This window comes from Lycium barbarum, chromosome 11 (assembly GCF_019175385.1).
Source record: "Lycium barbarum isolate Lr01 chromosome 11, ASM1917538v2, whole genome shotgun sequence".
Lineage (NCBI taxonomy): Eukaryota > Viridiplantae > Streptophyta > Magnoliopsida > Solanales > Solanaceae > Lycium > Lycium barbarum.
The window spans coordinates 3,989,281-4,054,798 of NC_083347.1; the positions used below are offsets into that span (position 1 = coordinate 3,989,281).

The following is a 65,518-nucleotide window of genomic DNA, read 5'->3' on the forward strand; positions in this document are numbered from 1 at the left end:
AGAACTGAAACTGAAAACCTGGACATGAACATGAGTGCATACATATATATATAAAACATGGTAAAAATATCATAAGTAGGGAGAGCAATAACTTATAACCGATCCATGGTCTGGTGCTTGCGTCCCGCCAGCAGAACACTCAGTCCTTGCCAGGGAACATGAGATTTAATAAAATATGAAAGGATCCAGTCATTATGAGAGATCGTCCGGGACATGGGTGGAGCGATCCTCATCCTACGGTGGCTACGTAGTTTCAGGCTATCTGAAGCCCTCCTCGGTAATTAATGCAACTCCCAAAACATGAACATGAAAATAGTGGCACTTGCTGCCCATGGTATATCATGAATCGTAACTTGCTTGTACATGGTATTCATGATCATAACTTGCTTGTACATGGTTTTCATGAATCATATCTTGCTTGTACATGGTTTTCATGAATCATAACTTACTTGTACATGATTTTCATAAATCATAACTTGCTTGTACATGGTTTTCATAAATCATAACTTGTAAATATAGTTTCATAAGATAACTTGTCATAGTCTTGCAAAACATGTTTTTGATGCATGAGTAATAACAATAGTTCATAATCATATATATATATACTTGACTTGAAAACATGCTTGTAACTTGCTGGATGAAATCATAAAGTTTCATATAAACATAATGAGAACATATGAGGAAGAATTCATGATTCATGGATTTAGCTAGGATTCCTAATATCCGTAATGGAAGATTAGGAATACAATAACGAACATAGATACAAAATTCATGTACATACATACATAATTACGGGCTACCAATATGTTGGGTTTAATGCCCTAGGATTTGAACTTCATATATTTTACGAAACGAATCATGGGGAAGAACGTAGAGATTCCCACATGTGGATGGAAGTTCTACATACCTTAACTTTCCGCTTTTCAGCGTATCACAATGTCCTTCAACCCCTTCAACTTCAATCTATAGCAATACAAGTCATAGGGATCCTATATTAGCAACAATATCCATGTTTTGTTCATCTAAGCATTTTATCAAACACTTAGTGGGCATGAAGCTCTATAACCCTCATTAATGGTGTTTTCTTCACCCAATCTCCATTCTTTTACTTCTAGCTAATGCTAAAATCTCAATTAGATGTAATTAACATCATTCTTCAGCACCCATATGAATACAACAATCCCAAATCAACAATCCAACCATTCTAGCATAGTTCATATAATTCTCTTCATCCAACCCAAATATTATTCTCCCAAGAATTCATCAATTCACAACTATAAATGATTAGGGATAAAAACATTACCTTTTTGAAGTCCAATCCTCTTGAATTCGGGTTCTAGGGTTTCCACATCCAACAAAAATGTTCCAATCCTAACTCTATGGATTAGAAGAGTTTTTACTCAAGTTAGAAAGGGATTAGGGACTTAAATTCAACTTAGAATCATGATAAAAACTTACCTTGGAAGATCTTGAGGTTTGGGATTTGTTGTCTCTGAGTTTAGAGAGAATTTTCGTGAATGGGGTGTTGGGGAAATAAACCCCAACCCCAAATATAACAAGAAAACGCGTAAACCCGACTTTTGACCCGAAAACGTACTTAACGGACCAAACGACGGTTCAAACGACGAACCGTCGATCTGCTCCGTCGAATTGGTCAAATTTCCAGTGAACAACGCACAATCGACGGTTCAAAGGACGAACCGTCGATCAGATCGACGAACCGTCGATCAGATCGACGAAACGTCGATCTTCCCGTCGAAGTCACCCATTTTCCAGCGAAGACAGGCTTCAGTAAAATGGGCATAACTCTTTGCAAAGATGTCCGTTTGACCTCCATAATATACCGTTGGAAAGATATTTCAAAGGGCTACAACTGTAATCAAGGATGTTTTCCCAAATTCAAAATTAATAATGGGGTTATAATCGTTGGAAGTATGACCTTCTATAAACTCTCTTGCAAACATGTTCCGTAGAGTGGTTTTCAACTTTGCTTTGCCCAAAGACATTTCTTATGACTTAATTGGTTTTCAAAACACTTCCTATAATCCTCATATTGGTTCCATTATATTATCATCTTATGAGTCAAACTTTCGTCCGAAGTTACGAGGTGTTACAATATCTCCCCCTTGGGATCATTCGTCCTCGAATGATAACCATTCGGGATTCTACAAAAATTTCGCTAGAGTTTCCCCTGTAATAAGGCACTACCAACCTGTCACAAAAACCCATAATATCATTGCCTCACAGGGCTACATCACAATAGCATTATAAATTGGCCACACACGACCAAAAACATGAAAAGAAAGCTTCCATACCTCAAAATCTTGGTGCTTCATCATAAATCTCTTCTGCAGCCTGAAACAAGTGCGGGTACATGGATTTCATATCCTTCTCAGCTTCCTATGTAGCTTTCTCAACCCTCTGAGTCTTCCACAGGACTTTCACTGAGGCTACTTCCTTAGTCCTCAACTTGCGAATCTGACGGTCAAGAATGGCTATGGGGATCTCTTCATACGTCAAACTATCCTTAACTGTTTTAGTATCAGTAGGAACAACCAACGACGGGTCTCCTACACACTTCCTCATCATAAATACATGAAACACTGGGTGTACAGCAGCTAAATCTCGTGGCAACTCAAGTTCATAAGCTACTAGAACGATCCTTCGCAGAATTCTATAAGGTCCAATATATCTGGGGTTGAGTTTGCCTTTCTTGCCAAATCTCATGACACCCTTCATGGGTGAGACTTTAAGGAACACCCAATCATCTACTGAAAATTTTAAGTCCCTTTTGTCTCACATCTGTGTAAGACTTCTGGTGACTTTGAGCCGTTTTCAAACGCTCCTGTATTAACTTAACTTTCTCCATAGCCTGGTAAACCAAATCTGATCTTAACAACTCTGCTTCACCAACTTCGAACCAACCAATTGGTGATCTACACCTTTGCTCAAAAAGGGTTTCAAACAGTGTCATCCCAATACTAGCATGGTAGTTATTTTTGTAAGTAAACTCAATAAGAGGCAGGTGGTCATCCCAATTACCATTGAAATCAAGGACACGTGGTTACTGAACTGAATGAATACATGACTACTAAACTACTGAGATACTAAATTGAATGTCTATTAAACTAACTGAAGACTGGCTGACTGAATACTGAGCTAACTTAATGTTGGATTAGCTGAATACTGAGCTGGCATGAATACGTGAGTACTGGACTGATACCTGAGTACTAAGCTGACATAAATATCTGAGCATTGAACTAACATGAATATCATAACATGAGATCTGAATAGCGTATCTGTCTGACCATTTGTCTGAGGATGAAAAGTTGTGCTAAGGTTCACCTCCGTACCCAAATCCTTTCTGAAAGGATTTTCAGAAGTTCGCTGTGAACTGAGCACCAAAATCTGAAATAATGGACACTAGGGTCCCATACAATCCGGAAATTTCATTAACATATGACTTGGTATAATCTTTTTGTTCAATCTGTGGTCTTAACTGGCAAGAAGTGCGCTGACTTCGTAAGTCTGTCCACAATCACCGAAATTAAATCATGTCTCCTAGCTGAACGGGGTAGACCTAGAATGGTGAGCTTTTGACATAATTAGCTCTCTGATTCCATCTACATCTGGAACGCATAATCTGCCTCGGTATCTCAAAGTACCATTATCTCCCCCTTGTTCAAAAGCTAAGGCTTTCTATTCGTGAATCCCCTCTTTCATCTGCAGCAAGCAGGAATCACCAAACTGCTTCTCTCTAACTTCGATGACTAAGGAGGAATAAGTCATGTTCTGAGCAATAACTCCACCCACTTCGGAGTCTGAAAGTCGAATTCCTAGCTTGGAGAAATAGTGAAATTCTTTCACCTTAGTTCTCTTGTCTGCCTAAATCATGAGTTGTACTTCCCATACTTGATTTTTTTTTTTTTTTTTTTTTTTTGAGATTCTTCCTAAAATACTCATAGTACGGTTGTACGCTAAGTCTTTTGCGAGCACCTTAAAGATTAGAGTCTTGTGCAATGGCACTACCCTTATGACACATAACTGGGTATGATCTTATAGCTTTTCTGTGATCGCCTAATCGATAGTAATTGAACTTGACACAATTCGTTCGACGATCATTCTACTCACTTCAGGTTTCCTCTAAGATGAGGCATATTCCTTATGGAGACTGTCTCATTATACCAACTTAACTTAATTGAGGTTCTTCATATCTCATACTAACCATTCAGGTCTTCCATTATCTCGCTGGACTTACTAGCGATTTATGCATCTCCCCCTTAGATCAAGGCTAACATCTTATACTTATAAATTCTTCTCTTCTGATGGGATTGCAATTAACATTCCTTATCTTCTGTAATTTCTTTGTATTCTACAACACTGACGATTTTTTTTTTTTTGGACTCACATCTGAGCAATTTCTCATGGGGAAAAACTAAATTTACTTACATGAACGGGTTGCTACTGTATTCATAACTGGCATACTTCATCTTAACGACTTAACTCTGCTCACACTGTAAATATTAGGGCAACCCCTTTTTGACAACTCTTAAAGGCTATTCTTCTCTTCTGTAGTTTGCTCTTTTACGGCTTAGCTGATTTCTTCTTCCACTAATCACTCAACTCTGAAATTAACTTAAGCCCTTGGTTTCTAACACACATTCGGATGTATCCGGACTGTCACCCACTCAAGGTGTTCATCTGAATAGGAAATCAAATTATATTTATCAAGGTCAGCCGTACTCGTAACTTAGTCAAATCTTATCACTACTGTTGACATGGCTTTTCCAGACATATTACGAACTTATATCTTATTCTCCTTCTATTTCTAGGAAAAATTTGGCAGAGTTTCCTCTGTATTTCTTACTATCCCAAAACCTGCACACAGGAAATACCAACAATGCCTCACAAGGCCAGCATATATACATAGATACCATATCATATCATATCATATCATAGCCACACATGGTTTCCAATTTCAACAACAGTATAAAAATGATGAACTTACCTCATATGTCCAACTCAAACTATACCTAATACACTTTCCTGTTTGTTTTCCCTTTCAACCTTTAACTGTAGATGGAGTGGGTCCTGATGACCTTCGGTAGAAACCTGTCTACCACCACTTCCTTGAGATCCTCCATGATTTACCTTTTTCCTGTTGACTTAGCTCCTTTTCTAATTTCTCTGATATCCTCTCCCTGTTGTATTCCATTCTCCTTTCTCAAGAACATCATTATCATTCAACATACCATTCATTCCACTACACCCCTTCTCGGGCAACTTACATTGTACTCCACTTTCAATAGCACTTGAAGTCTCATTCGTTACCAGTAAGTACTGCACAATTGTACCCCCTATGGGTAAACATCCTTACTTGGACCTTGAGTTTTCTGTTCATCTCCTGCGCATTCGAAACGTATGTAATTCGAGAGGAAGAGAAGTTTCTTATTGCTCTAAGCTTCATGGCACGATCTAGAGTAGAAAGAAATGAGACAATCCTGAATGTCTTGGTGGTCAACTGTTTATATGTGTGGCGCGCACACACATATAAAAGTGACCCCACTGGACACGGTTTCATAGACTCCCTAAGACACTTGAACCTAGGCTCTGATACCAAGCTTTGTCACGCCCCGAACCATGGCCTGGACGTAACACGGCACTCGGTGCCTGACTGCGTGTGACCGAGCGAACCACATGGCTTGCTGAATCATCATGATACATACATGAGCGGAAATATAACGTGAATGCATTATGAGCCTTTATAAAACGTAGTAAGTCATAATACTTAATAAAAACACTTGTTTAAACATGAGTGCGGAAATAACATGAATGAGCCAAAAATGGCTATACGACTCCGAATGTCTGACATAACATAACTGACTTGTCTAGTCTATGAAACCTCTATCATGAGTCTGACTGAAAAACATACTTACTGGGACAAGGCCCCCAGCGTACCTTCAGATGCATAACTAAGCATAAAACAAAAGTTGACTAAACCCCGAATGAGATGGGGCTCACCAATAAGCTGATACGAATGCTGTCTTACTGAGCAGATGTGTCGTCCTGTATATTAGTACCTGCATCGTGAAATGCAGGCCCCCGGGCAATAAAAAGGGGACGTCAGCACATTGAATGTACTAGTATGTAAAACAACTGAAAGAAATAACATGGGACATGGAATAACATGATAAGAACTGAAACTGAAAACCTGGACATGAACATGAGTGCATACATATATATATAAAACATGGTAAAAATATCATAAGTAGGGAGAGCAATAACTTATAACCGATCCATGGTCTGGTGCTTGCGTCCCGCCAGCAGAACACTCAGTCCTTGCCAGGGAACATGAGATTTAATAAAATATGAAAGGATCCAGTCATTATGAGAGATCGTCCGGGACATGGGTGGAGCGATCCTCATCCTACGGTGGCTACGTAGTTTCAGGCTATCTGAAGCCCTCCTCGGTAATTAATGCAACTCCCAAAACATGAACATGAAAATAGTGGCACTTGCTGCCCATGGTATATCATGAATCGTAACTTGCTTGTACATGGTATTCATGATCATAACTTGCTTGTACATGGTTTTCATGAATCATATCTTGCTTGTACATGGTTTTCATGAATCATAACTTACTTGTACATGATTTTCATAAATCATAACTTGCTTGTACATGGTTTTCATAAATCATAACTTGTAAATATAGTTTCATAAGATAACTTGTCATAGTCTTGCAAAACATGTTTTTGATGCATGAGTAATAACAATAGTTCATAATCATATATATATACTTGACTTGAAAACATGCTTGTAACTTGCTGGATGAAATCATAAAGTTTCATATAAACATAATGAGAATACATGAGGAAGAATTCATGATTCATGGATTTAGCTAGGATTCCTAATATCCGTAATGGAAGATTAGGAATACAATAACGAACATAGATACAAAATTCATGTACATACATACATAATTACGGGCTACCAATATGTTGGGTTTAATGCCCTAGGATTTGAACTTCATATATTTTACGAAACGAATCATGGGGAAGAACGTAGAGATTTCCACATGTGAATGGAAGTTCTACATACCTTAACTTTCCGCTTTTGAGCGTATCACAATGTCCTTCAACCCCTTCAACTTCAATCTATAGCAATACAAGTCATAGGGATCCTATATTAGCAACAATATCCATGTTTTGTTCATCTAAGCATTTTATCAAACACTTAGTGGGCATGAAGCTCTATAACCCTCATTAATGGTGTTTTCTTCACCCAATCTCCATTCTTTTACTTCTAGCTAATGCTAAAATCTCAATTAGATGTAATTAACATCATTCTTCAGCACCCATATGAATACAACAATCCCAAATCAACAATCCAACAATTCTAGCATAGTTCATATAATTCTCTTCATCCAACCCAAATATTATTCTCCCAAGAATTCATCAATTCACAACTATAAATGATTAGGGATAAAAACATTACCTTTTTGAAGTCCAATCCTCTTGAATTCGGGTTCTAGGGTTTCCACATCCAACAAAAATGTTCCAATCCTAACTCTATGGATTAGAAGAGTTTTTACTCAAGTTAGAAAGGGATTAGGGACTTAAATTCAACTTAGAATCATGATAAAAACTTACCTTGGAAGATCTTGAGGTTTGGGATTTGTTGTCTCTGAGTTTAGAGAGAATTTTCGTGAATGGGGTGTTGGGGAAATAAACCCCAACCCCAAATATAACAAGAAAACGCGTAAACCCGACTTTTGACCCGAAAACGTACTTAACGGACCAAACGACGGTTCAAACGACGAACCGTCGATCTGCTCCGTCGAATTGGTCAAATTTCCAGTGAACAACGCACAATCGACGGTTCAAAGGACGAACCGTCGATCAGATCGACGAACCGTCGATCAGATCGACGAAACGTCGATCTTCCCGTCGAAGTCACCCATTTTCCAGCGAAGACAGGCTTCAGTAAAATGGGCATAACTCTTTGCAAAGATGTCCGTTTGACCTCCATAATATACCGTTGGAAAGATATTTCAAAGGGCTACAACTTTAATCAAGGATGTTTTCCCAAATTCCAAATTAATAATGGGGTTATAATCGTTGGAAGTATGACCTTCTATAAACTCTCTTGCAAACATGTTCCGTAGAGTGGTTTTCAACTTTGCTTTGCCCAAAGACATTTCTTATGACTTAATTGGTTTTCAAAACACTTCCTATAATCCTCATATTGGTTCCATTATATTATCATCTTATGAGTCAAACTTTCGTCCGAAGTTACGAGGTGTTACAATGGGTTACCACATTCAATCTTTTATTTTGGTTACCACTACTGGACAGTCTGGACTAGTACTCTTCTGGATATGCCAATGTAAATATTCCTACTGGACTACTGAATATGCCAATCTGCGAGCTCTGTATGAACTTGGATCTTGTGAAATGCTTCTGCATTTTTTCATGCAACAAGGAACATTTTGTCCCTTTTTGCTGACAAAAGGACTTGTATTTGATCCGTTAGTTTTCCTTCTTATTTCAGTGAAAAAGTCTTGCTTAGGCACCGATTTACTTGGTAATGACTAATACTTGGTAAATATTCCTTAAGTGCAGTTCTCCTTCACCTAAGCAGTTCTCCTTGTCCTAAACAGTTCTCCTTGTCCTTTTACCATACACCAAAGATTAACATCCAAAATGCTCTTATAAGTCTAGCAAAAATTATGTCCAATCTGCAGTTCTAATACTAATGAAAAGGCAAAAGTATTACTCGCTAATACTAGGAAATATGTGTCTTTATGGAGTATTGACTAGGGAGAATTCTAAAAGTTTTAAAATAGAGGAAACCCCATGGATCAGAAGGGGAAAACCCATTACGATCATAAGTGAAAAAAAAAAAAAAAAAAACTCGAAATTTACCTTGCGTGTAGTAGCAGACTAGCAGTTGCTGAGTTGTTGTGGACTTGTGGTTTAATAACAAATGCAGCCCACTTTTGCGATCTTCTCTTGAGTCTTGACGCCGTGTAAAAAGAAAAAAAAAAACCCTAGGAATCCATTAGTTGAGTGGAAAATGAATTGAGTGGAAAATGACAGCACTACAGCAGTTCCTACCCTTTAGTAAAATGAGGGTTATTTTCTAAATGGGCTGTTGCAACTATTGCAGTCTTATTTACTAAATGGGCTGTCTTATTAATTAAATGGGCTTGGCCTGCTGAGGCTTATCTTTAAGTTTACAAATTATAATTACCATACATATTTTATATGTTTAGAAATTATAATTACCATACATATTTTATATGTTTAGGGATAAAAATATAATAGATTCTTAACGGGTTAACGGTTTACCCAATAAGAAAATTGAGTAATCCGTCTCCCGCACCGATAAGCCGTTAGTTATAAAATTTTAAATCCATTCCCCACCCGCTAATCCGATAACCCAATACTAATAAGCCAATAAGCCAATTTTGCGGTTGGATTATCGGTAGCGGTCGATTTTGAACAGCCCTAGCTCACATATGCGGAGTTTATATTTTATTTAGTTAACATATGCGGAGTTTATATTTTATTTAGTTATCGATTTTTTGAATTACAATTTTCTCGAAAAAAGCTTCATTATGCAGATAAACGATTTCTCAAACACGCAGGGGAAGATCAACAGCTTTGTTTACGGATTCATGTGAACTCAATATTTTTTGTCTGATTTTGTATATATATTTATAAATTTTTCTAAATATCTATAAATATTAGACTGTGAACAGGGGCGGAGCCACCGCTTTAGCTATGGGTTCGGCAGAACCTAGTAGTTTTGGCACAAATCATGTATTTGCGCTAAAATAATCATTTAATATGTACAGTAATAAATAATTTAGCCAGAACCCAACAAGCAAACAAGATTGTGGTCCAAAACTCATAAAATAAAAATTATGGCTCCGTCGCTGACTGTGAATACAATTATTATTGTATACTATATTAATGTGAAAAAGTCGCGGTAGAAACTCATAAATTATAAATTCTGGATCTACCATTACTATTCTTGCTCCTAGCTTGCATCTATAATAAGTAAACTCGGGTGAAAGCTCGGTTATTACCCAAATGCATTTTTGAAAAGTCTGAATAACATAGATAATAAATAGTACTAAAATCAGTGTCTTCAGCCACATTTCTGGCAACCATAAGTGGTACACTTCTTTAATTGGTCAGTAACTCAATTGTATTTCTAAAATCAAACAAGCAAATTCAAGCTATAATTTTATACTGGTAACTACTTAAGTGACTTTTATACCGCTCAATTATAATACTGCCTCCTTTCAAAATAAGTGGTATTTCACATTATCAAGAAGATATCAATGATGTTCTTCTAATTTCACCCTTAATTAAATAAATGAAATTTTACATAACTAAGAAATTACTAAAAAGCTACATCTTTTTCAAGTTTTACATAACTAAGAAATTACTAAAAAGATACATCTTTTTCAAGGTATTTATTAAGAGTGAGTTAGTAAAATATCTTACATTCTAGAAATGAACAATTTTGCTATACTCAAGCCAAAAACAACACTTATTTTGAAATGCAGGGAGTATTTGGAAAAAGTGAAAAAGTTTCAGTGACCATTAACAGCAGGTACTAGTTGACAGTAGCAGCTAAAGCATTTCCTTTTTAGGCAACTTCTCGTCCAAAAAATTGGAAAGTCTTTTTTCAATTTTTTTTTTCTTCTTTTCCATTACAAAGGGTTTTTCTTGATCAAGCCGTGTTAGAAAAACCAATGAAAGATTCAATCTTTGAAGAAAGAAAAGAGTTAATGGTTTCACCATTAGGTGGAATACCACAACTAAGAAAAGCCCATTTCTTGAAACCTATTGTTTCTTCCATTGAAGGTCCAAGTTTGAAGCTTGCTTCGCTTCCATTTTCATCTGAATCTGAATGGCCTTTAAAAGTTTCCTTTAATGGTTGTAGAAATCAGCAAAACAAATGGAAAAAATGGGTTGAAAACATGGAGTCTGTTCATCATATTGTGTGGAAAAAAACTGGTATTTATGAAGCTATTATGGGGTCAGTTTACAAAGTACACACTGATCAAGATTTGATTTTTGGGTTGGTAGAAAGGTGGTGCTGTGAAACTAACACTTTTATTTTTCCATGGGGTGAAAGTACTATTACTCTTGAAGATATGATGAATTTGGGAGGGTTCTCTGTTTTGGGTGGACATGTTTCATTGCCTGTTGAATCCCCTGAGTTGGTTGAAATTGAAAGAAACCTTGAAAAAGCGCGTAATGACCTTATCAGATTGAAGGCTGATAATCATAATAAGTGGTTGAGTTTTTTCATGAACAGTGGTAAAAAATTTGAACATGAAGCTTTTCTTTCTCTTTGGTTATCAAGATTTGTGTTTCCTGGAAATGAGTGTGATAAAATAGGTAGACATGTTTTCTCTATTGCTGTTAATCTTGCTAGAGGTTCGCGATTAGCGCTTGCTCCTGCTGTTCTTGCTAGTATATATAGAGACTTGAGCTTGTTGAAACAAAGTATGATGATTGCTTCATCAAATGAGCCAAGTAGTAATGGAGATGATGGAGATGGTTTTAACATTCTAGAATTTACTCTTTGGGCACCGTTGTTCTTTGTTCAAGTTTGGGCTTGGGAGAGGTTAGTGCCTTTGAAGCCTGAGCAGGCTCGGAATTGCAAGATGGCTAAGAGGCTGAGAATTGGACGATGGCATGATGCGAAAAAATCGGGTGTTATTAACGTGAGGATGACTATTGACTCGTCTGGAGATATATTTCTGTGGAGGCCATATGCTTTGGCTGTGGAAGGCTGGTTAATTCCCAAGTTTTATAAGGAAAAAGAGGAGTTGGCAATAGTTGAAGGTGCAAATTTGGAACAAGAATTTGAGTCTTTCATTCGATGTTTGAGGGTATCTGAGCTTGTTGGTTTAGATTGTCAAGAACCTTATCGACCAAATCGTGTAGCAAGACAGTTTGGATATGATCAAGACTTTCCTAAATGGATTCCTCGCTCGTCTTCAAGTCCAGAACTTGCTTGGTACAACTATAGCAGACCCATTGAGAATGATTTGAGGTTATATTATCCATATAGGTTGTTTGAATCGGATGTCACAACACAATATTTGAAATGGTGGAAAAAAGAAATATTATTTCTAGCTGATGAAGTAAAAGGATTGTTGCGTGGACGAAGGAGTAAAAGAAGATTAAAACGGCTATCTAACCTTTGTGATTCTCCTGTTTTTGCTCCCAAGTTAAAGCAAGTGAAAATAGAAACTGATTATGATGTTTGTGATGTTCTTTCTGGTCCACCCAAAGTGAAGAATTACCCTGATGTTCCTCCTGGTTTTGCTCCCAAGTGTGTTGGGGAAAATGACAAGAAATTTTTGTCTATTGAAGTTTCACAAACAATGGCTTGCGACATTGTGACTCATGGTTCAGTGGAGAAGAATGCATCAGAAGAAAGAATTTACACATCCACTGACTATGACCACGACAGAAATGAGGGTAAAAGTGATTCTTTTGATGTTCTTCCTGTTCTGCATACTAAAGGTCAATTAAAACAAGTGAAGAATTACCCTGATGTTCCTCCTGGTTTTGCTCCCAAGTATTGTGGGGGAAATGACAAGAAGAATATGTCTATGGCAGTTTCACAAACAATGGTTCACAACATCATGCCTCCTGGTTTTGTGGACAATCATACTGCAGGAAAAAGAACTTACATATCCACTGACTATGAGCATGACAAAAATGAGAGTAACCTTTGTGGTTCTCCAGTTTTTGCTCCCAAGTTAAAGCAGGTGAAACTAGAAACTGATTGTCATGTTTGTGATGTTCTTCCTGGTCCACCTAAAGTGGAGAATTACCCTGGTGTTCCTCCTGGTTTTCCTCCAAAGTGTAATGGGGAAAATGACAAGAAGAATTTGTCTATTGGAGTTTCACAAATGGCTTGCGTCGTTGTGCCTCCTATTTCAGTGGAGAGTCAGACTGCAGGAGAAAGAGTAATTCACACATCCACTGACTATGCACATGACAGAAATGAGATTAACAGTGATATAGCTCCCAATCCTGTGACCAACGAGCAGAAAAGAGGGGAAAGAACCAGCTGTCATGATCTTGTAATGGTTATAGAAGCTGGTCTTAGCAGGCTTGAGAGACAAGCTGCTTCATGCAAGAGACGCTAGATTCAATGTAGTTTGATTTCAAATGCCTATTTATAATCCTTTTTTGTGGTTTACTTGTTCCAGAGGGGTCGCTTAGTTTTCCTCTTTCAATTTTCTGTTTACATTCTCTTTTGATTAGTTAATGTACAGAGTCTACATGAATAGTCTGTTTCTAGTTATCCCAGTAAGGAATGTCTGCAATGCTGCTGCATATTTATCAAAAGTTTTATGAATCCTTTGTAAAGATCATCGCTCCGAAGAAGGTCCGAAGAATTTTGTTAAGTCACTGGTGTAAAGAACGTTTTAATTAACATATCTTCTATTATGAAGTAGTAGAATATGGTATACTGTTGCATTGTTGATCAGATCTTTGTATTGTGAATTAACCTGCTGGTAGAATCTACATATCTGATGCAAAATTGCATTTGTCAATTTTGTGTTGCTGCTTCATGATTGTATTCTTTTAATATATTATGATTTGAGTAGGTACTATCATGTTTCTTTTTACTCTTTCTTGTTTTAGTTAATGTGCACATACCTCTAAATCAGAGTTGCCTTTCTGGTGCAATACACTGTTTACTGCTGCTATTGCCTTTAACATGAGGTCCTTATTTAAAATGTGAACGGCTAGTAAAATATTCACATAGTAGTTCATTGACTTCAAATCATTTCATCATCTAGAGTAGGTAAATCTTCACAAACTAGTTGATTCAAATTAGACCATTCATTGTCTAGAGATGTTTTATGTGATTAAAAAACTGAAGCAAAGAAGATTACTTAGTGATTAGCAATAAATCAGTGTTGTAATCAACATATCTATTTGTTTCAAAAGGAGCTAGCATTCTTAGCTACTTTGAAGTTTGAAGATGTATAAAAATTTTGGATAGAAAAAAATATTTGAGAACTGTAGTTTGCTTGTATTTTTGTGAGATTTTGATACTGCTGGTGGCTGCCATTAATGATATTAGAGGTAGACTGGAAGGGTCTAGATGTGTTGGTTCCACATCGATTGAGGAAATGAATTGATGTCATTTTATATGATTTTGAGCAATTTTACCTCATGAGCTAATTTTTCGGTTAAGTTAGGTTCAACGTTCATTTTCTTAATATGATATCAGAATTATACCTATTTCAGTTCTTGATGTACAAATGTCGGGTTTTGGTGTTATGTTGTCAAGTTCCAAAAATTGTGCAGTGGTGAGCGTGGCAATCGAGCTTTCGAATACTTTGGGTCTGTTTTTTTCTTTTTGCTTTCCTATCCGATGTCCATTATTTGCGTTGGAGCCAACTAAATTAGGATTCACGACTTCATATCCGGGCTCGAACCGTTTGGATCTCGCTAGGCAGACAAGTAGCTCATTCTTGTCAATTGATCCCTAACAAAGGCAATTACTATGTCATATAACTTATTAATCCATCATACCAACAGAAGTAACAAAAATGTATTTTCCTTTTATCCCCGAAATTCTTGGGTTCAAAATTAAAACAAATATTATGGCTTTCTTTTTTTCTTTTTCTTTTTTTGAAAAAGAAAAAAAAGATCAAATATTTGTGTCATTTCATCACAAATATTCAAAGGTATACCATGGCAAAAAAAAGAGGGTGCATTCTTGTTTTTGCACCTGAGAAACAGGACTCAAGAGATCATAGTTTTTCTCTTAGGTTTCTTTCTCCGGTGACCGTCTTTGCACGGTTCACCTTAGACGGGAAAATTAGGAACTAATTTTTGTGATTCAAAATGTTCCAATTTTCCTCTTGAAAATTGATCATAGAGTTTATCAGTGTGTTGGTATTATTGGAATCGTCTCATGCAAATTTCATCAATAAATTATCTCTGTAATTAAAGATTGCAGGCTAATATTTATTGATGATTTTGAGGAATTGTGCCTAAGATATGATATTAGGTAGATTAACAAAAAGAGGATGGATACATTGCTTTCCATGCTGCATGCCTGTGGATGACAACATTCATATTAGCTCTTTGGAAGATAGTATCATTCAACGATATAAAGATAACAAATCTCCAGCACAATTTGCCAACATTTCTCTTAAAACTGGTAATTCTTCTGCATTTTTTTTCTCATCTTTATAGTCTGCATTTTTTCATGTTAGCATTATTATATTATGGGGAATGTCCAAATACTCCTTATTCGAAAAGAAATGCCGTTAATTTACTCTCCCTTAAACGTCGTTCGTGCTCTTGTTGTTAACAAATTATTTGCCTTTGACTTTAACGAGCTCTTTTATGGAGTAGGTAGATTCTACGTGTCAAAATACTTCGAGAAAAATGTCCAAATTTACCTTCTTCTATGCGAAATATCGTAATTTTACTCTCCCTTATATGTGTCATTCAATGTTCCTGTTGTTACAAATTTATTTGCCTTTGATTTTAACGAGCTGCAATATGGAGTAGGTAGATTGTACATGTCAAAATACTTCGAGAAAATGTCCAAATGTACCTTCTTTCAATACGAAATACCATAAATTTACTCTCCCGCATACGTCGTTCATGCTCTTATTGTTAACAAAACTATTTGTCTTTGACTTTAACGAGCTCCAATGTGGAGTAGGTAGATTTCACATGTCAGAATACTTGAAAAATATGTCCAAAATTACCTTCTTCTATACGAAACACCGTAAGTTTACTCTCCCTTATACGTCATTCATGCTCTTGTTGTTAACAAATTGTTTGCCTTTGACTTTAACGAGCTCCAACGTGAAGTAGGTAGATTGTACATGTCAAAATACTTTGAGAAAATGTCCCAATTTACCTTCTTCTATTCTGATATCTCAATTTTACTCTTCGTTGTTGTTAACAAATTGTTTGGCCTTGACTTAATGAGTTCCACGGTGGAGTGGGCAGATTCTGTCAAAATACTTTGAGAAAAAGGTCCAGACTCACTCCTCTTCCTTTGACTATGATATAAGTTACCCTATGATGGAGGCAAATACGAGACACGGCTATTTGCTAACAACACGCGTATGAATGACCAGAAAGTATGACAAGGGTATATTTAGATATTTCATCAGTGGAGTATTTTTAACACTTTTCCTTGTATCATTGTTTTGATGGCCCCCCTTTTGCTTTTGTTTCCCCACAATGTGTTGTTCATTGTTTTTTTATGTTGAAACTTTGTGAATGACTAATGAACACCGGACACTAATATTGTGTTCGATCAAGTCATCGAGTGATTGTTTGTTTTCTGACTCTGCAAAATATTCAGATAGCAGCAGAAGGAGATACATAGCTGCAGAAATAGAAAAGTTTGGAAAAGGGAACATTTCAGCTCAAGCCTTCACGTTTCGCGAGTTGTGTCTTGCAACTCAAAACTTTGACTGCGAAAGTTTGCTTGGCTCGGGTGGTTTTGGAAAAGTATACAAAGGCCACATTAAAAGCAAGAATATGGTACTGTGCCCATATTTCTTTTGTTAAAAGATTGATTATCTTTCTTCAACTCTAAGAGAAAAACTAATTTAACCATTGTTCTCTTTTCATGTTGCTTAGGATGTTGCTGTGAAGCAACTTGACAGGAATGGTTTCCAAGGAACTAAAGAGTTCCTTGTGGAGGTCCTACTGTTGAGTCTTCTCCGTCACTCTAACCTTGTCAATTTGGTAGGATATTGTTCAGACGGTGATCAGAGAATATTAGTTTACGAGTTCATGCCAAATGGTTCTTTAGAAAATCACCTTCTTGGTAAGCATTCATATCCGACCATTTCCATCCAATGAATGTCATTGACAATAATATGACCTTGATGGCATGATCTTGAGTTTGATATTTGCCTTTATTGAAATTTTCTATTGTTTGACAGAGCTCGGTCCAGATCAAAAGCCTCTGGATTGGTATACGAGGATGAAAATAGCAGCAGGAGCAGCAAGAGGACTTGCATACTTGCATGAAACAGCTAATCCTCCGGTGATATATCGGGACTTTAAAGCATCCAACATACTTTTAGATGAGAATTTTGATCCCAAGCTTTCTGATTTTGGACTTGCCAAGCTAGGTCCAACAGGTGACAGGACTCATGTGTCCACCAGGGTCATGGGAACCTATGGTTATTGTGCACCTGACTATGCTTGCACAGGAAAATTGACCGTTAAGTCCGATGTTTATAGCTTTGGGGTAGTCTTTTTAGAAATAATCACAGGACGAAGAGTCATCGACAGCTCCAGACCTAGTGAAGAAAAGAACCTCGTCAAGTGGGTAAGTTTCAAGAATTCAATGTCACTAATCAGCAAATACTTCATCATCTCATTTATATGACACTTTTTCGTATTTCAAACCCCATCAAGTGCCAAAAGCTTTCTCTTTTTTTAAACTCCGTGTCCAGTCAAATAATGACATAAATTGAAATGAGGGAGTATTGTTTAAGCAATTAGAGCCTGTCTTTATTTGACAAATTGATGGGCAGGCACGACCACTGATCGCTGACAAGAAGAAGTTACACGTAATGGCAGATCCATTGCTAGGAGGGAACTACCCGAAGAAGGCATTGTATAAAGCTCTAACAGTTGCAGCAATGTGCCTGCAAGAGGACGCCAGTGCGCGACCTTTTATCAGTGAAGTAGTGACTGCTTTAGAGTATATATCTAATATCAAGAAACATGATGATCATAATGAGGAAAGTGCAGAAGACACTCTCAAATCCCCACCTGCATTGCAAACTATTACGAGTCATGTTGATCGTATTGCAAGTAGTAATAAACCTAATTGTGTTAGAGAAAGATACTAAATCCATTTTCCCGTCACCAAACACTTCTATTTCCGAGTGTTTCTCCAGTTTTATTTAGTTTTTGTCAATATGAATGTCCTTAGATTTTCTATACACAGGTCATCGAGTTACACTGATAATGTAAAAATTCTTTTTTATACTGTCAGTGTATAAGTTAAAATTTATTCTTATAGATGCACCATTCCGTTGAAAACAAAGTAAGAAGTCTTCTTTCAATATAATTGAGGTATTCCTCAGCAATCGGATCATCTCCCACTTATTAATATTGGCCATCAAAGTATATGATGATCTTTATTATCTCTAGGGGTGACAAGTTTAACTCATAAAACATGACTCCCAAAACCCCCTGGTTTGGCCAGTAGCTCGAATATTTATTAACTCAACGCATATAAAAGTTGGCTTAATTAGGCTAAATATGTAGCTCAAATTCACCGATTAGAAACCTTGAATATTTGTTTACTGGTCCATAACTATATATTTGTCCATCATTTGCATCAGTAGTCACCGAGAACAAAAGTACTGCATGCAGAATCAGAGGATACTGAAAAGCTAATTTGGTGCTTTTGTTATCGGTGAAATTTGTTAAGATGCATATTGGCGAAATAATGTACATTACTTGTTATTTAATCTTCATATTATGACCTCAATGTAACTGTTCAAAAATCAAAATAACCATAAGGCAACACATGGAAAAAGGGTGAATAATATTTTTAGTCCATCAATGGTTGGTAAAATTATTAGTAATATTTGACTAAATATATTTACCCTCCAATTAATAGAGATGTCATGTTTAATGCATTTGCTTGTGAATATTCACAAATCTATCATAATTACTAACGTCTACTTATTCGTATGTTATGTTAAGCTTGCATTTACACTGTATTTGAGATAATACTCAATTCATATCAATTTATGTGAAATTTTTCGCTATCGAAAGTCAATGTAACAAATTTTTTAAACTAAATTGAATTAAATCAACTCAATATTTTGAAATTAGAATTTAGATATTCATAACTTAGATGAAAAGTGTTAAAACTTGTAATTTTTCTCATATCAAAGTGAATGAAATAATATATTTTAACATATGATCAAAGTATGCATAGCTTGAATCTTGAAAAGTAAAAAGCATGACATCAATTAAGATAAGTTGAACACTAAGAAGTATAACATATTCTTACATAAAGGACCAAAACAGACATTTTAATGAAGGTTAATAGCCTATTTGGCTAAGCTTCTAAAAACAGCTTATTTTGAAAAGTAGTTTTTTCAAAGGCCTAATGCATATGCAGCCCCCTAAATTTGTCCCATTTTTCCATTTTGGCACCTTAACTAAGTGTTGTTCCTATTGAACCCCTGAATTGGCCTCAAGTGTGTCTATCAAACACAATCCAACTTACATAGTAATATATATTGTGAGTTTCATTTTCTTTAGCCTTGCGCGTGAATGTCAATCGTATCTTATGTGGAAAATTCAACCAATTAAAACACCGCACCCATTTTAATTATACAGTCAAATAGGAAGACGTGTGCTATTGTGTTATACAAGTGAAGAAGCACCTGGAAAATAAGAAATCAAATTTGGAAACTAAAACTGAAAACTGAAAATTGAAAAATAAGAAACCAAAATTGGAAAATAAGAAGCCAAAATTGGAAAATAAGAAGCCAAAAATATTAAGCAACACCAGATCCTATTATGTTATTCGAGAATCCCAAAAAAGCTTCAAAATCAATCTCAAAAGGTTGGTCTTCAATTACCGATTGGTCAAATTGCTTGACTTCTTGAAAAAAAGTCGTTATACACATATTTTAATGATGTGTATAATTTAAATGCGCGGGGGGTTTTAATTGATTAAATTTTCCACGTAGGATGCGATTGACGTTCACGCTAAAGAAAATGAAGCTCACCATATATGTTATGTAAGTTGGATTGTGTTTGATTGATACACGTGAGACTAAGTTCAAGGGTTCAATGGAAACAACACTTAGTTGAGGTACCAAAATGGAAAAAAAAAGTTTAGAGGGCTGCATATGCATTAAACCTTTTTCAAAAGTACTTATAAAAAAAGTAAAAGTACTTTTGACAAAAAATAATTTGCGTTTGGCCAATTAATTTAAAAAATACTTTTAAATAGCAAGTAATGTTTGGCCACCCTTTTAAAAAGTGTTTCTAAGCGTATTCTCAAAAGTGTTTTTCGGGTAAAACCTATTTTTTTTGCTTCTAAAAAACAACTTATATTAATCTCCAGCATATTTATTTTCTCTCAAAAACTTAACCAAATACTTTACTTTTTAAAAATAAATACTTTTAACGAAAAGTAAGATTGGCCAAACGGCCTATAAATGTTCTAAATCATATCATATGGATATTTAAAATACTCAATAATTGAGAGGAATAAAAAATAATACTAATCCACTTTATGTCCCGTGAAAACAACTTTAGATTAGCAAACGGCCTTTTTGTTTTTTCTTTTGTTTTTCAAGAAGAGAAAAGCAAAGGGTTTTAGCTGTTAATACTCCTCTGTCTCTTTCTCTCTCTCAGTATACACAACATGGTCTCCCTTCTTGTACTTCACCACCACCCCTTCCCAACAAATAACTAATTAAAACCCTTGTAAAACCCTAAAAAAATTACAACTTTTTTACAGTCAGTCAGTCTTTTTGTTATATTTTTGTGTGTGGTTAAAAATAAGAATAGAAATATAGTTATAAAACTTTATCAACACGGCCGCTCAGTCTTCCTTTTTGAGCTGCACTAGCAATAAGCTGCTAGTAGTAAGCAGAAGAGTAGCTATGGCTTTCTTGGGTTTATCTGTTCAATCTTCACCTTTTAAACCTACTTCTTCTTATGTTTGGTTTTCTCCTCATTCTCGTTCTTTTTGGGCTTCTTCTGGTAAAGCCCTTCACAGGTTTGGCTACTTTTCAACCTTGTTACTGTTGTTTTTCTTGTAAAGTTTGGTTCTTTATGCCTTATGGGATTACTATTGTTTGATAATGTTTCATTCCTTTTGTTTTACTTTACTGCTGTTTTTGGATTTTTTCATATGTGGGTATTGACTCATTTCCTCAACTTATTACTGTTAATTTTCTTGTGAAGTTTGGTTCTTTATACCTTATGTAATTACTATTGTTTGATAAAGTTTCATTTTTTGGGTTTTTTCATATGTGGGTATTGACTCATTTTCTCCCTTTTCAACTTTGTTACTGTTAATTTTCTTGTAAAGTTTAGTTCTTTATACCTTATGTGATTACTATTGTTTGATTATGTTTCATTCCTTCTGTTTTACTGCTGTTTTTGGGTTGTCTCATATGTGGGTATTGACTCCTTTCCTCCATTTCCAACTTTTTTACTGTTAATTTTCATGCTTTATGCATTATGTGATTACCATTGTTTGATAAAGTTTCTTTCTTTATACTTTAAACTTCTTGTTCTGCTGTTTTGGGGGTTTTTTCATGTGTGGGTATTGACTCATTTTCTCACTTTTCAACTTTATTATTGTTAATTTTTCTTGTGAAGTTTCATTCTTTATACCTTATGTGATTACTATTGTTTATTTAAGTTTCTCTGTTTAGACTTTAAAACTTCTTGTTCTTCTGTTTTACTGCTGTTTTTGGGTTTTTTCATATGTAGGTATTGACTCATTTTCTCCCTTTTCAGCTTTATTACTGTTAATTTTCTTGTGAAGTTTCAATCTATATACCTTATGAGATTACTATTGTTTGATAAAGTTTGTTGCTTTAGACTTTAAACTTCTTGTTCTTCTGTTATACTGCTGTTTTTGGGTTTTTCCTATGTGGGTGTTTTTGCTATGTGCTTATTTTGTGTTTTATTTGGTCACTCCATGCCCCCTTTTAGATTTCAGGGTGAATACTATTTGGCTTTCTGGTTTCGTATTTACTTATTGCCCTTGTCTTTTGTGAAGTTTAAATGCTTACAGAAATGAGTTTTTGGTGTAGTAGGCTTTTGTAAAAGATTTTGAGAATATACTAGACTTTTGTATGCTTAGGAACAAGTGCAGAGATGCTTTTATACATCCATAAGACCACATTGCTGAATTTAATAAAACTATATAGTTATGAGAAGTATTGTAGTAGATAGTATATGATAACTTAGGAGGAAGACGATGGCCAAGCCAATTATAAGTTTCCGAAGAGAAATGTAAGGTCACAATGAAAGATTCTAGTGTCGTTCTTAACTTCTGTTTTAGTTGGGTGGAGGTTGCGTACTTTGTATTTATTAAGGGAATTTTTTAATATATTGGTTATCGTCAAATATTATCTAATCATATTTTTTTTTTGTAAGAAGAATGACATTTGTTTTCTTCAAGGAAGAGTAATTTGTGCTTATTTATCCACCACTCTAATGCTGATATTTATTCGAGTTAAGATATCCGTGAAGATGTTTTTGACCATGTATGATCTGATGAATAGGGAGAGAATTGAAAGCATAATGCCAGCTATTTAATGTAGCTTGCCAAGTCCTCATTTATAATCGATCTCATTCTTTCCCGATTCCAAACTGAATATCATTTGCAGGCGGGAAGATTTGAAAACTCAGAGTATAGAAAATGCATCGTCCAGCTTAGCTGTGCTTGGTGATTCCATTAAACAAATATCAAGTCATGAAAGGAAGTTATTCTCTAGTGGATTACAACAGAAAATTGAGGAAGACAGTACTTATGGATGGAATGCTGAAATTGAGGCTCTTAAAGCTCTTAAAGCAAAAAGCTCCTATAATAATAGTTACAAAAAGATTTCGGCGGCAAATTGCAGTGTCAGTGCCTCCATAAATCGGAAGGTGAAAGATGAAAATTTTGATGTTCCAACTGAAGTCAATACAAGAATGATGCGTGAACGTATCACCTCTAGCTATTCTGCCACAACCTGTATTTCAGGAGGCAACTTATCTTCAAAAAGCAAACCACCTTATAGCCCTAGTAGAGGAGAAAAGAAGGAAGTTGGAAACTGGAGAGAGTATAAAAAACATTTGCCACAACTATCTGTAGGTATTAACCATTCAAGAAGCAATGAAGTTACGCCAGTAAATAAGGTTGATGGTACTAATGTAAAAGGTTCCCATCTTAATGGGCAATTGTCAAACAAAATTATGGAAGCAAAGTGGGAGAAAGCAAATAAACTTAGGGAGGGTAATGCATCTGATCAAGTAAGAGAGAGTGTGAATGGGACTGCGACCAAGGTAGTTACTGTCAAAGCAAAAGGTGTTATCCAAGACTGTGCAACTAATAAAATGGAAAAGAATGCAATTCAATCCGTGGCAACTGATGTTGTAAATGGAACTGAGACTAAGATTGTCAGTGATGAACTAATTACCCTTCGTGACAGGCTAGGTGCAATGTATGATAAAGTTCATATAGTTGACAATTTATCAGCAGCAAAGGAAGTTGTCAGTAAGCTTACAAATCAGTACAGGCATCTTGTCCATGCGTGTGATACGGAGGCACGTCTATCTTAATTTTGTTTGTTTTTTCTGATTTCTTGTGATTTTCATGCACATGTAGAATTCTGCATTTGCAATTAAATTTGTCGCTCAGCCACTTTAGAGCTTATTTATCCTGTTTGATTGATCATACATAGGTAGCGAATATTGATGTTAAGCAGCAAACACCTGTTGATCATGGAGAAGTTATATGCTTCAGTATTTATTCTGGACCAGAGGCTGATTTTGGTGATGGGAAATCTTGTATCTGGGTAGATGTTCTTGATGGAGGTGGCAAAAACCTATTAGTCGAATTTGCTCCATTTTTCCAAGACCCATCCATTAAAAAGGTAGCTCTTTTATGATGGTAACTTTATTTGGGCTTTGTTTCTAAAGCCTTTTTTTATGGCTGCCTAGTTAAGATCTTCGTTCATGGCTAGTCATACCATTAACGTACAAATTATAGTATGCAGTGGTTTTTCTGTAGGTCTGGCACAACTATAGCTTTGACAACCATGTCGTAGAGAACTATGGGTTTAAATTATCTGGCTTTCATGCTGACACGATGCACATGGCACGACTTTGGGATTCCTCTAGGCGAACTCTGGGCGGTTATTCATTAGAGGCACTAACAGGTGATTCATCTGTCATGCGTGATGCTAGACGGATCCATGCTGAAAGGCTGTTCCATGGTGAAGGTCTGTTTGGTAAAATATCTATGAAAACTATCTTTGGTCGGAAAAAGCTGAAGAAAGATGGAACTGAGGGTAAAGTAACCGTCATTCCTTCTGTTGAAGAGTTGCAAAGGACTGAACGAGAATTATGGATTTGTTATTCTGCATTAGACTCCATAAGCACATTGATGCTTTATGAGAGTCTGAAGAATAAACTATCTAAACGGATCTGGACATTCGATGGAGTTCGTAAAGGATCCATGTATGAGTTTTATGAGAAATACTGGCGTCCATTTGGTGAGCTTCTAGTTCAAATGGAAACAGAGGGTGTGCTGGTTGACCGTGCCTATCTTGCTGAGATTGAGAAAGTGGCTAAAGCTCAGCAGCTGGTTGCTGTGAATAGATTTCGTAACTGGGCAGCTAAGTATTGTGCTGATGCAAAGCACATGAATGTTGGAAGTGACACACAGTTGCGCCAGCTGTTTTTTGGTGGCATCCAGAATAGGTATAAAGCTTTCCAAAAAATACTTTCTTGCAGAGCAACTTAATCAAAGTGTTTTATGTGTTCATTTGGCAAATTTTAGTCTTGATTCTGACATAGGTTTATTCATTGTTTTAAAATAGAATTTGTAGTTTTATAAGCTACGCAGAAGATACTAAAGGTTGTAACTTTTTTTCTTTCATTCCAAAATGATAACATACTACATCTTAATAATTTAGTCAAACTGTTCAGTCTTTTGGCTCTGAAATTAAAAAATTATAATTTTGGGATGAAGGGAGTACAACATTTTTCATTACATGTATGACCAATAAAATTATGAAACTGTTGTTAGTTTCTAAGTAAGAAGTTGGGTATTTTCCAACTCTGTCCGGTATAAACAAGTTCCCTGGCTTCAATTGAAGATATCTCCTTAGTGAGTGCTATATTTTCTCTTTAACAATTTCACATTGAGCAATGGCAGCATATAATGTCTTTAGTGTTTTTCTCCTTCAGATTGTTCCGTGCTTATTCAGTCTGTAATACCTCTCATTTGGTGTTCTTTTTCTTCCCAAAAATAATTGCTTTACAGAAGGAATCTTGATGAGAATCTACCATATGAGAAAGAATTCAAAGTTCCAAATGTTGATAAAGTAATTGAAGAAGGAAAGAAGGCTCCCACCAAATTTCGTAAAATCCAACTACATAGAATTTGCGATCCTATCGACACCGAGATTTACACTGCCAGTGGCTGGCCTTCTGTCTCTGGAGATGCTTTGAAGGCTCTCGCTGGCAAAGTTTCTGTGGACTTTGATATTTTTGATGATGTGGATAGCAATGCTGAGGAAGTTCTTGAAACAAGCGTTGATGAAGCTTTAGCTACAAATAATGAAGCTTCCAGTCAAAGCCCAGAAGTTTCAGTTTATGGATCAGCTTACCAAGCCTTTGGAGGTGGGCAGAAAGGAATTGAGGCCTGCCATGCCATTGCAGCCTTATGTGAAGTTTGCTCCATAGACTCTTTAATATCCAACTTTATCCTCCCCCTGCAGGTAAGTTGCTTTGTGTTTTCTTCCGTGATGTGGTATATAAGATTTCCTCATGGAACAGCCTAAGAAGTTCAGGCCAGGTTTTTCTTGGCTGTTGAATTTGTTTGTTAATAAATCTGCTACCTATTATGGCATGTGAGGAGTTTAAATAGAGAAGCATGGTCAGTGAGGATTCATATAGCCGACCCCTACACTTGTTTGAGACTGAGGAATAGTCGTTGTTTGCTGTTTTTATCTTGGCCCTATCTCATGGGTCTGTGGTAGAAAATTCCTACAATGTGAAGTCTTCACCGTGGTCTGCTCAACGGATAGTTTAAGGAAATAAGAACAACTAATCCTTAACTGATTGTTTAAAATAATTTTTCTACTGATGTAATAGCATGTGAGAATGATATTTCCTGAAGTGACATGATGATACATTAAGAAGAGTGATTGTGTTTCCTCTTATCATTTATGAATCACTGAAATTACTTACCTCTTGTATATGGGAGCTTTCCCCAATAGTCAGAAATTGCACCACTCTATTTGTGGGTAAGAGATACAGCCTATTGTACATTGTCTTGAGCTAATAGGCTGTGTGGGTTAGGTTGCTTTATTTTGAATGGAAAGCGTTGTCTAATAGCATTGCTCTTTCTTCTCAGGGCGATGATATATCGGGTGAGAATGGACGGATTCATTGTTCCCTGAATATTAACACTGAAACTGGGCGCCTGTCTGCAAGGAGACCAAATTTGCAGGTTTACTTCTATGTCACTCTGACTTCTTTGACTGCTGTGCATTTTGATTCCCAAATATGTGAAATGTTTATCTCGTTTTAGGTGTCACCACTCGCAATTTTCTTTTCAAGTTCTGATATAGACCTATAATTTTACTAAAATGTTGTAAATGTGCTTCTCCTTCATCATTAATTGCATGGCTCAATAAAGCGATATCAAGTAAGAACTTCAGTGGTCATAATGTTAACTGTTTCAAAAAAAAGTAAGAACTTCAGTGGTCATCGGTCATCACTTATGTTTCATTACTTGAGTACAATGTTGTTTCAAAGGCTATTTCTTTGCAATACAGAACCAGCCTGCTCTGGAGAAAGATCGATATAAAATTCGTCAAGCTTTTGTAGCTGCACAAGGGAATTCCTTGATTGTGGCTGACTATGGTCAGGTATAGCTGCTTACCGATTATAATAGTTAGTATTTCTTGAATTGGTTGCAAAATATTAACAATTTTCTTATAATTAGTTGGAACTTAGGATTCTTGCACATCTTGCCAACTGTAAGAGCATGTTGGGTGCATTCAAAGCTGGTGGAGACTTCCATTCAAGGACTGCTATGAATATGTATCCTTACATCCGTGAAGCCGTTGAAAAAGGGGACGTACTTCTTGAGTGGCATCCTCAACCAGGTGAAGACAAACCACCAGTTCCTCTGCTAAAGGTAATTGCAAACACTGTTGTGGATGGTGAAACTTTTCAGATTGATATGCAGAAGACAGGATAATTGTTGGATGTAGCAAGCGTTGAATACAGTATTTTACACCTTTTCAGCTACTTCCAAGAGTGAAAACTCCATGAACAAGAATTTTAGTGCAAGAAGTTTGATTTAATGTGATTTTGATACAGTGTAACACAAATTCCTTTTCAGGATGCTTTTGGCTCTGAAAGAAGGAAGGCAAAGATGCTCAACTTTTCAATTGCTTACGGAAAAACTTCAGTCGGACTCTCGCGCGATTGGAAGGTACTTCAGCATTTTTGACACTATCTATTCATATAATTTTTTTACGTATGTATGAGCTGAGTGAATACTATTTCAAACTCAGGTATCTGTAAAGGAAGCGAAGGAAACAGTTGAACGTTGGTATAGTGACAGAAAAGAAGTGTCAGATTGGCAGGAACAACGTAGATTTGAAGCACGCGAATTTGGACGTGTTCACACACTTCTAGGACGGGCCCGCTGGTTCCCATCAGTAAAAAATGCAACTGGATCCGTAAAAGGTCACATAGAAAGAGCTGCTATCAATACTCCAGTCCAGGTCCATCTTAATACACTTTCACCCTATTCTTTTCGTGTGTGCGCGTGTTGCCATTGTCTCTTTTTTTTTTCTTTTTCTTTTTAATAAGTTGTCTGTGCATGTATCTCCCATGTATGCCATGCTGACTTCTCAAGTTTTTGACAGGGGAGTGCTGCAGATGTTGCTATGTGCGCCATGTTAGAGATAACAAAGAATGCACGACTAAAGGAGCTTGGATGGAAATTGCTCTTACAGGTTTATCTTCCGTTGTTCTTTACAGGACTCATTTCATTTTAAGAAAAGGAAAAATGAGACGACAAATAATAGCAGAAAAAACTGTGTTCTGCTATCATATTTGCTCTGTGGGTACATCTCTCAATATCTCGCTCAGTCAGCTTCACCTACAACTTTCGAGCTCACCAATTGTGCTTAACTGCAGACAAAAAGATAATATCCAAAATTTTCATGAATGTGTACTTGGAGAAAGATTAATTTTTCATGCAAGTGAAAGGGCATGACGCATTTAGAATTTCATGTTTGCGTAGCTTAGAATTATTTGCTGTATGCGTCTTAATTTTCTTTTGCAGTGCCAGTTGATTGTGTGCGTCGTTGGACATTCAAAATTATAAAATTTGCAGTAAGTTGCCATTAGCTAACTGCTGGTACTTAATTGTTCGTCTTGGAACAGGTTCATGATGAAGTTATTTTAGAAGGGCCGGAAGAGAGTGAAAAAGAAGCCATGGCAATAGTGGTTGACTGCATGTCCCATCCTTTTAATGGAAAAAATATTCTCAGAGTTGGCCTATCTGTTGATGCTAAATGTGCCAAAAACTGGTATTCTGCTAAGTAGATGACGGATTTCATCAACAAAATACGTGGACTATCAACACGGCTTTGTTCCCTGCATTTTTTTGTGCCTTGAAATGTATAGAGATTAATCTAACTCGGTCCAGTGTGTCAGCAAACGGATGATTTTTGTGACCATCGAACTATAACTGCCTTCCTCCCCTTCCCCCCCCCCCCCCCCCCCCCCCCCACTTGTTGTCATGTAGCCTGCTGCTGTTACTCCATTTTTCATCAGGTATAGAATAGAATAGCCTGTAGAAAATTTGTGTAAATGTACATATCTTCTTTTTCTTTTTTGGTTGAGTAAGTTGTATGTAGCCTTGATTTTCATATCAAAATCTTTGTAAAAGTACATCTTACTGTTTCTGGCTAGGTGTTTATTTTTTTGGCCTTGAGTTTTTCAACATCTTATCCTCTTTTGTACACTTACTCTTATCTAGTTTGTTGTCTAGGACTGTAAGTTGAGTTAAAGATTGTTTTAGTATGAGACTGGAAAGGCTAAAGCACTTCATGAAAAGATTGATCCTTAATACTGTCTTTTTCATAATTTGACACTAAAGAACTTTAAAATAATATTAGATGCAAAATGAACCTTAATATTATCTTTTTCATGATTTGACGACACTAGAACGCCTTTTGAAAAGATTGATCAGATGCAGTTGATTTGTAAAATCAATTCTCAAATAAATTAGTTAAACACAAACTGTTTATTTTTCTTGTTTGAATATTCGTTTATAAAAAGCTATGTTGATAAAAGTGCTTCTCAGAGTAAACTACAGTAAATTTTAAAGTTTTGCCAAACATGCTCTTATTAATACAAGTTAAACAGGAGTAGAAAATACTCACTTCCTTTTTTTATATCCTTTTCTTAAGCCAGGGAGCTAGTAAATAGTACTAACAGATGGGAAGGTATAATATTTAGGGGGGTCGTTTGGTTCGTGAATAAGTAGCACTTGTTATAAAATAAAACTATGAAGTAAATACACAGAAGAAATATGTAGAGAGAATATGTAGAGAGATATCAAATTATATTACTTCTTCTCTTTCAATATTGCATCTGTGCATCCTATTTATAGGAGCAACATACAAAGGAGATATTTTGGGATATTTCCAAATTAATGGATATCCACTAGTTGAATATTTATAACACTCCCCCTTGGATATCCATTAATAGATGATGTACCTCGTTAAAACCTTATTAAAAAAAAACCCTGTGGGAAAAAGTCCTAATGAAGGAAAAAGAGTGCACATATCTAGAAATACGCTTTGAGAGCTGCCTCATTAAAAACCTTACCAAGAAAACCCAATGGGACAAAACTTGGTTAAGGAAAAAAGAGTACAACACGTATTTCACTCCCCCTGACGAAGACCAAGATTCAGATGTCGGAGTCTTCGCATTCCAATCTTGAATATCATCTTCTCAAGGGTTGAAGTTGGCAAAGATTTAGTGAACAAATCTGCAGGATTGTCACTTGAACGGATTTGTTGCACATCAATATCACCATTCTTCTGGAGATCATGTGTGAAAAATAACTTTGGTGAAATGTGCTTTGTTCTATCTCCTTTTATGAAACCTCCTTTTAATTGAGCTATGCATGCAACATTATCTTCATATAATACTGTGGGTATTTTTGTATCACACTTCAAGCCACATCTTTCTCTGATGAAATGTATCACTATCTCAACCACACACATTCTCTACTTGCTTCATGAATAGCGATTATCTCAGCATGATTTGAAGAAGTAGCAACAATGGACTGCTTGGTCGATCGCCATGATATAGCAGTACCTCCGCATGTAAACAGATAGCCCGTTTGAGATCGAGCTTTATGTGGATCAGATAAATAACCTGCATCTGCATAACCAACAAGATCTGTACTACCTTTGTTAGTATAAAACAGACCCATATCGCTAGTTCCCTTCAGATATCGCAATATATGCTTAATCCCGTTCCAATGCCTCCGTGTAGGAGAAGAGCTATATCTTGCTAGCAAATTAACATAAAATGCTATGTCAGGTCTTGTAGCATTAGCAAGATACATAAGTGCACCTATTGCACTAAGATATGGTACTTCAGGACCAAGTAGCTCTTCGTTTTCTTCCTAAGATCGGAACGGATCTTTGCTCACTTTAAGTGAGCGAACAACCATAGGAGTATTTAAAGGATGTGCATTGTCCATGTAAAACCGATTTAAAACTTTCTCAGTATAGGCAGATTGATGGATAAAGATCCCTTTTGCGAAATGTTCAATTTGCAGACCAAGACAGAGTTTTGTCTTTCCGAGATCTTTCATCTCAAATTCTTTCTTCAAATATTCAATCGCCTTTTGGAGCTCTTCTGGAGTTCCAATGAGGTTTATGTCATCAACATAAACAGCAAGTATAATGAACCCTGATTTTGTTTTCTTAATAAAAACACATGGACAAATGGCATCATTTATATATCCTTCATTTATCAAGTACTCACTTAGGCGATTATACCACATACGCCCTGATTGTTTTAAACCATATAATGATCTCTGTAATCTGATTGAATACATTTCCCGAGACTTTAAACCAAATGCTTCAGGCATTTTATATCCTTCAGGAATTTTCATATAAATTTCATCAAGTACGCCACATAGGCCGTGACAGCATACATCAGTATAAATAATGTGACATCTTCTGTTGTTTGGACTGCTGGCCCAATAAACATTACGTTTACCAAGATGGATCATTTTACTTGGTAATTATTCTACGTCAACATGCTTTAAGAGACGTAGAAATCAAATCCTCACAACCTTATACAATATTGCGCGCTATATTGTATATTGTCGACAAGATATCATGTTGTATCGGTTCGCAATTCGACATAACTTACTGAGATCTCATCACTTCATTATTTTCAGGTACCTGAACCTCCTATAAGGTTTATGAAGTGTTATGTCGTAGCTCTTCAAGAGCACATTGTCTCCTTATTATGATCATTTGCTCCTCCCCTTTTCAAGGATTATTATATTTGGAACCGATTGGTCTACCATGCTCCATGCACGCTGTAGACTTTGTCCTTCAGGGACATTAAGAGCATTTTGCAGATAAAATATGAAATAGTTGGGTCAGCAAATGCTTCCAGCATTTGACTTGAATTATCTGAGGATCATACTGATGATAATTCACAACATATTTCTTAGCTGCTTATTCTCTCCCCCTTATTTTAGTGACATATGTCCCCATTTTCTTTGGAAAAATTCATCTGTGTGCATCATGGTATATCCATTAATCATGTACCGCACATCAAATGCTAAAAGATGGAAATATCTAGTTCCTGACCCTGAACCAAATATGAGGGGAGAATTTATCAAAATTTATTGATCTGAAGCATACAAGTGCTGTTGTATGCAATATATCATATCTCAGACCAACATCTGAAACTCTGTTCTCATAAGCAATGGTTTAGCTATATTATGGAGGCATCCAATGCCAAACCAACTTAGATATAAATCAGCATTATCAAGATGATTGTCTTGATTACATATTCTGAAAATTGTGCTTCCAACTCAATTATTTTGAGCAAGCAACTTTATAAATGTCAAACTGCCAGTTGACAATAAACATACATGTGACTGTCTTAAATAGATGCATCTATTTAAGACATCACATTGCAGGTGAAGGGGCCCACATTCACCTTTTATATTTTTCAGAATTTTGGGGATTCAGTCCCAACATTAGCTGGTGTAATCAACTTATCATGAGAACAAGCAACACAAACAAATTCTTGAAGAATCTTCTAGTTCTTCAATATGTTTTTTTTAATACTCAATTAACACATCAGATTTAAATCAGGACGATCAAAATGGTCTTGTCAACTGATAAAATTATCTGTACCCGTAAACTTCAAGTTTACTATGACGAGTGCTATTTCCTTTAATAAACTTCTGGTTTACTATTGCATGAAATTTTATGTCAAAACTTCTGGTTTATTGTGACATGCGATCTCATCATGCTCGGGTAACGCTTTACACACGTGACCTTACCCGTAATAAGTTGGAGATATTCAATCTTCCAATCATCTGTAATCTCAATATGATGACCATTTTTCTCGCTGGTAAACTTCAGGTTTACTATAATTTATTTTCCGATCGAAATAATTATGATCTGAGATGAATGGTACTATCATATATAAGCTCTTCGAGAGACATCAATTTGTTCACCATAATCATATATTATTTGGACACTGCTAGTGTCATGATACTTGTAAATAAATAATTAGCTCTTCTGGAGCCTTTGATCATTAATTTCTATTACCAAATATTTCTTAAATACTTCTGGTACCATTAAAGCAAATTTCGACACTACTGGTGCCACGAAATAAACATTGAATTCTAAACTTCAATATTTCAAACATCTCCTTCAGGGAGATTCATCATTAACTGAGTATTTTGTATCTAAGCTCAAACACATAATAATCAAATCCTTCATAAAGAAATACATTAATTGTTATTTCCTTCAAGGAAATCAATAACAACTAACCATAATGTATTAATTTGGTTATAGGAGAAAACATTCTACTCTGCTTCTTTTTGCCTTAAAATGATACTTTAATATGTTTCGACGTACAACAGGTACGTGTAGTAATGTCTGAATTTCATACCACAAAAATATAACATCTACATTCCTTGTATATTATCCCTCCAGGAGATAACTTGTGGTATTTGTTCATTCACTTCGGGGAATGAAATCTGATTATTTAAATGTGTTTGAAATACGACGCTCATCAATAACTCATTATTTTGCTCAAACACAAGAAGACATTGCTTCAGAGTATTTCTCAGATATTTTGGTAATTCTTTCTGCTTCAGGAGTAAAGTTTCAGAGTTTTACTGCTTCGGGAGTAAAGTTTCAAGTTTTACCACTTCAGGAGTAAAGTTTAAAGGTTGACTAATTCAGGAGTAAATTTCTGAATTCTACTAATTCGGGAGTAGATTTCAGAGTTGTACTATTTCAGGAGTAGAATTAAAAGCCTTACTACTTCAGGAGTAAAATTCACAGTCTTACTACTTCTGGAGTAGAATTCAGAGTTTTACTATTTTGTGAGTAGAGCTCAAAGTTCTACTACTTCGAGAGTAGAGTTCAAAGTTTGCTACTCCAGGAGCAAATTTATGAGTTTAGTACTTCAGGAGTAAAGCATATAATATTAAGAATATTTCTTCTCAATTATTCTATCTCTTCTGGAGATGAATCATGATATTTTCACAATCAAATGCACGTTTATATTTATAGGCTTTACTACATATTATCACATTCACTTCAGAGAATGGATCTGTATTTGCAACATTTATCAAAAGTTTTCATTCTTCAGGAATAAAACATAATTATCTGAACGTGCCTTAAGCATATCAAATCGTGATAGCTTATAGCCTCTTTTAAGATATTGCTACTTCAGGAGCAAATCGAGGCATACATATAATGTGGAGATTTTTTTTTTTTTCTAACACATCTTCAATCATAAGCACAATAAGCTCGTAAAAATATTACCACTTCTGGTGTTCACGGATATAACTCATTTAATCAATTCATATTTGCGAACTAACCTTCCAGTAGAATATTGGCATAAGGCCTTCAACAACTTTGGTTTCAAGATATTTTGGCAAAAAGAGGCCGAAGTGCTATATTCCATAGTAATATTTAAAAAAAAGAAAGGCCATGTTTCTTACTACGTTGATGGTGAGCTTCTCCCAAAAATCAATTTAAAATTTTCATAGTTGTTAAAGTCAACAACAATCAACCATCAAAACAAAGATAGAAAAATACTTGGAACATGTTACCTGAACTGTTTAGACTAAATAAGTACTGCAAGTCCTTTACTTTATCTCCAGGAGGCACGACTTGTACTCAGTGTAATTCCATGAATTGCACCTTCGAGGCTTTCAAAGTATTTGCTCAAAATGGCTGAGGCTCGTGCTGATAACGTGTTATAAAATAAAACTATGAAGTAAATACACAGAAGAAATATGTAGAGAGAATATGTAGAGAGATATCAAATTATATTACTTCTTCTCTTTCAATATTGCATCTGTGCATCCTATTTATAGGAGCAACATACAAAGGAGATATTTTGGGATATTTCCAAATTAATGGATATCCACTAGTTGAATATTTATAACAGCACTAAGATTATAATTTTAGAATTTAGATCTTGTATTTCAAATAAAAGTCAAAAAGGATTTTAAATCTCTTAATAATTCGAGAGGAGTCAAAATCATCACATCGTGATAGGAAGTTTGGCGCTTCAATTAATAATGATATGAAAGGAAGCAATTAGTGGTGGACCAATCACTTGAAAAGAAAGAAAAATAATTTTTCAAAGTCAATTACTTTTGTAAGTGGACATTAGTTATTTAATGGGAGTAATGTAGGAAACTTTTAGATTCAAATTAATGCACTTCATTGTGTTGAGCGATCTGAACGATATATCCGAAGAAGAATTTAACTTTTACACAATAAAACAATATAAAAAGTATTAAAATTTCAAAATTCCTTGAATCCAATGAAATCTCATAGAATTTCTAGAGCTTTTCCCAAAAACATATATCGATTTCAACTAATTAAAATTAAGGCTAGTCGATTCATTTTTCATATGTTATCAAGATAGATAAAGGTGCCTTCAACAGCTAAATTTAGGAGAATGCATAGAAAATATTCCAAAATAATACTTAGAATAATACCATTTGTTTCATTTTTTTTTTAATCACGCAATTTCAATCTATATTAATTTCAATCACATGCAATGTGTCACTAATCATGTACCAAATATGTGATCGCACTTATAACCCGGTTTACGGTTGGACGAAACATGCGACCCCATATATTATCTAGAACATTAATACGGCAAGATTAAGATCCTTAATCAAACTAAGAAGATTCCCTAATTATTCATGTCGCTCCACTTAAGCTCATGTTAATTCAATAACAAACACCAAAAGTTTTCTTTATATTTTCACTGGCATGTAAGATTAAAAGACGACGAAAAAACATTAGATCTAAAATAAACAAACATATCAACATGACTAAAGTTAATCATAACTAATGGACAGAAGAAGATTATGTAAATACTTACTGAAAATCTCACTTATCTCACATCAAATTCCACATTCCATTGTGGAATTTGACATCATCTGCATGTATTTCTTATTTTATTATGTCATATTTCTTGTTAATTAGATATGCATTGATTATAAAAAATTATAGGCCTTTCAAGACAATCCATTAATATAAAATTTTAGATTTACCTCATTTTTGTGAGGTTAAATAAGTATACTAAATTCAATATCAAGGAAAATCTTATCACATGAGAATGAGAGTGCACATTCCAAATTTTGGAGTTAAATGATAAATCACATCAATAAATATTATGGTAAAATGGTAAGTTCATTCAACGGCAAATCTTTAATTCTGCTTATGAATTCGATAAAATCAATAGCTTTGACCCAAATTTTATTTTTACATATTCAAATATACTTAATATATATATAATTAATTAATTTATCTAAAATTCAATAAGCTAAATTTCTAAAATTCAACACTCATAAACTCAAAATTTTAGCTCTAGTCCCTATCCATCCTAATTTAAGGTCTTGAGTTCAAACCCTGAAAATGCAATCGTCTCAAAGTAGAATTTCTAGGGCAAGTGGAAATTAATCAAGTCAAAATGAATATCGAATACTAGGTAAAAAAAAATGATAAATTACACTTGAGACAACAAAAGGAAAACAAATGAATGTGGGACCCAACAACAAAAGAACAAGCCAATATAGAAATTGATGCATCATCCAGCACAATATACGTTTGTGGAGAGTGACACAAGACACAAAGGCATTGAATTTCTGCTGTCAAATCTCGCCATTGTTTTTCTGGTAAACTTCGAATCATTAGTTTTTTTTTTTTTTTTTTGAACTTCTAATCGAAATCTTTAATATTTGTACTAGTTTTATTTTAAAGATTCCTTGTTATCTCATTGAGTTTTTCAATCCAGAATACTGTTAACAAGCAGTTTAGATCTATCTTGTTGTATTGACTTCCCAAAGTTTCAACCTTTTGTTGTGCTCTTGTATTCTTTAGTATAATTAGTAATATGGGGGTCTTATTGAACTTGTCAAGATGATGCATATATTGAAAACTTGGAGGACTTTTTCTGTTTGGTGGATTTCTAATTATAAGGACTAAATTAGAAAGAATGTTTGGTCTAGAATTTGTTAAGTGATGGTTGGTCAGGAGAAAGAATGTAACTTAGATAATTAGGACTCTATTTACAGAGACAGATTCAAAATTTGAAGTTTGTGAGTTCATATTGCGACGGTTGGTCAAGAGAAAGAATGTTGATTTAAGGGAATCTAGGATATAAGCTCTCCTAATTTCGACATCTCTTTGCATTTTCCAAGAATTTCTTAAGCATGGTTGGTCAGGAGAAAGAATTTAGCTTGGATAATTAGGCTTCAATTACAGAATTGGATTCAGAATTTGAAGTTTATGGGTTCGTATAGCGATCCCACGTTAATGTATACTAATAACTAGGTTCAAAGACAAATATTTATTAAGTGGATTTCTTAATATATATATATATATATATATATATATATATATACACACACACAACGTCTGGGAAAAAGCTACTCAATTCATGTGAACATGTATATTACATGCTAGCTCCACCTCTGGCTATTTAGCATGATAATTCTTTGTTTTCCCTTTGTGATGTTGGGTTTGATTAGGTAACATGTTTGGTATACCATCGTTTCGATATATCTAGGCTGGTTAACCATGGAGAGGCTTCTCCAGTTGTATACCCGTAACAATTACAAACAATCAATTATGACTCCCTTTGGATTTTGATCTTTTAGAACCTGACAGAGTATTTGCTAGAATATGCAGGTGAGCTTTATTTTCTCTTATTTATGGTTTTCAGGTCCTTAGCTTTTTTAAATTAACTTGCTTTGTCTTGGTATGAGTTAACGTCTATGGTCCTCGTCATGATGATGGATCTTTTTATGTTTATGTGTTTGTTCCTGATAAATTTAGGATATTCACATTTGTCTGGAGAGTTTCTCATGGTGCTCTTAACTCTTTTGCTGCGTTGTTCCTTAATTGACTCGAGTTTTAATCTAGTTATAGGAATTCATGTCAACCATGCAATTATGAAGAGGTAGACTTATTTATGCACATATCTGCTGGAGCGGCCTCAGAATATTCGGAAAGAATTATGGTTCCAACATTAGAGTCCACGAGAGGTGGTGGAGGTTCAATTAAAGTGGGAACAACTGGTACAATCGGTGCCCTCATGTCAAGAGAATTGGATTCAAAAACATCTGCTTCTCCGACACCTGTATCACGTAGGTACAGGTCTCCTACTGTTTGTTCATTCGCTACTGGTGATGCGACCAGTCCTAAAAGAATGAAGCCAAGAAGATCAATGGATGAAGCTAGCAGCAGCGGGGCATCTGAAGATAACAAAAATAGCCCCGAGATAGTCAGGAAGGCAAAGCAGTACTATAACTGTAAAACTCCTCAAATTCCGATGCTAGAATCAGAAAACATTTCAGTAGATGGAACTCCTATTAGGCAGAAAAAGGGACCAACATTGGTGGAAATTGTGGACGTAAAATGTGGTAGTGCGGAGAAAACATGGGCAGCCCCTATGAAGAATCGCCTGAAGAAACTTAGCTTTTCAAAGCTTTCTGCGAGCCCTGTCTAGACATGTGGACCTTCGAGTACAGTCAAACCCCTCTATACCAATATCTTTTGTTCAAGTATTTTTTGACTGCTATAGCGAAATGTTGTTACAGAGAACATATATGAAAGATGGGTTATTAAAAAAGAAAAAAAAAAGAAAAAAAAAGATAGTTGTTATAGTGAAATGTTGTTATAGAGAAGTCTGACTGTATCAGCCTTGTAAGTGGATCCAGGAATTGCTCTTGGGCGACCACGTTCTACAACTTCTATCCACAAAACGCATGCTGATTATGAGCTTATTCTGCTCCCTTTCTTCTTTTGTTTCATGGCCAAAGATCCAAGTTTTTGTCTGGAGTAACCGCTAGGTGAAGGCACATCAGCAAAGTTGCCAAAGTTTGCTACACATTATCTTGATGGCCTATTTTCCAGCTTACTGAAGTTCTCAATTTCTTGCAAGACGAGGCATCCTATTGTGCCAATGCTGCCTATTTCAACTGTAGAATTCCTTTTGCAGCCATCTTTTCAGCAACAGTAATGCCTAAGCCGTTAAGTTCTTAGATTGCCCCTTGAGTTTGAAGTGAGGTGGCCTGGAGTTGGTATCCTTCTGATGTGAGAAGCTGAGAATTGGTCATTTTGGTTAGGCCTAAATTCCAAGTGTTTTTACATGACTTCTGTGTCACATAGATTCTGTTTTCTAACAAAGTGTAAACTAGGGTGATTGAAGATTGGCTCTATTCATGTGGTTGTAGTAAAAAAAAAATAAAAAAAATCAATAAAGGTGCTTAACTCCATTACCAGCTTCAAACTACTTGTTGACTATATTTTTAACCAAGACAAGAATTGGTGATGATAGTTCTGAATCTTTCTTCAACTATTTTTAGAGGAAAATCTATCTCGTTCCACTGATTCTGTCTAAAAGCTAAAGAAGAAAAGTAGTAATGTGGTTATGAAGCACTTATCCCCCACCCTAAAAAAAAAAAAAAGTATTGTGGTTATCAAGTTCAATGATACTATAGTGATTTCAAAACTTTACACAGTTATACCTATTCCCACCCCTCACAAAAGAAAAAAGAATGCAAAAAAACAAATGTGGCTTGGAAGCTCACTGAATTTCATATCAGAGCCAGGTTTCGATCCTGGGACCTGTGGGTTATGGGCCCACCACGCTTCCGCTGCGCCACTCTGATTGTTGCTACCCAAATTGCAGAATTTGATTTATAGACCATTGTGGACTAGTATGGAAATTATTTTACAGGGTGTCTCTGGCCCAAAGACACAAAACTGTTGCTTAACGAATGCAACAATATTTCACAAATTCATTTTAAAAAAAAAAAAAAAATCTTAACAAATGACTAATTCCTAAATAACCTACGAGAGATCTTGATAGATAATTATCGAAGTATTGGACGCAAAATCTTGATTAGTTCATTCAATAAATGCAAAGAAAGTTCGCACTATTTTAGTATTATTTCAAAAGTAAAATAAAACTAACTTCAAGTAATTGCTCGTAAGTATAAGTATGTAACAAAAAAAATAAGATAAATATATCCTACTACAATCGATTTAATAACTAGTAATGTATAAATTGTAATAATGTTGAGTTACATGAATTTTTTTTATTTCATTAAGTAAGTTCATTAAATATAGAAACTTACCTTGTAATATCAATCCCTAAATAGTCTTTACGGAATTGAAATAAAGCATTAGAGGGAGGTGAGCACCAAAACACAATATGTCTTCATCATTAAAGTTACGACAATCCCAAATTTATCTATAGTTCGCAAGACAATCTGTCACCTTATTTGTCTCCTCGTAAATATAGTCTACTTGAGGTTCAAATAGAAACACGCAATAATTTAATTATACGTGAATAAATATATTTTATAAAATAAGCCGGTTAGTCAATATTTGAAAATCAATTTAGACAATAAGTAAAAAATCTAACTTATGAACTCTCATGAATAAATATGACCTGATAATATTTTTAAAAAATTACACCATCTAACAATATTAGTTAAACTCAAAAATGGGGTCTTATCCAAACCAAAGAAAATAAAATATATAGGGCAAATAAGAGAGATATTTTTATTAGTTTGTGAAAATCGATAGTGAACCCTTATATTAAAGCTTCCAACTTGCAACCTAGAGAGAAATAGTGAAAAAGATTGCAGCTTTTGCATTCAAACAGGGAAAAAAGAGGTATCTTTGAAGTGGGGCTTGGATAGAAGAGGATAAAGAATTTCATAAACCTATAAGCTAAAGAGTTTTCAGGTGAAGTTTAATGATACCCTTTTGCTCTTTCTTATTACTGGTAATAATTTTGCTTAGTATTTGCTGTTCTTGAATGAGGAACACATTCTTGATAATGAAAGTGGAAAATCCCAATTATAGTTTGTAATTACCTAGAAGGTCTTTTCTTGATTTCCTTTTACCATTTTTTGTCTAATGTACTTTATCTGCTAATTACTGTGTTGACTTGACAAGAATAAGGGTGACAGTTTACCAAGGGTGTGGCCTAATGGTCAATGAAGTGGGTTGGAAATCATGAGGTCCGATGTTCAAATCCTAGCATAATAAAAACACTAGGTAATTTCTTCATATGTGTCCAAGTGTTAGTGGATAGAGTCATCCGGTAGTGTGCTGGTGGGAGATAGCAGGTAACCAATGGAATTAGTCGAGATGCGCGTAAACTGGCTCGGACACCATGTTTATGAAAAGAAAAAAAAAGAAAATTAAAGTCCACATTTCAAAACCCACCTTTTGTTATGTAGTCAACTAGTTTGGGATTGATACATAGCGAGAAAAGGCCATAAATAGTCCCTTATCTATAGGAGTAGGTCTAAAATGGTCCCTTAACTATACACTTACCGGTTTTAGTCCTTTAACTATCCAAAAACTTGTCAAATTTGGTCTCCATCTATTTTTTTATACAAACTCATAAACCTTCGTGAGATTAATCATTAAACCATTCCTCAGACCTATATTTCTCTCTCCCTGCTTTTTTTTCCTCAAGTTCATTCTTTAACCTCAACTTTTTGCCTCAAGTTTTTTCTCGCGTTTCATAACCGACGGAAAACCGACCCAGTCCGTCGGTTTTGTTAAAAAAAATTAAAAAAACCGACACTCTCATATCGGTTTTTTTTTTTAAATTAAAGAATGAAATGTGGGAACTTGGAATCAAACCCGGGTATGTTCCTTGGCATTAAAGGGCTTTACCACTAGACCACTGATATTTTTTGTTCATATACTTACATTGATTTAATTTATACTGTTTTTTCGCTCTAAAAACGGAGACGGAAAAAAAACCGACGGACTCCATCGGTTTATTTTAGAAAATAATATAAAAATAATTATATTTTTTCGCGCATTTTTGTGCAAAAAATAACTGACACAGTCCGTCAGGTTTCTTAAAAAAAAGATTTAAAAAAATTATTGAAAAAATCGACGGAATTCGTCGATCTTTCCGTCGGTTTTTCCATCGGGTTTTTTCCGTCGGTTTTTACCAGCTTTTTAGTAGTGTTTGAGAAGAATGGTTACAGAAATTTTGTGCCTGAGTTTGTCTTTTCGAATTTTAGAGACTCGAGAGCGATACCAGTGCCAGAATGCTCTTTTTTTTTTTTTTTTTTTTTAAACAAGAGGAACTTGAGGAAAAAGAAGCAGGGACAGAGAAATATAGGTCTGGGGAATGGTTTAACGATTAATCTCATGAAGGTTTATGAGTTTGTACGTTGTTTGTATAAAAAAATAGACGGAGACCAAATTTGATAAGTTTTTGGATAGTTAAAGGACTAAAACCGGTAAGTGTATAGTTAAGGGACCATTTTAGACCTACTACCATAGATAAGGGACTATTTATGGCCTTTTCTCGATACATTAGCTGATATTGTGTTATTGGTTGCTATGTTTGGTCAACTATACTATTGGGGTGCATAGACCATAGTTACCAATTTCTATCTGAGCAAAAATCAATTTTGGCTTATCCGAAATATCAAAGCACAAAACTTTTGCTTGTTTACCTTGTGATATATAATCGGATGAAATTTTTTTCTTTTGATTTTTTTGTGTAAGAATTCCATATAGACGATTAGAGATTGAGAAGAAAAGCAATTGAATTTCTAAGTTTCCCTTCAGGCCCTCAAGGATGGATTATCTGTCTTTGCCTCATCGTGTCGCACTCTTTCATTGGCTGTGGACAGTTTTGGTGTTGCCTTCGAGCTTATTGTTGTAATAGTTCGACTTTGGAAAGTGCTTTTGCAACTTTTGGCTGCTAATAAGCTCCCAGATTTGTGTATTTGTTAGAAATTTGTGTTTTTAGTTCTTAATTTGACTGAGTCAATTTTCTTGATATTCGTCTGTACAAGTGTGAAGTGTTTGTTTCCCAAGTTAATACTCCCTCCGTTTCAATTTATGTGAACATATTTCTTTATTAGTATGTGACAAAAAGAATGACCTCTTTCTATATTTGCAAACAATTTCCACACAAAATATATGTGACTCATTGAACGCCACAAGTTCAAAAGTCTTCTCTACTTTCTTAAACTCTGTGCCCAGTCAAGTGGGTTCACATAAATTAAAACGGAGGGAGTAGATTCTATTTGCCAGGCTTTACAACTTGTACTTTCTAGCTTGCACATGTTAACACAATCTCTTTTGTATAAACTCGTTGAAGGGAAGACACAGAAGCTTGTGTCGTGCTTCTTACTGGACTTATCATAGTCTTACTTTATCTAATATGTCCATTAAAAAGAAGAAATGTAATCTACTGACAGTCATGTTTTTTCTTCTTCAGTGGTTTTGCTGCTTCCCGAGCTACTTTGGCATTGACACTCAGAAAGGCATAATGGCTATTTGTGGTTCAAGAACTCATATTGGCCATTTCATTGGCAATATCACTGCTAGGCGCCTGCAGTATAGTTTGTCAGTAAAGAGTTGTGCTATTTCTTACAACAAAAGAGGCTTTCAAAATGTTAGTAAAGCTAACATCAGTTTGGGAAGCAAAGGACGGTCCAATAACTTAATGCTTAACCAATATTTCACAACTAATGTTGCAAAGAGGAGGAGCAACCTCAATCCACACAAAGGATTTGGATTGGAAGGTTTTCGCAATTTATCCCAGGAATGTTTCTCTTCTGATACTTCTAAGGGCATGGAACAAGTTGTAGATGTTGCTGATTCTTCTTCTGAAGGAAAGATCCCGTTGAAGCTAAATTCGGGATCATTTTACCTACCTCATCCTGCTAAAGCAAAAACTGGCGGAGAGGATGCTCATTTTATTTGTACCCTTACACAAGCAATCGGTGTAGCTGATGGTGTTGGTGGATGGGCTGATCTCGGTATCGATGCTGGGTTATATGCCCGTGAATTAATGTCTCACTCTTTAGCTGCGATTCAAGAGGAACCAAAAGGTTCCATAGACCTAATCAGGGCACTGGAGAAAGCGTACGTGAGAACAAAAGCAAAAGGCTCGTCTACTGCTTGTATTGTTTCACTCGTTGATGGGGGTCTTTATGCAGTTAATTTAGGAGATAGTGGATTTATGTTGGTTAGAAATGGATGTGCTGCATTTAAATCACCTGCACAGCAGCATGGTTTTAATTTCCCATATCAACTAGATTGCAATAATGCTGGTGATTCACCTAGCTCTGCCATGGTTTTTAAAATTACTGCTGCACCTGGAGATGTATTAATTGTTGGTACAGATGGTCTTTTTGATAATCTGTTTGACGACGATATCAGCGGAGTTGTAATTCAGGCCATGGAATCTGGCTTAGGGCCTCAGATGACTGCTCAGAGGATAGCAGAACTAGCCCAGCAACGAGCAATGGATCAAACTAAGTCCTCGCCTTTCTCTGATGGAGCTCGCGAGGCTGGATTTGAGTACAATGGTGGAAAGCTGGACGACATCACTGTAGTTGTTTCTTACATAAACGAGTAATTGAAAATCCATAACATGCTGCAATTTTTGAAGACACAGAAAACTGAAACTTGTGACCAGCTTGGAGGAGAGTCACAAAATATAGTCTATATGTCAGAGGCATCGGTTAGAATTTTGGCGTTTTAATTTGTTTGTGGAACAAACACAAGAATGAGAGGGCTACAGCAGCATTTTGGATCTAGCTTAGAGTTTACATCAGTTTGATCCAAGTGTTTTACTTTATGAAATTCAAATGGCATGTTGGAATCTTTAACATTTATTTGAGGAAGGATTTTCTTCTGTATATTTTTCCTTAGTAGATGCTTTACTTGGTATATAGGGTAGTGTTCATTAAATTCTGATTGCAGACAAATTGCTCCCTGGAAAGTGTGATACTGTTGAAAGTGAGCTCCTCACAAAATCAGGGCAATGAGATTTTAGACTAAACAAGTATTGATGGAGTAGGAACTAGTCACATAGCTAATCTTTTAACGTTTGTACTAAACAAAATTTAACTCATTTCAAAAGACCTGATTGAACACCAACTACTAGAATTAAAAACCGATTTGGATGACTTGTAATGTAAGGAAATCTTTATCAAAAATATGCACGCAAAGATACCCCGTGACCTAGTTAAGAGAGAGAAGAAACTACTAAGGTGAAGTTCAGAATAGACTGCTCTTCATATTTCCAGTAATAAGTAAACTGAAAAATGGATCTTCTTTATCTACACCAGGATTATCACCCTTTTCTGTTCCATGAATGCCAAACCCCAAATCATTGTTTGTTGATACTTTGGGTCTTTTCACTGAAACAAATGCAACATTATTCCTTGATTCATGTTTGGCTTTTGCAGGATTCTTGTCGGGTGATGAACTTGGAAGTGCTCCAGCTTCAGGAGCATCACAATTATTGCCAAAAGGTCCTGCAATAGCTGAATCAACTTGAGCTCGAAATTCATCATTACTCTCTTCTTGGATAGGATCCTCCAAGGAATTTGCTTTATCTTTGTCCATTACAGCTTGACCATCCTTAGCCAAATCTTTAGAGGTTGTCTCTCCAGGTTCCTCATCTACACAAGATACCAGAAAAAAGTTATGCACAAATATTATAGACGAAAAGCACTGAAAATCAGCAACAAATGAAGAACTAGACCGCAGGGAGAGACATGTGAATGCACAAGAAAGATAAACAATCACTGATAAGGCAGAATTATTGCCAAACTGAATGATGAAAACTAACAAACAGCAAACCACTGGATAATAATATCTTAAATGAAATCATCACGTGCAGCCTTGAATTTACTTCTAGCTCAAACTGATTGAATATGACTTCGATAAAGAAAACAAAACAGTGAAAAGAAACTCTTGGTTTGAGGTTACCTCCTAGGAAAATCTCAATGCTTTCATACTGAATCTTAGATGCTTCTACAGAAACATCTTCACCAGTCTCCTTTTCCTGGCTGCCGACATCTTTCTCATTTAGTCTCTCAACTAACACATACTTATCAGATTCCCAAATACATTCGAGGAAGACCACCTGCTGCTGCTTCTTTGGTGGAAAGTATTCTCTGAAAACCTGCAATGCACAAAATACTGAACATTTGCTTTCTTGATTTCATCTAAGAGTTGTTATTAATGACTATCGAAGTTCACTCGGCGGTGGGACCGACATGTATATTTTATCATGATAATCAGCAGACAGTCATCTAGTATCTTGTTCCACTATTTACTCTGATAACACCTGGAGTGGTTCTAAGCAGCGATCATTAAACATAATACAGTTTCCAGCTAAAGTATCATGTTGTTTGCAGTTTAATACATGCAGAGGGTAATTGGAAACCCTGTGACTTATTGATCAAGAAATTATAGTAGCTTTGAAATCTGTGAAGTCTACACCATAAATATTGAGATAGACAATAGAATCTCTGAGACCTCCAGAAAATCTGAAAAGAAAGTATTGCAATATATCATGCACACTGTAACAAGTAATCCATATAATAAGAATCATGACTCCTAATCAGAAAAACCAGCAAATATTTGCGCCTTGGAAGATGGACCTTATAGGGCTCAAAGTAACTCACGGTGTTTTCTCCTTGATAAGAGATTCAAAGAAGTATATCATTTTTCTTATCTCAACTTTGTACCTTCAAGTAGTATGACTCTCTTAACTTTTTTAACCATTTCTTGACCTTAACAGAACTAATCAAACCAATCAAAAAGGCAAGTTGAACAAAGGAAATAAAGGAAGGAATAGAATTTCTTGCATTGCACCAGAAAAACAGAGAGGTCAGTTGCAAGAAACAACCTCAAATCCATCTTGAGTCAATTTTATGGCTTGTTCCCTCCGAGATAAAGAGGAGACACTGTTGAATACACAAACAACATCAAGAAGCATCTGCAGTGAATAAAGAAAATTTGATTAGAATTTGCTGTTCAATCACCGGACATCCTTAGAGAATTTGATTAGAATTGCCAGCATGCCCTTAATGCTAAGGAATACAAAGTTACCAGTTTCAAAAAAAAAAAAAAAAAATTGCTTGACATAAGATTTTCAATTCCTTAAATATTGCATGTTCCTAAAAGAGCAAAAATTATCATGTTATACATGACTCCTATTCCCATTGGCTCTTGAATTATATCAGTTACTCCAATTAAATAAGCTCCGGAAATTATCATGACTCCAATGTATTCTACTGGAAACTAGAACTTCAACAAACTGAAATTACAAAACAAAACAATCCATGTGCAGGACCTTTACTATTATAAGTACGACTAAGAAATGAATACGCCTAAGAAATGAACTTTTAAAACGATTAAAATGGTGTCATCGTTCATGAGTGCACATACCACTTCACACTTCAAAAGATGATAAAATTATCCTGAGAATACTTACTTGCTGAACTAGAACTCTTATTCGGGCAAGCAATGCCAATACTGTCAGCGAAAATCCCATAAAAAATGATCGTGCAATAAGTGTGGATATCTCCCTGTCTACTGTTAAGGGTACAAAACAATAGCACATGGCTAACAATCCACATTGGAATTTGCATAAAACAGGCACATTGATCGAGTGTTTACTTTGAAATGGAAAACAATCAGCACAAGGTGAAAAACAAAGTCAACATACCAATGAGACGAAAGACCGGACAAATTAAATTATGAAGATAACAACAACAACATACCCAGTGTAATCCCACAAGTGGAGTCTAGGGAGGGTAGGATGTGCGCAGACCTTACCTCTACCTTTGTGGGGTAGAGAGGTTGTTCCGGAGAGACCCTTGGCTCAAAAGAAACGTAGTCAATGCAGGCTTTATTAAATTATGAAGATATGAAGAAACAAGAAGAAAGGAGGTGCAATAAATATCCAACTACACTAATTTGGCAAAGCAATAAGTTTACGGCAAATCAGCTGTGCAAAAATTCTAGTAGTTTAAAGAGCAAAAAAGGCTTGCGACATGTAGATAAGTAAGCATTCACAGTGTTTTAAGACAAACCCTCATTTTACTCCAATCACCTCCACACCCCCAAAACAACTCAAGCTCTTTCTTAAATGTAACATGGCCTTAATGGCCATCAATTGCCAAAAGGAAATCATGTCCCATAATCAGATTATCAAATGAAGTATTAGTATGCAAAAAAGCAGCGAGAAGGATACGCAGCGGCCCTTAACATTGGCTCAACCATCTGCAAGAAACGAATAAGCGAATTTAACTTAAAGTTTTCCTTGTCGTAGTATGATTCTTATTTAAATAAAGGCCCCGTATGTTAAGACATTTGATTAGAGATAGCGAGAGAGAGAGAGAGAGACAGAGATATCATCATTCCTGTAGTTATAAGAAACAACAATGACTATGCATCAATCATAGGCGAATTAGGGTCGGCTATAGAAATCCTCAGTATTCACATTGTTCCATTTAGACTCGTCTCAATCCAATATTCAATTCTTTAGGTCTTCTAAATTGAAGTCCTTCACATTCTCTATTGGTAGACGTGGAGCCTTGGAGCAATGATAAGTTGTCTCCAGCCGTGGAATAGGCCACTAATGCTTGGGGTGCAACCCTTTCCCGGACCCAACATGAATGCGGGATGCTTCATGCACCGGGCTGCCCCTTTTATACATGGAAAACTGGGGCGTAATAGTCCCAGCTTCAAGCGATCGTCAAGGACAGGGGAGGGGACGAGGAGCTGCGGTTGTTAATGCTGGTAAATGCTAGCAAGTGATCTTTGCTAACATGGTAGGCTGAGACTGGCAATACAATATCATGAGTTACTTTACAGACTCGGATGAATGGTTTTAGATGGAGCACAACAAGAAGTGAGAACGAAAGAAACAACAATACCTGAGACAACAGGTGTGCAACCCCTAAAAGTCGCTCCAGAAAGTTATATTTGCCACCATTAGATCTTCTCCTCTTCAGGCTGAAAAATGGGGATGAAAGTTCAATATATATAAAATCATCATAGGTTTGAACGGGAGCAGAGAGAGTTATTATGTATAGTTCAATGGAAGAGCAAGACATAGATAATGACAATGCTATTTCCACGACAGTGGGATCAGTAAAATTAGTCACATAAGTAGGGAAGAAAATTTCAGTTTCAAGCTTCCATGTATGTCAGTTCAATATTTTCACTAACAAAAAGTGGTGAACATCAATAAAGGAGTAGAAAAGTGCAAGCGCATGACAAGCGTTCAGACTCCAATCAAAATTTACTCATTGATAGATACGAAAAAGTGGTATGTGTTTATGATGTAATCAAATTCCGAATCTCGGCATATGATCACTAGGAAAACTATAATAATCAAAATCTTAAAACAAAATGTAGGTGCTTCAAAGGGGTCATAAGTACCTTTCCAGGAGCTGCACTTTTTGCTTGGGTCTTTTCCCAAAAAGAACTTGAAAGGAGGAACTCAAAACCTCCTCCAAGTTAGCTGCTTGGAGGAGCCTTAGATCTCTTTTCACCTAATATCATCAAAACAAATATATAAAGTAAGAATTGCACTTTGGACTAAAAGCAAACCCCATCCATCCCCCTATATATATTCCCTCCGTCCCAAATAAGCTGTCATGTTTCGCTTCTCGGGAGTCGATTTGACTAATTTCTGGAGCTGAATTGGATTAGATCAACTCACTATTTTACAATTAAAATCTAGATACCCACAAATTATACGGAAAATACTACATTTTCATGTTAATATGATGAAGAATACATTGTAAAATATTCGTCAAAGTTCAAATAATTTGACTCTCAAGAAGCGAAACATGAAAACTAACTTCAGACGGAGCGAGTATATGAATAAACTTCGGTAACAACCCTTGAGAGGTACTGGAAATAGGAGCATCTTCTATGCTAGTTATTTGTTTTTAAAAACAAAGCAAACCGCATTAACCGCACATGCATACATGAACAAATATCGGTAAAAATACAACCTTTAGGAGGTACTGAAAATAGGAGCATCTTCTATGCTAGTTCTTTGCTTTAAAAAACAAAGCAAGGCCCATTAATCCCACATGCATATATGAACAAATATTGGTAAAAATACAACCTTTAAGACGTACTGAAAATAGGAGCATCTTCTACGCTAATTCTTTGCTTTAAAAGACAAAGCAAACCCCATTAATCCCACATGCATCTATGAACAAATATAGGTAAAATACAACCTTTAAGAGGTACTAAAAATAGGAGCATCTTCTATGCTAGTTCTTTATCTTAAAAACAAAGCAAACCCCATTAATCCCACATGCATATATGAACAAATATAGGTAAAACTACAACCTTTAAGAGGTACTGAAAATATGAGCATCTTCTATGCTGATTCTTGTTTTTGTAAACGAGGCGATCAAGAATGGCAAACTCTGTTTGGAGCTGAGCAACAAAAGTGTTTAGCCTCTGCTCAACTATTTCCATCTCTGAACCCATAATTTCAGCTGTGACAGAGCAAAAACTATAAGAAGACATTACAAATTCAGAAGCTAAGTAGCTAGCAAAAGCAACAGCAAAAATAGGGCAGCATTAACATCATTACAAATCCAACCAACCAAAGTGTGTTCAGAGGATAATAAAGTGACTTTATTTGTTCGCTTTGATTCTTCCCATCAGTCTTAATAGCTTATTTGGCCAAGCTTCCAAATGAGCTTATTTTGAAAAGAAGTGCTTTTCGAAAAATACCATTTAATTAATTTAAAAAGCACTTTTGCCAATGTTAGAACACTAATTCGTGCTTGATCAAGGTTTCAAAAGTGCACTAGTACTTTTCTTTTTAGCTTCTGAAAAAACAACTTCTGTCATCGCTCAAGCTCAAAGGTACTTATTTTTGCCTAAAAGCTTAGTCAAACACCTTAATTCACTAAAATAAGCACTTTTGGCTTCCCAAAAGTCGGAAATTAGTCTAAGCCTAACCCATTAGTTTTAACTTGATATTTGTTCGTCAGTGTTTTGGATTTTACGTAGTACTTAACTGAAAGTGTTTATCTTTTACAAAGTTATAGACAGGAAATTAGTCACAAGAAAGTAACAAGGGCAGAATAGAAAAAAAAAAAATACATAGCGAAGCAGAATAAGAGAGATAAATAGAAGAAAGCATAGCGAAAATTACTGGTATATGTACGCTCAATATTCCAAAGGTACTTGTAATTCAAACAACGGCGACAGGGACTAGAGTTTTTCCAGGGGCAGAGCAGTTGCAAATTTGCTCTAGTATTTCCGGTTTAATTGGGCCTGTGAGTGTGGGCTGATCTGATCCCCCATCTGCTAAGGAAATTTTGGATGAAAAAAAAAAAGGGGGCTGAATATTTATAGTCGGAGATAAAAATTAAAGACCACATATATAAGGTCCAAAAATTAAAGACCAGTGCGAGGTCAATCTGTGCAATAAACAATGACAAAGGACTGAGGAGTTGGGTTTGGGCTGTGAGTATGGGCTGATCAGAGATCTGCTAAGGAAATTGGAGGGTCATTTGCACTTTTGTCCTTATCTGGTGCTGGTCTTTAATTTTTGTCCTTCAAATGGACTGGTCTTTAATTTTTTTTTCCTTTCAAAATTGAATTAGGGGCATAAGTATTCACAAGTTATGTTATCCCTCTTAAAAAACTTATGCACCTGTAGGCATAAGTTCATCCGAACCCCCTCGGCGGAAAAAAACATTGTTTTTATAAGGTTAATTTTTTTTTTATGTATATATAGTAGATGTTGAACCCCCTTAGGCTTCTTCGTATGTTTACTTTTTTATATTTTGAACCCCCTCGACAGAAATCCTGGCTCCGCCACTGGTTATAAGATGTAACTAATCTAAACTATAATACTAAATATAAATATGTACTAGAGTTAGTTATGCCATATAGTTATCCCAAAAATTAAAGACCAGTCCATTTGAAGAGAAATTGTGTAAGTACAAGGAAATTGGATGGCTGTGATGGGCTAAATGGAATAAGGCTCAAGGATCGTATTAATTCGTTTATAAATGTTGAAACCGAAGCGGAACTAAGTAGTATTTGGAGTTAAAGTTGGAAAAAGTATTTTAAGTTGCGTTTGAACATGCATTTCAATTGAAGAAAAAATTGTAAGGAAAATTTTATTTTCACTTGAAAAAGTGGTTAGAACTAGTTTTTCAAACTTGAATAATCAACTTCAAATGGAGTGAGAAATTGACTTAATGGATAATCAAACAGTTTTGCCAACAAAAAAAAAAAAAAGAAACAAGTAAATAAAAAATGATGTCCAAATGGGTAATCAATATGAGACGTTCCAGCGTGAATTTAATCTAATGTAGCTCCAAAACATGTACCGAACATCGAGTGAAAACCCAAGAGAAAAAAGATATAAAGGAATTTAAATGAAATTGGAATCCTAATTAAGACATTAATCCGCTTTTTACTATGCGTAAACTTCACAACTTCATGTCATACCGCAATTATTTGCGAACCAAATAGTTCAGTTGTCAAAGAAAAATTTAATACGTGTGCGCCCAAACTTCTATTTTACAACATAATAATTCTTTTTTTATAACTGTTAGTTAAGACGAGAGGGGAGCTGGATGGTTGTCATGTCCTTATCTCAAGCCAAACTAAAATAAGATATGTTAGTTAACTCTCGGGTCTTGTGTTTCTTTCAAGTTACAATAATAACAATTGCTTATACTCAATACAATATTTCTCAATAAATTTTGCATGGGAAGGTGATTTAATTTATGCAATTCCAAATGCAGTGTACTATGTAAGATTCTTCACCAACCATATATATAATATCAATGCATCACGTTTTTGGTTCATACGATGTTTGTCTCTATTTCCAACTTTTACTTTTTGCTATCACCTAATAATTAAGCAATCAATATCTCATCAAACAAGAAGTGGCTTTAGCTTCTCTTTTTTTCCTCATAATAATCTAAGAAGTGAAAAAGCTATTTCACCTAATTAAGGGTAGTTTGTGATTCAGAATAAATTAAATCATATAACAATCCTATCACGTTTTTTGCAATAGACATTTGCATTAACACATCCAACGCGGACCAACGCCTTATGGTGCTTTTATTAATTAATCATAGAGAATCGCATTGCCTTTTGCAAGCAAAGCATAGAAAAGTTAATGTGTAAAACACTTTTATTTGTTTAATCACTAGACTAGATGCTTTGTTTTTTTATTTATAGGATTGATATATACTTGTAGTACGCATCATAACAAAGGATAGGATTGCGACGGACCAGATGATTAGTAGTAGCAAGTTCGACACCTAAATTATTATTATAGTACGAAATAAAAATTACTCTAGCAAATATAAACTTATCTGCCATAACAAGCAAATTCAAGAGGAATTGTTTCATAGTCAACATATCAAAAAGCTTCCTTCTAGTACCTTAATTCCTTCTCAAGCAAATCCCCTCCACTTTTCTATTCTCTGTAGTTAACCATTATAGATTCATACATTGACATAAAATTGGACTAATTATAAGCTAAATCAAGAACATACGATATATATATATAATTTCTTTATATTGCACGTAAATAATATTTAAGAAACAATATGATACTATATAAAATAATACTATAAATAAAATATAAAAATTAAATTAGAAGAAAAAATTGTAAAACCTTAAAATAAAAAAATTGTAAAACCTTAAAATTTCCACAATGCCACACCCAAATCAAATTATAAATCGATTTGTTAGCTAAATGACCAAAATATCTACCAATGATGAATAGATCTAGCTTGTCTTAAACAGAAATATTTTAGTGAAAAATAGAGGAGATGAGTTCATCCCATAATTACTTTCCAAATCGCCCACTTAGATAACCTATTAAATGGATAGAGTGACTTGAGAGATGCACACTTGGCAAAAATAAAATTTCTAAAATAGGATATAGTTACCATCAATACATATCAAGCAATTTTCCAAATTCATAGAACATATCTATAGGGGCTCCATTAATGAGATTGTGTGACCTTTACTCTTTTTTGTTTTGCATACACGTGTCTGTTCTCAATTAATTTCATTGTATTCATCAAGTAATGTTACCTAATTCACTTTGATTAAAAGACTACAAGGACAAAAGAATCTTTTATTATTAACTAATACTATTATTACATCTAATTAGGACTAGGCCAATGAAATCGTTAGGCGTTAGGTATATGACCACACTATCTACCAAAAGAAGCAAAACACGAACGATATGTTTGAATACAAGAATTTTGCTCTGTTTTTCACACTCATACGCTTGAATTCCTATTAAATTTAATTATTAGGCATATTTTAAGAATGTTCAAGAAAAGTTGGATGACAAACATAATTAAAATCATTTTAACTACATTATTTTGAATGAATATCATCAGAATGGAATGCTCTGTTGGGAAGAAGTTGATTCACCACTTTACAAAAATATTTTCTGACTAATATCTCATTTTTCACTTCCATAAGCTAAAGCAGATACATGAAGGAAAAAAAGTAAGGACTTAAAAGATTAGCATAGTGGAAAATTTTGAGGAAGGGACACCGCATCAGGCCGTCTCGACAACATTGGGTTCTAAAGTCAACTTCAAACAGAGACCCTAATTTTTTAAAAAGGAAAGATCGTCATATATATTTTTAATTTAATGTCTACGTTTCTAGCTTTTTCAGATGCGAAATCATTAATTACTGTTTTATAATCGATTTGTTCTAACAATTAATTATCAATTGATCTAATTCATTCAGTCTCTCTTGAGACATTAATGATTTCTTTTCTTGTTTTCCTCTCAGCATTAATTACTAATTTCCCAAATCATTTCCCAAATTTTTTTGAAATGCTAATAGTCATGAATATTATAGTAAATTATATATTTCATTTATTATTTTCTTAAAAGAAATATAAAATCATTGTAGACCAAGTAAAAGTGAAAAAAGAGAGTACATGAGGTTAAAAAAATATCTCGTTTTTTCAAAAACTTAACCAAGGGCAAAATTAAATAATTTCAATGCATAAACACTTTTGGGCTTTACCCCAAAATTTAAAGTTAAGGGGAACGTAAGCCTGGAGTTTTTTTTTTTTTTTTTTTTTTCTCGATCTGTACGCGTCATTCTTGTGCAGTCCCTTTTGGTATCTAGAAACTAACTTAAATTTTTTGTTAAAGAATAAACAAGATTCACACTGTGAACTGTGAAGTACTTAAATAAAGTTATGGACCTCATTAGCCGGGAAAAGGCAAGGCACAAATGAACTTTTATTAATTCCAACAAAATGCTTTGTAGAAAAGCACAAAAGTATGAGTCATTCTGATGCTATTTTGCAGCTTTTAGCTTTATTCCATCTGATCTGCATCCACCAATCAAATCTTGACTGTGTCTCATTTCTCTCCATATGTAATTCATTAATTTAATTGCTTAAGTAAATGTATGTTCTCATCTAGAATGGAAATAATTTTGTAAGACTCGCTCAAGCCATGGTCTAGACGTCTAGTATTGAATGAAGTGATAAAAATTATGACCGATTAAGATTTAATCTCCAACAAACAGAATGTCTAATTCCCTTTTGCCTAAATGGTTTTGATCGACTGAGCTATTAGATAATTGTAGTAGTGAGTTTCTTTAGAAGAAAAAAAACAGAAACAGAGGTCAAATTGTGTGCTGGATAAAATAATTTTTTTTTCTATTTAAGCATCTAATAATATCGGGTTGCACAAATAGAGAGTAGACCCATTGAAAAACAAAATGATCTGTTTCGAAAAACATACTCACTTAAGGTGGATTCTTGATTATTTTTTTAAAGTCAAATTGTGTCCAAATTCCTAATCTAACCTTCCTCACTAGGTACTTGTTTTTTCTCAATCTATTTTTTCTTCCACTTTTCTTCTTGGCTTAATATCTCAATATCATCTTAAACTTGTCAGTAAATTTTATTTAAATATTCAAATCACGGTTTGTTTCAATTGAACACCCAAACACATAATAATTTTTTTCTTATTAGACACTTTTGATTCAAAATTCTGAATTTTTTTTTTGCTCATGTTCTTAAGTGTCAATAACATAAATTAACCACTTAAAATATGTCGCATCATTTAATCATAGCATTAGCCTCAATAAGCCGTAAAACCTCAAGCATGTTCCTATGAGGCCGTTGTGTATAATTAAATGAGATAACATATTTTATGTGGTTAATTTAACTAACTAATAGACGTTTAAGAGCACACGCAAAAGTTTTTCAAAAATTTGAACCAAAACTCTTTAATATGAACACTTTATCACGTGTTCAGATGTTCAATCAAAACGGACTGTAATTTGAGTATCTAAATAAAGTTCACGAATAATTATAAGAAATTGTGGCATTACTAAGCCTTTGTTCTTCCTCCCCTCAACAATTCTAAATAATTTGTTTACTCCAAGTCTCCAACTAATCCAATTTATAAGCTACTGAAATGACTCTATTACCCCTACATAACATCTATATATAGTCTAGAACTAGAAAGTGCCTAACTCAATTGACCTATATACCCTGGTTACATTAAAATCAAGAACAACCCAACCGGCCGGCAAACTGGACCGATCTTTTTAGATTCCTAAAAAACACACACGTACAGGTCAACATTTCACCATTCTTGATTTTTGTCGTCGTGACAAAGTCCCGAGTTGTTCCAAACAGAACATCCAACAAGAAAAAGACTTACCAACATGTTGAAACCAAAATCATCTCCTATGTATTTATCTCATAGCTCAAAACACCCATGAATTTCATCAAAATGACTAAACTCTGCAAGAAAATAGTTCAAGTCAACATTAAGTGGAAGATATTTGATAGAGTTTCAATCTTTAAAGAGTTTTTTCGTTTCATTTGGGAAAGAATTATTGTTTGTTCAACTGGAAGGAAACCTGTAAGGTACAGGCGTTTGTCTAGAAGTGCTTTATCAACTCAGGCCATGGAGGAAGTTGAACAGTATGTTGTAGCAGGTGAAAATGATGTTTTGAATGCAAGTTGTAGTGGGTATGATAGTGATTCAGATTTAGTTACTTTGAAGATCAGTATTTTGGGTGATTGTCAGATTGGTAAAACAAGTTTTGTGGTAAGTTTAACATAATCTCTTTTTAGATCAAGTATGTTACTACTTTGTTACTCCTTTCTTGTAATATTGATGGTGTCGAGAGGCGGAACTAGAATTTTGAGTTTATGGGTTTTGAATTATAGAGAATACAGTTTATTGGATTCTTGATATAAGTGTATTTTTAAGCACAAATATATGCTTTGAGCCAAAGCGTCTGCGGAACCCGTAGGCGAAGCTCTAGCTCCGTCCCTGCGGGTGTTCGGACTAGGTTGCTCGGATCATCAAATAGTGCATACTTTTGGAGGATTCGACGCACACCCCGACCCGAAAGTATTTTTCGAAGAGCCTGAGCAATAATATTGTTCACCAACACTTAAAAGATGGACTTTGTTTATAGTCAGATTTGAATTCTGATCTCGGCCTTAATCCACTTCACTGATCACTAGTCCACGCCCTTTGAGTTAGCATGTAACTTCATATTCTTAAACCAAGAAACAGTTTTTTTTTTTTTTTGGGGGGGTAAATTTTCTTATTTTATTTTTCAGATTAAGTATGTAGGTGATGAACAAGAAAAGAAGTGCTTGCAGATGAAGGGATTGAATTTGATGGATAAAACATTAGCTGTACGAGGTGCAAGAATTGTATTTAGAATATGGGATGTAGGAGGTATGTTCATTAATTATCTTCCTTAATCTGGAAAATTTTGAGTTCTATTTGTGGTTCAAGTTTAGGCCAAATTTGTCACTTTTAAGGTGGTTACTGTAGCTTGATCAAAATGAGTAATTTGGTTTTGCATTTTGAATTTTTGGTTTATAGGTGATCATAGCTCATTTGATCAGATTCCAATTGCTTGTAAAGATGCTGTTGCCATTCTTTTTATGTTTGATCTCACTAGCAGGAGTACATTGAACAAGTATGTCATCACTTTAATATGATACTGTTAAAAAATAAACTTTACGTTGTTAGTATACAGAAGTTAAACTCCATTATTAAGAGCGTTTCTTTTTCTTTTTTGCAATTGCAGTGTGATAAGTTGGTATAGTGAAGCAAGAAAGTGGAATCAGGTGAGAAACTTAACTTCTCTTTCACTTTAATGTTGTTTTCTTGAAAATGGAGTAAACTTTAGAACCAAGAATCATCTTTACTTATTAACAAAGTTGGATGGGACTTTCACTAGCCAGTAGCAATTCTTTTCACCAAACAAAAGAAAAAGTAGTACTAACAGGAATATAACTACAGTAGTTGGGAATTTATTGATATATTGAATTAAAGTTTGAAGTGAGTTGAGTAATGACAGTGGTTGGAACTACTTTCACTCCTTCGGATAAAAAGTAGCAAATGGCAATAAGTAAAGTACTCCCTCCGGATTAAAAAAGAAAAAGTCCATTTGATCTTTTTTTCTTGGGTCAAAAAAAAATGTCCACTTATTAAATCAAGAAACAATTAACCTTATCTTTTCAGGTTTGCCCCTATTAAGTGTTATGTGATCAAATCTCAATGCCTATTTAATTAGGGATAATTTAGTCAATTTACATATTTTTTTCTTGGAGTAGTTTCTTAAGAGGTGTGCAAATGGCTAACTGGATTCTTTTTTTTGATCCGAAGGGAGTAGTACTTTTGTTACTTTTTGTTCTTGAAGATGATTACTTTATCAGTTGGTTCTTTAGATTTGAATGATTGAAGCTAATTAATGACCACAATAAAATGGTTATTAGCAAAACTTGATTGTCTTCAACTTTCAAAAAGAATTATTGAGAATGAATTGAATAACAATCATGAGATCATTATTCATTGCCAACAAGTACAGGCTGTTGTTTCCCAATGAAATTCTGATTTGTAAGTACTCATAAGCAAAGATAACCACTGCTCTTTGTTGATAATGATATATGAGACTATGCAAAAAACTTATCGCGCCTGATGTTCTACTTTAGTTTTTCATGAGTGATAAAATTAGGTGAGGATGTGTATTAGTTAACTATAGTTGATCGAGAAAAATTTACATAAAGACATACGTATATCATATGCTTATTGAGTTAGTATAAACCGTGTGTAGCATTTCAGATGGACATTGTTAAAATATGTGTGATTTCTAGACTTAAAAACCTTGATAGTTATGCTTTTTTTTTGCCTTCTCGAAACTCTAATCCTTCGCTTCTACAATTGAAAACTACAGACTGCTATTCCAATACTAATTGGGACCAAATTTGATGATTTTGTCCAGCTTCCACCAGACATTCAATGGTCTGTGGTGACACAGGTGCAATTCTTGATCAACATAGCACTTAAATAATTCCTTCATCTTTCTTCGAAATCAGTACTTAAATGGTTTTTAAAGCCTTATAACTGCAGAGATTGTCGTAGAAAAAATTTACTCAACTACGTGTTTACAACCAATCCAATAAACACGTGACACGTGCCTTTATATGCACATTTTATCACTAATCGTGATTAATTAATATATGTAAATCACCTGAATCTACACTTAACTCTGGGAAACAATTGAGTTTGCTGTAAAGGTAATTTTTTTTAGAATTGCCATGATTAAAGACCTTATTTCTTCATGGTTGTACATTTTTACTTTTTGCAAGTGGGAAAACAATGTGATCCTAACAAGTTCGTCAACTGTTCTTTTTCTCCATAAATGAATATGGTAACCCACATATGCTGGGCTTAAATCAGAAGTCTATGTCAGTCCAGAAGAATATTTTAATTCTCTCTCCCTCTTTCCCTTTCTGTTAGACAAGCATAAACTGAGAAGGATTGGGATATTATTTGCATTATCAACTGAATTTCAATGCTTTAATTACAAACTTTGTTTTTAAAAGAGTATAAAATAATAAAAAATTAAAGATAAGAAGAAGAAAGAAACTAGTCTTTTGGGTTATAGTTATCCCCAGTGCCTTCCCACAGGTTCCACCCACCCCCCACAAACCAAGAAAACAAATAGTAGTTGGTAGGATTATGTATCAGAGTTGGAATTTAGAGCAAGTTCTGCCAGTTCAACTGACCCCACAAATCTCAGCTGGAACTATATATACATCGTAAAAGCTTGAATATATACATATAATAAGATAACCCTTGTTGTGATTTCTTTCCATCCGTTCTAGCCTTGGTGGACAGAGTTACTTGATATGTATCAGACGACGAGATAGATCAATTGGGTGAGAGAAAGGGAGATAACTCTAATTAGATATTCTTTTTATATTAATAGGGATCCCCATTCATTCCTAGATTGTTGTCGCTATGGACTGATTGTCCCTACCTAAAAACATGGCAGTGGTCAATTTGAACGGATGTCCTCTCGTTAATTCCTCCTAAATTGCAATGATTTAGGACATTTAGGTTTTATGTCTTATGTTGTGAATGAAGTATGTGGGACATTGTTGAGAATTTGTTGAAATGGTGCTTTGCAGGCAAGGGCATATGCAAAGGCAATGAAAGCAACTCTTTTCTTCTCAAGTGCAACACATAACATCAATGTGAATAAGATCTTTAAGTTTATTATGGCAAAGCTCTTTAACTTGCCTTGGACTGTCCAGAGGAATCTTACTATTGGGGAACCAATTATTGACTTCTAGAGTTACTCTGCTCTTCCTACTGATGTTAACATTCTGTTGTAAATAGTGATATCATTTCTAACACCCTTTTCTTTTGGTCTATGGCCAGAAAAAGGAGATTGAATTCTTCAACATGTAATATTTCATTTCCTTTTCACTTTTATTTTTTTTCTTTGTAATAGGCAAAAGGGTTCTTGTAGTTGGGGAGTTGAAAGTTGAAGGTAATTCTTAGTAAAGAAAGATTGCAGAAAAGTTTAGCGAAATTCAGAGATGTTGAAAAAACTATTTGTTGCTTGACGCTTAGGGGGTGACAAAATCAATTCATAAAAGTATGATCATTTTCAATTTGTTCAAGTTTGGTTGGATTAATGTCCCTTTCTTTTATTAACTCACTCTATCTTGGCTCATTCAAATTCAGTTTATCTAAAATTTGGGCTGATTTAGGTCGAAGTATGCAATCCAAGTTAACCTATGAGAAACATTGTCAAAATACTCAAATAAAAAGTTTTTATTTTATTTGATACGTTATATATTCATCAATAACTGTGCCTTAGTTCCAAACAGGTTGGAGTTAACCATATGAATCCTCACTTCTCCATTAAGCTTAACTCATGTCATCACCGTATCAGATAAAAATAAGAGTTTGGTATGTTATAGTAATGGTAAATTTTTTGCGGGAAGTTCCAATGGCAAGCTACTATTATCGTGGCGAAGGCTAGACCTCACAATATTTTTATCTAAATTGCAAAAATAGCCACGTCACTTAAACTGGGTAACTCCCTATAATAAACCTGTCGTCATCTTTCTTTGCCAAAAGATGAAAAAAGAAAAGCAATCATCTCAGCTTTTAAGATCATCCAAAAATGGCCTTCTCCTCACCGAGCCAAATAAATCCACAACTACCCAACCCCCACCGTTTCTCCTCCTTATCCCAATCACAACTACCCTTCAAACTCATCAAAATTACATCTTACCCTCTAATCCACGTGTCAAGCTTGTGCCCTCACCGGACATTCAATGTCGGGTCAGGTCGTTCAACGACCCGATTCGTTGTACATATAACTAAAGCTACTACATATTGTCTATAAAAAATGTAAAAATTGTTATAAATATCCCAAGTAGTGGATATTCATTAAGTTATAAATATCTCAAAATATCCTAAAATATCTCAAAATATCTCATGTCCTGTTGCTCCTATAAATAGAATGCACAGATGCAATGTTGAAAGAGCAGAAGTAATATAATCTGATATCTCTCTACATATTCTCTCTACATATTTCTTCTGTGTATTTACTTCATAGTTTTATTTAATACTATGTTATCAGCACGAGTCTCTGTCCTCTTGAGCAAATACTTTACAAGCCTCGAAGGTATTAATTTCTTTATTTTCCATTACTAATGGCAAATCTTTCTAGACGTGAATTTGTAGCCTTAGATATATCCGGCAATAGCTATATGTCTTGGATTTTTGATGTCGAGATTCACCTTAATGTGATGGGTCTGGAAGACACCATCAAAGATAAAAATGAGGCATCAAACCAAAATCGTGCTAAGGCAATGATATTTCTCCGCCATCATCGTGATGAGAATTTAAAAATGAAATATCTGACGGTCAAAAATCCTCTTACACTGTGGAATGACCTGAAAGATAGATATGATCACCTGAAGATGGTCATACTTCCACAAGCACGTTTTGATTGGCTCCATTTAAGGTTCCAAGATTTTAAATCTGTTAAGGCATATAATTCTACAATGTTTAAAATTATTTCTCAACTGAAATTATGTGGTGAAAATATTACTGATGATGATATGCTGGAGAAACCATTCTCCACTTTTCCTGCCTCGAGTATGCTCCTGCAGCAGCAATACCGAGAGATGAAGTTCAAAAAATATTCTGATCTAATCTCACATCTTCTAGTGACTGAACAACATAATGAATTACTGATGAAAAATCATGAAAGCCGACTCACTGGTACTGCCCCATTCCCTGAAGTGAATGAGGCAAATTTTCGCCATTCTAGGCGTGGAAGAGGTCGTGGCCCCAGTCGTAGTCATGGTCGTGGTCGAGGAAGGAATTTTAATCATGATTCTCGTTTTGCACCATATAATACCCTTCACCACCAGCAGTGTAAAAGGAAGGATGAAAAGCATGAAGTTGTGCAAAAGAAAAATTCAGAAAATAATTGCTTCCGATGTGGAGGAAAAGGGCACTGGTCACGTACCTGTCGTACGCCAAAGCACCTTGTTGAGCTATATCAAGCCTCCCTCAAAAAGGCAGAAAAGGATGCCGAAGCAAATTTTATTTTTGAAGATAATGTTGAGCCCATGCATCTAGATGTGGCAGATTTCTTTGAACTCCCTGAAGGGAAAATAGATCATCTGATCGGTGATGGATCTGTATTAACTTAGATATTTCATACATGTCGTTTGTATTATCTAATGTGGTTATGTTTCCATATATATATAATAAAGTGTGTGAAATACTTTGTCTAATCAAAATATCTACTTCGATGTTTACTTTGCCTATTCTTTCGTTTTGAAGAATATATGGAAAATCCTCAAATATTATTTGGATCAATGACAAATCATGAAGATATTTGTGTGATTGATAGTGGAACAACGCATGCTATATTCAAAGATGAGAAATACTTTTCTCACTTGCGTAGAAAAAGGGGAAATATTAATACAATTTCTGGCAATTCGAAATTAATTGAAGGCTCCGGAAGAGCTACTATATTTCTATCTAAGGGGACGAAACTTGTTATAGAAGATGCACTATTCTCTTCTAGATCCCCAAGAAACTTGTTGAGTTTCAAAGATATTTGCCGTAATGAGTATCACGTTGAGACATTAAATGAAACAAATGATGAATATCTTATCATTACAAAGAATGTCTCCGGCCAGAAATATGTTTTGGAGAAATTACCAACTTTGTCTTCTGGCCTGTACTATGCAGAAATTAGTACAATGGAAGCTCACTCAATCGTAAACCAGAAGTTTAATGATTCAGGAATTTTTGTGCTTTGGCATGACCGAATGGGTCATCCTGGATCAATAATGATGAGACGAATTATTGAAAATTCAAAAGGGCATCCACTTAAGAACCTGAAGATTCTTGAAAGTAGTGAATTTTCATGTGTCGCTTGTCATCAGGGCAAATTGATAACCAGGCCATCACCAATGAAAGTTGATATTGAATCCCCTGCTTTTCTAGATCGTATACATGGGGATATATGTGGACCTATTCACCCATCTTGTGGGTCATTTAGATATTTTATGGTTCTAATAGATGCGTCTTCGAGATGGTCTCATGTGTGCCTCATATCGTCTCGCAACCTGGCGTTTACGAAATTATTGGCACAAATAATACGCTTAAGGGCACACTTCCCAGATTATCCTATAAAGGCTATACGTCTTGATAATGCTGGAGAATTTACATCCCAAGCTTTTGATGATTATTGTTTATCAGTTGGGATAAAGGTTGAACATCCTGTAGCACATGTTCATATCCAAAATGGCCTTGCTGAATCATTTATTAAGTGTGTGCAATTGATAGCAAGACCATTACTTATGAAAATACGGTTGCCTACAACCGTCTGGGGTCATGCTATTTTACATGCAGCATCTCTTGTTCGTCTTAGACCGACTCATTATAATAAATACTCCCCGTCACAATTAGTATTTGGTCATGAACCAAATATTGCTCATCTCCAAATCTTTGGTTGTGCTGTATATGTGCCTGTAGCACCATCACAGCGCACTAAGATGGGCCCCCAAAGAAGGTTAGAAATATATATTGGGTTTGAATCACCCTCCATTATTCGCTATCTTGAGCCATTGACGGGAGATTTATTCACTGCCCGATTTGCAGATTGTCGATTTGATGAAACAAATTTTTCACAATTAGGGGGAGAGAGAAAAGAAATCAAAAGAGAAATTGCGTGGAGAGTTCCATCACTATCTCATTTTGATCCACGTACCCCTATATGTGAGCAGGAGATCCAGAAGATCATCCACTTACAGAAAATAGCAAATCAAATGCCAGACGGATTTACTAATTTGAAAAGAATAACTAAGTCGCATATCCCTGCAGAGAATGTGCCTATTCGAATTGATGTTCCAAAGGGACAATCTACTAGTGTCATAGCCTTTGAATCTCATCCACGCCTGAAGCTTGGTAGGCCATTGGGCTCCAAGGATAAAAATCCAAGAAAAAGAAATACAAACAATGATCAGAATGACACTATGAAAGGATCTCATGAAGAGATTCAAGATCTGATTAATTCTGATATTCCTGAAGAAATCAGCAAACCCGAGACTTCAGTGAGTGAAGAACTATATCGTTCGAAAATTGTGGTGAATAGTGTTTTTGCATATAATGTTGCACTAAATATTATAAAGGGCAGTGAGGATCAGGAACCTCAATCTGTCGGAGAATGTCGACGAAGATATGATTGGCCAAAATGGCAAGAAGCAATTCAATCAGAATTGAATTCACTTGTTAAACGTGAGGTTTTTGGACCTGTAGTCCAAACGCCTAATGGTGTAAAACCAGTTGGTCACAAATGGGTCTTTGTACGGAAAAGAAATGAGAGAAATGAAATTGTGCGATACAAAGCACGCCTTGTTGCACAAGGATTCTCTCAAAGACCCGACGTCGACTATGAAGAAACATATTCACCAGTTATGGATGCTATAACATTTCGATACCTCATGGGTTTAGTTGTCTATGAAACCCTTGAAATACATCTTATGGATGTGGTTACAGCTTATCTTTATGGTTCACTTGATAATGAAATTTATATGAAAATTCCTGAAGGATATAAAATGCCTGAAGCATTTGGTTTAAAGTCTCGGGAAATGTATTCAATCAGATTACAAAGATCATTATATGGTTTAAAACAATCAGGGCGTATGTGGTATAATCGCCTAAGTGAGTACTTGATAAATGAAGGATATATAAATGATGCCATTTGTTCATGTGTTTTTATTAAGAAAACAAAATCAGGGTTCATTATACTTGTTGTTTATGTTGATGACATAAACCTCATTGGAACTCCAGAAGAGCTCCAAAAGGCGATTGAATATTTGAAGAAAGAATTTGAGATGAAAGATCTCGGAAATACAAAACTCTGTCTTGGTCTGCAAATTGAACATTTCATAAAAGAGATCTTTATACATCAATCTGCCTATACTGAGAAAGTTTTAAATCGGTATTTCATGGACAATGCGCATCCTTTAAGTACTCCTATGGTTGTTCGCTCACTTAAAGTGAGCAAAGATCCGTTCCGACCTCAGGAAGAAAACGAAGAGCTACTTCGTCCTGAAGTACCATATCTTAGTGCAATAGGTGCACTTATGTATCTTGCTAATGCTACAAGACCTGACATAGCATTTTCTGTTAATTTGCTAGCAAGATATAGCTCTTCTCCTACACGGAGGCATTGGAA

General features: G+C 35.2%; 7 protein-coding genes and 1 non-coding gene across 10 annotated transcripts; 6 read left to right on the forward strand and 2 right to left on the reverse strand.

The window, feature by feature from the left end:
• Positions 1-10,648: 10,648 nt before the first annotated feature.
• Positions 10,649-13,675, forward strand: LOC132618455 (uncharacterized). The gene has a single exon (XM_060333505.1). The coding sequence runs from the start codon at positions 10,769-10,771 to the stop codon at positions 13,187-13,189; it is 2,421 nt and encodes an 806-aa protein (XP_060189488.1). The 5' UTR covers positions 10,649-10,768; the 3' UTR covers positions 13,190-13,675.
• A 1,090-nt stretch (positions 13,676-14,765) lies between these two features.
• LOC132616515 (probable serine/threonine-protein kinase PBL23) lies at positions 14,766-17,970 on the forward strand. The gene is made up of 5 exons (XM_060330964.1): positions 14,766-15,225; positions 16,393-16,574; positions 16,674-16,863; positions 16,982-17,373; positions 17,582-17,970. The coding sequence occupies exons 1-5, from the start codon at positions 15,063-15,065 to the stop codon at positions 17,900-17,902; spliced, it is 1,248 nt and encodes a 415-aa protein (XP_060186947.1). The 5' UTR covers positions 14,766-15,062; the 3' UTR covers positions 17,903-17,970.
• Positions 17,971-20,386: 2,416 nt separating this feature from the next.
• LOC132616514 (DNA polymerase I B, chloroplastic/mitochondrial-like) lies at positions 20,387-28,790 on the forward strand. The gene is made up of 12 exons (XM_060330963.1): positions 20,387-20,808; positions 22,436-23,361; positions 23,499-23,686; positions 23,824-24,515; positions 25,081-25,537; positions 26,176-26,271; positions 26,600-26,692; positions 26,770-26,964; positions 27,172-27,264; positions 27,347-27,559; positions 27,704-27,793; positions 28,227-28,790. Exons 1-12 carry the CDS (start codon positions 20,693-20,695, stop codon positions 28,386-28,388), a joined length of 3,321 nt encoding a protein of 1,106 aa, XP_060186946.1. The 5' UTR covers positions 20,387-20,692; the 3' UTR covers positions 28,389-28,790.
• A 7,332-nt stretch (positions 28,791-36,122) lies between these two features.
• Positions 36,123-38,894, forward strand: LOC132618057 (uncharacterized). Its single transcript, XM_060333114.1, has 2 exons — positions 36,123-36,276; positions 37,526-38,894. Exon 2 carries the CDS (start codon positions 37,575-37,577, stop codon positions 38,109-38,111), a length of 537 nt encoding a protein of 178 aa, XP_060189097.1. The 5' UTR covers positions 36,123-36,276; positions 37,526-37,574; the 3' UTR covers positions 38,112-38,894.
• A 310-nt stretch (positions 38,895-39,204) lies between these two features.
• TRNAM-CAU (transfer RNA methionine (anticodon CAU)) lies at positions 39,205-39,276 on the reverse strand. Its single transcript has one exon. It is a non-coding gene; the product is annotated as a tRNA-Met (tRNA).
• An 855-nt stretch (positions 39,277-40,131) lies between these two features.
• Positions 40,132-44,307, forward strand: LOC132616474 (probable protein phosphatase 2C 55). The gene is made up of 2 exons (XM_060330885.1): positions 40,132-40,360; positions 42,879-44,307. The coding sequence occupies exon 2, from the start codon at positions 42,930-42,932 to the stop codon at positions 44,022-44,024; it is 1,095 nt and encodes a 364-aa protein (XP_060186868.1). The 5' UTR covers positions 40,132-40,360; positions 42,879-42,929; the 3' UTR covers positions 44,025-44,307.
• Positions 44,308-44,537: 230 nt separating this feature from the next.
• Positions 44,538-50,772, reverse strand: LOC132616473 (uncharacterized). 2 transcript variants are annotated; one of them, XM_060330884.1, is made up of 9 exons: positions 50,601-50,772; positions 49,781-49,932; positions 48,854-48,966; positions 48,346-48,424; positions 47,661-47,689; positions 46,899-46,992; positions 46,311-46,400; positions 45,386-45,581; positions 44,538-45,075 (listed from the first exon to the last, which is right to left on the reverse strand). In XM_060330884.1, the coding sequence occupies exons 2-9, from the start codon at positions 49,922-49,924 to the stop codon at positions 44,669-44,671; spliced, it is 1,152 nt and encodes a 383-aa protein (XP_060186867.1). In that variant the 5' UTR covers positions 49,925-49,932; positions 50,601-50,772; the 3' UTR covers positions 44,538-44,668. The 2 variants fall into 2 exon arrangements, with proteins under 2 accessions (XP_060186867.1, XP_060186866.1); XM_060330883.1 differs by lacking the exon at positions 50,601-50,772 and adding an exon at positions 50,549-50,592.
• A 5,164-nt stretch (positions 50,773-55,936) lies between these two features.
• Positions 55,937-60,422, forward strand: LOC132616993 (septum-promoting GTP-binding protein 1-like). 2 transcript variants are annotated; one of them, XM_060331830.1, is made up of 6 exons: positions 55,940-56,532; positions 57,057-57,177; positions 57,328-57,424; positions 57,536-57,575; positions 58,685-58,768; positions 59,925-60,422. In XM_060331830.1, the coding sequence occupies exons 1-6, from the start codon at positions 56,197-56,199 to the stop codon at positions 60,087-60,089; spliced, it is 843 nt and encodes a 280-aa protein (XP_060187813.1). In that variant the 5' UTR covers positions 55,940-56,196; the 3' UTR covers positions 60,090-60,422. The 2 variants fall into 2 exon arrangements, with proteins under 2 accessions (XP_060187814.1, XP_060187813.1); XM_060331831.1 differs by lacking the exon at positions 58,685-58,768 and having other exon boundaries at positions 55,937-56,532.
• The last annotated feature ends 5,096 nt before the right edge of the window (positions 60,423-65,518 follow it).

Bases quoted from the DNA above. Each gene is read 5' to 3' on its own strand.
- LOC132616474 (XM_060330885.1), top strand. From the start codon at position 42,930: ATGGCTATTTGTGGTTCAAGAACTCATATTGGCCATTTCATTGGCAAT.
- LOC132618057 (XM_060333114.1), top strand. From the start codon at position 37,575: ATGCACATATCTGCTGGAGCGGCCTCAGAATATTCGGAAAGAATTATG.
- LOC132616514 (XM_060330963.1), top strand. From the start codon at position 20,693: ATGGCTTTCTTGGGTTTATCTGTTCAATCTTCACCTTTTAAACCTACT. The intron at 20,809-22,435 runs GTTTGGCTACTT...TATCATTTGCAG, and splicing joins TCTGGTAAAGCCCTTCACAG to GCGGGAAGATTTGAAAACTC. The intron at 26,693-26,769 runs GTATAGCTGCTT...TCTTATAATTAG, and splicing joins TTGTGGCTGACTATGGTCAG to TTGGAACTTAGGATTCTTGC.
- LOC132618455 (XM_060333505.1), top strand. From the start codon at position 10,769: ATGAAAGATTCAATCTTTGAAGAAAGAAAAGAGTTAATGGTTTCACCA.
- LOC132616993 (XM_060331830.1), top strand. From the start codon at position 56,197: ATGAATTTCATCAAAATGACTAAACTCTGCAAGAAAATAGTTCAAGTC. The intron at 57,178-57,327 runs GTATGTTCATTA...TTTGGTTTATAG, and splicing joins TAGAATATGGGATGTAGGAG to GTGATCATAGCTCATTTGAT. The intron at 58,769-59,924 runs GTGCAATTCTTG...GGTGCTTTGCAG, and splicing joins AATGGTCTGTGGTGACACAG to GCAAGGGCATATGCAAAGGC.
- LOC132616515 (XM_060330964.1), top strand. From the start codon at position 15,063: ATGATATTAGGTAGATTAACAAAAAGAGGATGGATACATTGCTTTCCA. The intron at 16,575-16,673 runs GTACTGTGCCCA...CATGTTGCTTAG, and splicing joins ACATTAAAAGCAAGAATATG to GATGTTGCTGTGAAGCAACT. The intron at 16,864-16,981 runs GTAAGCATTCAT...ATTGTTTGACAG, and splicing joins TTTAGAAAATCACCTTCTTG to AGCTCGGTCCAGATCAAAAG.
- LOC132616473 (XM_060330883.1), bottom strand. From the start codon at position 50,588: ATGCTTTCTTCTATTTATCTCTCTTATTCTGCTTCGCTAT. The intron at 46,401-46,898 runs GTAAGTATTCTC...TATTCACTGCAG, and splicing joins TAAGAGTTCTAGTTCAGCAA to ATGCTTCTTGATGTTGTTTG. The intron at 45,076-45,385 runs GTAACCTCAAAC...TATCTTGTGTAG, and splicing joins CATTGAGATTTTCCTAGGAG to ATGAGGAACCTGGAGAGACA.